Source organism: Phyllobates terribilis, unplaced genomic scaffold (genome assembly GCF_046119375.1).
Source record: "Phyllobates terribilis strain yellow unplaced genomic scaffold, ASM4611937v1 Scaffold_3__8_contigs__length_932513732, whole genome shotgun sequence".
NCBI classification, from domain to species: domain Eukaryota; kingdom Metazoa; phylum Chordata; class Amphibia; order Anura; family Dendrobatidae; genus Phyllobates; species Phyllobates terribilis.
In genome coordinates this window covers 397,342,907-397,414,995 of record NW_027362763.1, presented here as the reverse complement: position 1 = coordinate 397,414,995, position 72,089 = coordinate 397,342,907, and the positions used below count along the sequence as shown (strand labels likewise).

Sequence of the window (72,089 nt, the reverse complement as noted above, 5' to 3'; positions counted from 1 at the left end):
GGCGAGCTGGGCGGACCGGAACCAGGCAGGTCCTATGGCAGTCTGGACCCCATCGGAGTACTTCACCGGATCGCCAGTTCAATACGGGTTCGTGTGTCTGGAGCCAAGGTAGACCTAGCAACAGGGAGTGAGAAAGTCCGGACAGCACATGGAATGAGATTTCCTCAGAGTGCAGCATTCCCACCTGCAGGGTTATGGGTTCAGTGACGAGCAGGATGGTCTCCGAGAGAAGTCTTCCATCCACGGAGGCGACTGATAATGGTTCAGCCAGGGACTTGGTGGGAATACGGTATCTCTCTACCAGAGACTGGGAGATGAGGTTTCCAGCAGCTCCAGAATCCAGGTGGGCATGTTCAAAGTGACGGTTTTCTCCCCAAGCAATAGAGACCGGTAAAGTCAGAGACGGAGAGGGCTTACATTTGTCTAGGACGACCTCTCCGAGCGGTCCTAGACACTGGCGTTTCCCGGCTTCTCCGGGCAGGAACGGATGAAGTGCTCCATACTGCCACAATAGAAACAGCTTCCCTCAGCTCGGCGAGATTCTTGGCGAGATCTGACCATCTTGGTCTGGTCGATCTGCATAGGTTCAGGCGAGGGCGCCCGCGGAGTGACTGGTTGAGAGGCAGGTCTCAGGGAAGTAGGAGCAGAGCAAGAAAAGTCTTTCTCCCAGGTAGTCTCTTTGGCATGTTCTTGGAACCGGATGCCAATCCGGGTAGCTAGTGACACCAGGTCATCCAGAGTGGTAGGAATGTCCCGACCAGCTAACTCGTCCTTAATCCGACCGGAAAGACCCTCCCAGAAGACGGACACCAGAGCCTCATTTTCCCAGGCAAGCTCAGAAGCGAGGGTGCGGAACCGTATGGCATATTGGCCCACGGTGAGTCTCCCTTGGCGGAGACGTAGCAGAGAAGAGGCAGAAGAGGTTTTCCGTCCAGGTTCATCGAAGACTTTCCGGAAAGCAGCGAGGAAAGACGGCAGGTCGGACACCAGGGGATCCCCTCTCTCCCACAGGGGATTTAGCCATGCCAGTGCCTCCCCAGTGAGATGGGACATGATGAAGGCCACCTTGGCCCGGTCAGAGATGAACTGGTATGCCAATAGCTCAAAGTGCAGGGTGCACTGGTTTATGAAACCCCGAGCTAAAGTAGGTTCGCCGGCAAAACGTGGAGGTGCCAGAAGCCGAGGTCCATAGTCGGGTACCATGAAGGGACTGGATTGCGGTACCGCAGGAATGGGCACGGCTGGACCAGAGGTAGACATAGACGAGTCACACAATGCGCCTAGACGAGAGTTAACGGACCGTAGATAGGACAGTACCACCTCCTGCTGAGTTTTCTGACGTAAGACTTCCTGGTGCAGATCGGAGATCTGGGGGCCACCGGGTTCCATGGCCCGAGCAAACTGTAACGGGTCTGGGAGGTGGAACCTCTGTGCAACTATACAAGGGGGCTGTCCTTGTAATGAAGCGGGTGGCTCCCAGGGAAGACGGGCAGGTAGTCACGGCAAGTGACAGGGACAGTCTCTGGGTAGAGGGGCAGGTAGTCACGGCAAGTGACAGGGACAGTCTCTGGGTAGAAGGGCAGCGGGCTGGTGGCTGGTGAGCGCTCCCAGGTGAGCGGGCGAGAGTCTCTGGACAGGCAGGTGGTCACGGCAAGTGACGGCAGAACCTCCAGGTAGACTAGCAGACAGGTAGCGGGTGGACGCTCCCAGGTGAGCGGGCAAGAGTCTCTGGACAGGCAGGTGGTCACGGCAAGTGACGGCAGAGCCTCCAGGTAGGCTAGCAGGCAGGTAGCAGGTGAGCGCTCCCAGGTGAGCGGGCAAGAGTCTCTGGACAGGCAGGTGGTCACGGCAAGTGACGGCAGAGCCTCCAGGTAGGCTAGCAGGCAGGTAGCAGGTGAGCGCTCCCAGGTGAGCGGGCAGACTGGTCCATAGACAGACTGACAGGTGTCGGAGAGCAGACCGTCGGACCGCAGGCTTGCAAGCAGGTAAGCGGATATCAGGCAGGTATCAAGCAGGAATCTGGTCGATGACTGGCAGGTAACAGGCAGGAATCAGGCAGGTGACTGGCAGGTCACTGGCAACGGGACCTGAGGGCTGAAGCAGAGTGAAGGCTTTGCAACAACATTGCTCGGGCACCTCCATTTTGGAGGAGGTGCCTTATATATGGAGAGGTCCTCCGGCCATTGGCCGGGGACTCCTTAGGACGGCGCACGCGGCCCCTTTAAGAGAGGGGGAGCGCGCGCGCCCTAAGCACAGAGGCCGGGAAGCAGCGCGCGCTGCCAGCAGAGCGGGAGGAAGCCGCCGGGCACGGAGCGGAGAGGTGAGGGGAACGGCGTCCCTGCCTAACAGGGGGCAGGGACGCCGATGCTACAGCTGTGTGTAATCACCCTGTATGTTTACTTGCTCCATCTCATCGTGATCCACCTGTAATGCATCCTCTTTGATTGTGAGCAGAGAACATTTCAGAAGACAGAGAAGCGGGATGGTGACTCTAATTATGGCGTCATCGCCGCTCACCATCTTGGAGGCGTCCTCAAAGTTTTGGAGGATGGTACATATGTCTGACATCCATGTCCACTCCTGAGGTCTTGTGTGTGGAGTCTGAACTGAATACCGACGGCCTTGTTGAGGCTGGTACTCAACAACTGCCCTCTTCTGCTCACAAATCCTTCCCAACATCTGCAATGTAGAGTTCCAACGCGTGGGCACATCACTGTGAGCCGGAAGCTGAGAACGCTGATGAAACACTGCAAGGGCGGCAAAGCTGTAGCTGACTTTCTAAAATGGGCACACAGGTGGACTACTTTAACAAGCAGATCCTGTAGCTCTGGGTAGGATTTGAGAAACCGCTGAACCACGAGGTTAAGCACATGGGCCAGGCATGGTACGTGTGTGAGCTCGCCTCGCCTCAGAGCCGCCACCAGGTTCTGGCCATTGTATCACACGACCATGCCTGGCTGTAGGCTCAGCGGTGTGAGACACAGATCAGCCTGCTCTTTCAGAGCTGTCCACAACTCTTCAGCATTGTGCGGTTTTTCAGCTAAGCATATTAGCTTCAGCACAGCCTGTTGCCGCTTGGCCGAGGCAGTGCTTCCAGCTTGTGACTGATGTGGTCATTTCGGAGATGGAGGCTGAAGAGGAGGAGGATGCTGAGGAGAATGAGGTGCAGGAGCTGTAGACCGTGGGGGCAACCCTGATTGACCTAGGGCCCGCAATCCTTGGCGTCGGGAGGACGTGATCCGTCCCAAGGTCCAACTGGGTCCCAACTTCCACTGTGTTAACCTAGTGTGCCGTCAGCGAGATGTACCGTCCCTGTCCACAAGCACTTGTCCACGTGTCCGTGGTTAGGTGGACTTTACCGGTAATTGCGTTGTTGAGAGCACGGCTAATGGTTTTGGGACACGTGCTTGTGTAATACGGGGACGGCACCCCGGGAGAAATAGTGGCGGCTGGGGAACGAGTACTGAGGGACGGCCGCCACCATCAGGTTGCACAATGCTTCCATCTCCACGAGCCTAAAAGGCAACATTTCAAGTGCAAGCAGTCGTGAAATGTGAGAATTTAGTAGTGTGCTCTGTGGGGCGTTGGCTGCATATTTGCGCTTGCTTTCCAAGGACTGGGGCGAGAAGATGTGGGTGTTTGTTGTGGCACAATTTTGGCTTGCCCAGGGCCTTGTCATCGGCCTCTGCATGCACCATTACCATCACGTCTAGTTCCCCGTCCCTTGCCACGTGCCTTGCCCATTTTAAATGGAGGACAGTATCTTCCACGCTCACTACAAATGACTGAGTTTGGAGCGAACTTATATGTGATCCGTGTGATAGAGAAAACAGAGTTTTAAATACCTGGCCTGTAGGTAAGTAGTTTGAACAGCAAACTGCGGTGAATTGCTTCAATGGCACACTAAAGGAAATTTTTAATGGAGGCCAGAAATGGCAGTATTTTCTGACAACGTATATGTGATCCTTTTGACGGAGAAAACACAGTTTTAAATACCTGGCCTGTAGGTAAGTAGTTTGAACAGCAAACTGCGGTGAATTGCTTCAATGACACACTAAAGGAAATTTTTAATGGAGGCCAGAAATGGCAGTATTTTTTGACAACGTATATGTGATCCCTTTGACGGAGAAAACACGGTTTTAAATAGCTGGATTTCTAGCGCTCTAATATGGAAAGGACCTGGCTGTATTCTGCAGTGCCAACAAGCAAATGGCGCAGAAAAAATGGTGTTCTCTGGATTACTTTTTAAGCAAATAATGAGGATTTAGATCCAAAGAAAAGTATTCCTGGTCCCTGAGACCTGGGCCTTTGTATAGAAATATCTAACAACAGCAGAAGGCAGAATTGGAATGGATGGAATGGAGCCTCTTGTGCTATATGCACTGCAGTCTGCTATATACACTGCCTGCCTATACACCCTGCCTGCCTGATATCTCTGCAGATGGATTAGTCCTCAGAAGGACTGTTTGTTAAGATGGATATGTGTAATGTATGGTTTTTCTCCCTACACTACCTAATACACAAGCAAATCTGTCCCTGATGCAGCAGCACCTCTCCCAAAACAAGCAAATGGCGCAGAAAAATGGTGGTCTCTGGATTGCTTTTTAAGCAAATAATGAGGATTAAGATCCAAAGAAAAGTATTCCTGGCCCCTGAGACCTGGGCCTTTGTATAGAAATATCTAACAGCAGCATAAGGCAGAATTGAAATGGAGCCTCTTGTGCTATATGCACTGCAGTCTGCTATATACACCGCCTGCCTATACACTCTGCCTGCCTGATATCTCTGCAGATGAATTAGTCCTCAGAAGGACTGTTTGTTAAGATGGATATGTGTAATGTACGGTTTTTCTCCCTACACTACCTAATACACGATCAAATCTCTCCCTGACACAGCAGCAGCTCTCCCTACACTGTCTGATCCGGAGTGACTGTGACGAGCATGGCGACGCCAGGTCTGATATAGACCTGATGACGCTGTGCGGCCAGCCAATCACTGTAATGCCCACAACCAACATGGCTACGGCATTACAGTGCATGGCAGACAATCCCTGCATGTTCATTGTCTCTCTAAAGAGCGTCAAACATGCAGGGAGGGGACCCGAATTCCCACCCGAGCAACCCGGAAATGCTCGACGAGCGCCGAGCATCTCGAGCAGTGAGATGCTCGGGCGAGCACCGAGCAGTAGCGAGCATGCTCGCTCATCACTAGTCATAACTCCTCACCTTTGTGTGTGAGGATTAATCCTTACCTCCTCCTTTGCACCGAGCTTGTGTGTTATTGTGTTGTAAGTCCTGTGCAGGAGAGGTAAGGTTAAGCCCTATGGTATAACTAGAGTCCATTAGACCCTTGGGCAATGTTCCCAATCCTGGGCCCCATCCTGGTATATATGTTCCCCATCCTGGTATATACGTATTTTCGGGAGTATAAGACGACTGGGCATATAAGACGACCCCCAACTTTTCTAGTTAAAATATAGTTTGGGATATACTCGCCGTATAAGACTACCCCTCTTCCATCGCACATACGGTAAAAATTAAAAAAACATCAGATTTGATTTCAATATGGTAATTTTAATTCAAATGCTTATGACATGCAGGTACTTAGCAGGAAAACTGTCACTTATAAACATAAGGCTGTTTGTCTTCAAACATGTAAACATAAAACAGTGCAAGTGGATTAAACTTTTCCTAATTCACTCTAAAGGATAAGACAATAAACCCATGGGAGCTGCTATGCTGTTTGTTTTCTAAGCTGTCAACCAAACTGGAACTGATGATGATAGGAGGAAGATATCAAACAATAGAGAGAGAGCAAGTGCCGGGCAAGTCCCTGGCGAGTTAGCAACGCCCATCATAACTGCAAGCTACGGTATTTTTACAGGTTTTGCTGGAGTGACAGTTTCCCTTTAAAAGCCTTCAAAATCCTCCTGTTCGTTGTCTGATATCATAAGTACATCTGATGCGCCCCCTGGGCCTAGTGTGGGTGTGTGTGGGTTACCCGGAACCAGGTCTCTGGGGGGTTGTAGTCTCCGTGGCGTCGACCCGGTCCCGTGGCTCAGGGTGGTCAGGCCAATGGCGGTATTTTGTGGGTTTTAGGTTAATTGTCCGACTACGCCACCCGTGGATCGCGGTCAGTGTGGACCGCCGCTGCAAGGTAGACCGCTGGGGCTGATGGTGTATGCAGCTGAGGTAGTGTGACTCCCCACGGGAAGAGTGCAGCCCCAGGGCAGAGAATGTGGATGATGGGAGTGATGGTGCGCGGGCGTCCCTGCACTAGTACTGCTGGTGCGGCAATGAAGCACAGAGACGTGGGGTTGCAGTTCAAGTTCTTTACTCACAGTTATTTATGTCCCAAGTCATTCCGCGGGCAATGACTGCCCAAGCCGTGTTGCGTCCACCAGGCAGGGGGCTCGGTCAACCCCCAGGCAATTCCAGAGTGTTTCACAGGACTCCCTTCTACTCCTTCCTCTGGCCGTGCCCCACCAGTGACACTACATCTGTCCAGCTCCCGTGGGCCTTCTCTTGGGAGGGCTTCGTGCTCACCTCCCTGACCCTATGTGGTATGCCTTTCTAGTAGGTGTAGTGAGGGGTCGCACCAAGATATGATCGCGACCGCCGGTCCTTGGCTGAGGATTAGTCGCCTCCACCAACTTGGGATTCGGTACCCTGTTCTGCCAACCCGTCACCCGCAATCTCCTGGGTCCTTAGGGTTCCTTCTGCCTTCGTGTCTCTGGGCCTCTCTTGGAGTTCTGTTCCTTTCTTCCTTTCCTTTCTGTTCCTGTCTTTTCTGCTGGCTCTGGCCTCACAGGCTAGGCCCGCCTCTGGAGCAGAGCTCCACAGAGGCCCTGCTCTGTCACTTCCTCTCTCAGACTGAACACTGATCTAAGATGGTGCCCACCTTATATACCTCCCTCTCTGTGTATGAGCCCAGGTGACTTGCAACCAACGGGCTCCTACCTATGCCCAGAAACCCAACCTCTATCTGCTCCTACATCACTGGGTTCCCCCCCCCCCCCCCCTCTCCAGCCAGGGACAGATGCTGTCGTGCCTGCACTTCTGTCTAGTGGGAGCACCGTTGAGCTGTCCCTCGGAAATGGGGTGTGTGTGATGCATGCAGCTTACTGAGTCTTGGTCCACACTCCATCCTTACCCGGGAGTGGAATATCACACCTCTGGTTTGAGGTGCAATACCCCTGTAGCGGCCGAACCCTCGGGGCGCTACACATCAATGACATCTTGTGATACATTTGTAAGGCAGTCATCATATGGATCGAATTCCATATCAGATTGTGTGGTCTCCGCTTCGGCTTCCTCTTCATCTTGCCACAAGTAGTCGTCCTCCATACCATCTGGTGAATTTGATATGGAACACTTCTTGAAAGACTTGATTAGTGTTTCTGCATCAATATCATTCCAGGCTTTTATGACAAACTTGCACAAAACATCCAACTGTGGAGCACGCATGTTTCCTCCTTTTGTGAATGACTTTTCGCCGCTAACCATCCATTCATTCCACTGTTCTCGAATACGATCTTTAAATGGCTTGTTTAGGCACACATCCAGTGGCTGTACCAATGATGTCAATCCTGCAGGAATAACTGCCGCATGTGTGCTTAGTCTTGCAAGCCTTTGCTTGGTGCTGGGAGTTAAATGAGAAAAAAAAACACAGCAAAAAAGGCAGCAGTGTTTACCTGTCGAAATCTTCAAAACCAAATGCACTACCAGGGTGCAGCAAACCCACATAAAGATGGCGGCTACACAGGTGCAAAATACTGATGAGACAAACACTCACAACCTAAAATTTCATGGAGCGGGCGACTGCTTAGTATTTGAATTGCACACAAAAAGGCTTGTATAGGGTGCTGTTCACACTAGAGTAATGCATAATATCCGGCTTACAGCCTATTAGTCACGCCCATACTACTACTACTGGAGTACTACTGTCCTACTCTAAACACAAACAGCAAAGCCACACTAAGGGTGCAGCCAGGCCCATCAGTGCGGGGATTGTAAACTGGGGTGTCTGTTCCCATGGGGTGCACTTGGATAGTACCGTAACTAATAGGCTGTAAGCTGGATACTGTGCACTACCCTAGTTTGAACAGCACCCTATACAAGCCTTTTTGTGTGCAATTCAAATACTAAGCAGTCACCCCCTCCATAAAATTGTATGTTGTGAGTAATTGTCTCATCAGTATTTTGCACATGTGTAGCCGCCCATCTTTATGTGGATTTACTGCACCCTGGTAGTGCATTTGGTTTTGAAGATCTGGGCAGGTAAACACTGCTGCCTTTTTTGCTGTGTTTTTTTCTTGAATTTTTGGGGGACTTTGCTGTTTGTGTTGAAAGTTAAATGAGCCCTGAACATATCCCACACAAGTAGACTAAATTTTTGAACAAGTCCACCTGGTCGCCTGCTCCATACATTATCAAGCCATAGCTTTACCTGTTCTTCATCCATCCAGCCTTATTCATTCACACGTACAAAACAACCAACAGGGAACTTGAGTTTCGGCATTGTTTTTCTTTTAAAAATAATCATTGGTCTCAGTTTGGCGCCATCAGCTGTGCATCCTAATACCACTGTAAAACTGGACTTCTCATGCCCTGTTGTTTTAATTAAAATTGTTTTTTCACCTTTTTAATGGACTGTTTTATTTCCAACCATATCAAAATTCATTGGAGTTTCATCCATATTTCCAATACTACTTAACGGATAGCCATGTTTAGTGCGCTGTTGCATTACGTATCGATGGAAACTATTTACTTTGCTATCAAGATCAGCAGGTAATTTTTGGGCAATTTTCGTCTTTTGCCTCAGTACCATATTATGCCTTGCCATGAATCTTGTACACCAGGATACAGTGGCCTTAAATCTGTTTCTGTGATCTGGGTTAGATTTAGCCCACGGAAGTGCAAACAAACGTATTTTATTTCGTGTCACTACATAACCGTTTTGGCGATGCTCATTCACCATGTCTGCTACATGTTTTTCGAGTTCTGGCCACAGTGGGGTGCCTCTTTTTAAGGCACACTTACGCTTTGGCATACTCTTTAATGCTTTTTCATTTGTTTTCCAGTCCCGAACCATCTTTTCTGTTACTCAATATTGTCTTGCAGCAGCGCAGATATTATGTTACATGGTAAAGTTTACAACTTTAAGTTTGAAACTGGCTTCATATTTCTTTCTTCTTGCTGGTGGAGCCATGATGGGGTTTTGACTGTTGGACATTTGTATACTGTACTGTATGTACTTGTGCTATACTGTATTAACAGATACTGGTGATGTACTGTATGTGGTGCCCAGTATACAACAACCAGCCAATCACGGCAAGCGATGTACCTTAACGGCGATTGGCTGGTTGTTGTATACAAATCCTGCTTGGATTGGTCAGCTCTCCCTGCCTGCCCAGCCCTCTCTGTCTCCAAGACTATCAGAGCGGTAGCGCATCCCTCTGGCCAGCCCTTGTATCCTATTACAGGTACCTCCTTCTCTGGCTTTCTGATCTCGCTCCTGAGGACTGCAGTGATGAGGAAGGTGTAAGTGAAGCAAGCTGCAGTTCTCAGGAGCATGATCTGAGAGGCAGAAGAGGTAATACAAGGACGGGCCAGACGAGTGAAAGAGGCATGTTTTTCTGGGCATAGCGCTGCGCTTTCTCTTTTTTTCATACCCCGGGCATCCCGGGACACCTGCAGCTTGCTTCACTTACACCTTCCTGGTGAGGTGCCCCCTCACCTCGTCACTGTAGTCCTCAGGAGCGAGATCAGAGAGGCAGAGAAGGAGGTACCGGTAATAGGATACAAGGGCCGGCCAGAAGGATGCGCTACCGCTCTTATAGTCTTGGAGACAGGGAGGGCTTATAAATTACCGGAATTATACGTCCTATAAGACAACACACGGCGTATAAGACGACTCCTGAGTTTTGAGCTTTTCAGGGGTTAAAAAGTCGTTTTATATGCCGGAAAATACGATATGTCTCCCATACTGGTTAATATGTCCCCAATCATGGGCTCATTCTGGTATATATGTCCTCCATTCTTGTACATATGTCCCCCAATCTGAGCCCATCTTTATATGCCTACCATCTTGGTATATCTGTACCCCATCCTGGCATATATGTTCTCCATCCTGGACTCATCCTGGTACATATGTCCCCCATCGTGATATATTTGTCCCCAATCCTGGTATATATGTCCTCCATCCTGGTATATATTTCCACCATACATCCTGTGCCCTTTCCTGGTATATATGTCCCCCATCCTGGTATATCTGGCCCCCATTCTGGTATATATGTTTCCCATTCTGGTATATACAGTGGGAAAAATAAGTATTTGATACACTGCTGATTTTTCAAGTTTTCCCACCTACAATGAATGGAGAGGTCTGTAATTTCTATCGTGGCTACACTTCAACTGTGAGAGACGGAAACTACAAAAAATCCAGAAAATCGCATTGTATGATTTTTACATAATTAAATTGCATTTTATAGCATGAAATAATTATTCAATTCAATAGAAAAACAGAACTTAATATTTGGTAGATAAATCTTTGTATGAAATTACAGAGGTCATATGTTTCCTGTAATAAATCGTATTCAAATAAAGCAGCGTGAACCGGTCACCAGCAAGTATTTTATTTAGTATACAGATTGCTATTAAGTGCATGGAGGTTGTATAAACAGATGCTATGAGGACCAGATTTGAAATAAAATTTTGGAAGGGTAAAACGGGAATATTTACATAAGTCAGGTGCGGCGATAGGCCGGTGTAAAGAATTGGGTTTTTAGGACACGCTTAAAACTGTAGGTATTGGGAATGAATCAAATTGACCTGGATAGTACATTCCAGAGAATTGGCAGAGCTTGCAAGAAGTCTTGGAGACAGGAGTGGGAGGTTCTAATTATTGAGGATGTTAGTCTTAGGTCATTAGCGGAACGGAAGGCATGGGTAGGGTGATAGAGATGAAGGAGAAGATGTGTGGTACAGAACTGTAGAGAGCTTTGTGGGTGAGAGTGATAAGTTTATATTGGAGTCTGTAACGGATGGGCAACCAGTGCAATGACTGGCACAGGGTAGAGGCATCATTGTAGTGGTTGGAAAGGAATATAATCCTGGCTGCTGCATTCAGGATGGATTGGAGAGGGGAGGATTTAGTAAGAGAGAGACCGATTAGTAAAGAGTTGCAAAAATTCAGACGAAAATGAATAAGAACAACAGTAAGAGTTTTTGCAGAGTCAAAGGTAATAAAAGGTTGAATTCTAGAGGTGTTTTTGAGGTGTAGGTGACATGAGCAAGTGCCCTAAAACAGCAGGCCTGCTGCTGGTGAGTAATGATAGAACCACACATGGAAAAGGCAATATTGGGTTTGGGAAGGTTAGTAACGAGAAGAAACACAAGGAGTTCAGTTTTTGACAGATTCAGTTTTAGATAGAGGGAGGACATAATGTTAGAGACAGCAGAAAGACAATCACTCGTATTTTGTAGTAATGTAGGGGTGATGTCAGGAGACAATATGTATAACTGGGCGTCATCAGCATAGAGATGGTATTGAAAATCGTATCTACACCCCAAGTGTAATGGGAAGAGGAGAGGAAGAGGAGCCAGCAAAAGATAAAGTGAAGAAGCTGTCAAAGAGGTAGGAGGAGAACCAAGAGAGTAGTATTCTTGAGCCCCATAGAGCAGAGCATAGTGAGGAGGAGATGGTGATGCACAGTGTCGAATGCTGCAGAGAGATCCAGGAGAATTAGTAGGGAGTAGTGACCATTAGATTTAGCTGTTAGTAGATCATTAGAGAATTTAATAAGGACGCGTTCAGTAGAGTGTGAAGAGCAGAGACCGATTTCCTGACTCTATTACTGCCAACTTGCTCCACAGCGAGTGGGCAGTAGTATTACAACTATGCCGCGGACTCATCCCTGTGACGTTCATAGCAAAGACTAGATCTCAGCACAGGGGTGAAAGGGAGAAAACTGAAGTTTTCCTTGGGACCTGTTAAGTGCAATCGCCAGTGCAAACACTGTTAAAAGAGATCATCTTAAAAGTTGCCAAATCTCCAGGTAAAATCAACAAGGTATGAGTACCAGATTCTAAAGATAGGATATTGATCCAGGGATTTATTCTGATTGTCATATTTGAAATCGGAATGAATCGGAAGGAATTCCTGCCCTATTATGGGGCAAGTAGCATTACCCTCAGAATGTTTTTTTTTTGTCTTCCTCTAAAAAATCACAGTAAGATTGTAGGCCAGACATAATAAACCTTTTTTTCCAGTAATATATAACTACTTACATAATCATGGGGACAGCCATCTTGGCTGAGCAACTGTTAACAATATTCAGAGATATCATTTATAGTAGCCTTGAGGACCATAGGAAAAAATAGATTGGGTAAGTTCATTGACTTGTATGGGAGTGTTTTCTAGGCAAGCTGTAAAGTGGTCCTTGTACAAGGAGGAGAAGAAGGTGAGCTGTAATCATCACCTACAGTGGCATGTAAAAGTTTGGGCATCTCTGGTCAAAATTACTGTTATTGTGAACAATGAAGCAAGTTGAAGATGAAATTATCTCTAAAAGGGCTAAAGTTAAAGATGACACATTTCCTTTGTATTTTAGCCCCAAAAATACATATACTGTATATTGTCATTTTTTTTACATTTTAAAAATTACAAAAAGGAAAATGAGCCGATGCAAAAGTTTGGGCACCCTGCACAGTTAGAACCTAGTAGCACCTCCTTTTGAAAGTGTCACAGCTTGTAAATGTTTTTTTGTAACCAGACAATTCTTTCAATTCTTGAGGGATTTTCATCCATTCTTTCTTGGAAAATTCTTCCAGTTCTGTGAGATTCCTGGGTCGTCTTGCATGCACTGCTAATTTGAGGTCTAGCCACAGAATTTCCATGATGTTCAGATCAGGGGACTATGAGGGCTATTGTAGAACCTTCAGCTTCACTGTTTGAGGTAGTCTATTGTGGATTTTGACATGTGTTTAGGATCATTATCCATTTGTAGAAGCAATCCCCCTTTTAACTTCAGTTTTTTAAAGATGGTTTTATGTATGCATCAGGAATTTGTTCAAATTGCATTGAATCCATTCTTCCCTCCACCCGAGAAATGTTCACTGTACCATTGGCTGCAACACAACCCCAAAGCATGATTGATCCACCCCCATGCTTAATGGTTGGCGAGATGTTCTTTTCCTGAAATTCTGTGCCCGTTTCTCATACATTTTCTCCTGCGTCCACAGGACGCAGGAGTTTTCTTCTGATGACTCTTCCATGAAGGCCATATTTGTGCAGTTGTCTCTGAACAGTAGCACAATGAACCACAATTCCAGAGAGTCTGCTAAATCTTTCTGAAGGTCTTTTGCAGTCAAGTCGTGGTTCTGATTAGCCTTTTTGGCTAAAATACAAAGGAAATGTGTCATATTTAACTTTACAATGGAGTTAATTCATCGCACTCTCATAATTTTGAAAGAAATGATTTATTTAGAGCAAAAAAATTATAAGATACTGTAACCAAACCAGAGATGGGTGACAACAATATAGCGAGTATAATGAGACGTTTCAGCCTGAATTGGCCTTTTTCAATTCAGTCGCTACTGGAAAACAAGAAATAAGAGTATAAATACAGAGTAGTATATACAAGCATATTAATATGGAACTGTGTCAATTATCACAGTGCATTAAAGATATTTACAAAACATAAATTCCAAGTTAAAAGAAAATGGTGAAAAGCCAGGAACAGGGGAGGAGGAGGGGACGGGGTGGGGAGGGGAGAGAGGGAAGAGACTTAAGGAGAGTGGGAGACATCACTAGCAGTTTTTGCACACATTTATAGTATAATTGTAATGCAGGTCATATCAATTGTAACAACATAAAGAGACAGAAAAAGAACTCACTTTTTATTGGATGGTATGTATATGTGAGATTTAGGATGTATGCTCCGGAAGGTCAGACCCCTTTAAAGAAAAACTGTGGAGTAGAGGTATTAGGGAAACTGTGGAGTAGATGTATTAGGACATGGTATCGTCTAATAATAGCAACATACCTAGGATAAAGGTAGGTACCTCTTAGTTCAAAACGTGCTGGTTTGGGCAAGCCTACGGGGAATATCATAGTCGGTATTGAGGAAATGTGAATCAACAATAAGGGAGGTCATTTCAAAAGTTGTATACTTACGAATAAGAGCCGGTATTTGTCCGGTGTCTGGTTAGTGATAGCGAGTAGCGGTGCTACCATCATCATGCTTATGGAGAGGTCGTGGTTCCATAATGGAGTGGTGCCCTTTTTAAGTCCGCGTTACCGCCGGACCAGAAGGGGCGGGGCATCGGATGTGATGTGTATCCGTGTTTGTATCCTGAAACAGGAGGCGTCCTGTGTTGTTCGCGCGATAGGTGGAGGGGGGCGGGTCGTTAGAAATGATGTCACTGTTTACATAGTGTTGCTATGGGGACCTGGGTGCCCTGTCCCCGCAGCGGCGGAATGCTGGATATGGTGGTTGTAACAAAGGGCTTTGAAGTGTAAACACAATGTGTGCAGCAGTATGAGTCATACAAAGGCAGGACAGGCAGCATACAAATGTAAACGCAATGTGTGCAGCATTATGAGTCATATAAAGGCAGGACATGGAGTACAGTTAATGGACTTACACCAGATATACAACATATGGAAGGGGGGGGGACATCATATAACTGTTAGATGTATGTAAATAAAAATAATAATACAATTTTTTGGTGCATAAAAAGCTAATGGGAGGTATTAATATGGTTAGTTTGTATTGTTAAGCAGGGTTATTTAGACTACTTACCCCAAGGGAGAAGTTGGATCAATGTGTCTGCAAGGGAGAGAAATGCATAGGGTTATTTACATTTTTCGCGTTTTTTGCATCTTTCTCAGTTGATCCAATTCATTTCCCTATTCAGACCTTTCGGGGAGAGTGTCTGTAGGGTGTAAATCCAATAAGCCTCCCGGTTTTTTAGTAACCTAATGTGGTTACCTCCCCTTCTTGGTCTTGGGACCTGCTCTATGACCTGGAAACGTAGTTGTGCTACGGTATGTTTGAATTTAGAAAAATGATCTGGTAAAGGAAGGCAATTTTTGCCACACCGAATGGTGGACTTGTGACTGGCGATACGGTCCCTTATATGTTGTGTAGTTTCACCTACGTAAAGTAGGCCACATGGACACTTAATGACGTATACAACGAAGTTAGAGTCACATGTAAAGAACCCCTTGATTGGGTAACATTTACCCGTCCTGGGGTGAGTGACAGTATCGGATTTAGTTATATTCGAACAGGCTGCACAGCTAAGGCAAGGAAAGGTTCCGTGTCTCATGGCACTGAGGAGGTGTTGTGTGGCGGTAATTCGGGAGCTGCCTAAGTCGGCCTTCACAATTTTATCCCTGATGTTAGGGGCTCTTCTAGTACACATGAGGGCTGGGTTGGAGAATGCTGGAATGTCTGGGTAGGCTCTCGAGAGTAGTGGCCAATGTTTTCTAATAGTGGTATGTATTTTTGACATTAGAGGATGGTAGGTATGTACAAAAGGAACTCTTTCTTTTTAGGGACAGGGGGGTAGTTGTTGTCTGGGTTGGAGTGTTCTTTCTTTCTCTTCATTAAGGAGTTTAATGGGGTAGTGTCAGTCCTGGAATTTTTGTGACATGGTCTGTAGTCATTCTGGCAAGAGTTCTGGATTGCTCACAATACGTGCAACTCGATGAAATTGGGACTGGGGTAAGCTATTTTTGGTAGTCCTCGGGTGGCTACTGGAAAAATGTAATAGGCTGTTACAGTCTGTGGGTTTGATGTATAAGTCTGTAGTAAGGTGACCATCCGAATCTTTTGTAACAAGCGTGTCCAGAAAGCAAATTTGTGTAGAGTCATGGTTCAAAGTGAACTGAAGTTCAGGGCGGACGGAGTTAAGTATGGTAAAGAAAGTGGTCAGTGTATTAATTGGTCCTTGCCAAATGCAGAAAATATCACCTATGTAGCGGTGGTATATGATGCAATATTGTTTAAACAGCTCATTCGGGTAGACGAAGTCTTCCTCGAATTTGTACATGTATGCATTTGCGTAAGCCGGTGCCATATTCGAACCCATCGCGGTACCACGTCTCTGTACATAGTAGTCATCCCTAAACTTAAAATAGTTTTCATGTAGCACTAGGGAAAGTAATTCCAGACATAATTGAATAGAGTTGGATGATAGATTTGATAGAGAAAGTAGGTGTGAGGTTGCCTCTAGTCCTCTTGCATAGGAAATTGAGGTGTATAAACTGTTAACGTCCAGTGTAACTAATATACTGTCAGGAGGGACGCTGTGGATATTCTTAATGACGTCCAGTAATTGATTAGTATCAAGTAGAAAAGCCCTGGTTTTCCATACCAAAGGTGTGAGAATTTTCTCCAGATACTTAGCTAAGGGATAGGATGGAGTCAGTGGAGGCCACAATGGGGCGGCCAGGTGGGTTGGTAGGTGATTTATGGATCTTGAGTAATATATAGAAAACCGGAATGATAGGGTGCAAATTGGTCAAGTATGTGACTGTGTTGGAATCAATAACATTGAGAGTGTGATACCTTTTAAGTACATCCTGTGTTTTGAAGTGGATTGCACTCGTGGGGTCGTTTTGAATCCTGACATATGTGTCTGTATCTGCTAGTTGGCGATAAATTTCATCAACATAGTATGATTGGTCCATGATTACTATTGCCCCTCCTTTGTCTGCTGGTTTGATTACTATCTGTTTGCTACCTTGGAGGGTATTAATGGCTTGTTTCTCAACTTTGGAAAGGTTCTGGTGTGTAGGGTAAAACCCTAGGCGTTGTCCATGTAACAGACCTTTAATATCCTTATCAATGAGAGCTATTGTGGTTTCAGCTGCATGGTTGGCGCATGGTGGCATAAAGGAACTTACATTACGTAACCCTAGAGATGAAATAGAGAGTTCCGGTACAGGAGTGCCCCCGGTTGGAGGAACCCTGTAAGCGGATGTCTCGACAGTGAGTCCAAAGTGAGTCTTAAGGCGTATCGAGCGGTAAAACCGCTGTAGGTCCTTTTCCAGCTGGAAAGCATCCCAGTTGCGTGAAGGGCTAAAGGAAAGGCCTTTCTGCAGAACTTGTAATTCTGTGGGAGTAAGGGTATGGCTTGAGATGTTCCTCAACAGGTTAGTCATCTTACCTGGGACCGCGTGGTCATCCTTTGTCCTCCGACATCTTCTGGTGGGTCTGTTCGTTGGTGTCCTCCCCGTCTGCCCTTCCATAAAAAACGCTGTCTCTTTGGGCCAGTGGAGGAGTCACTCCCGGAACTGAACCTTGATTGCGTTGCGTATGTTGTCGATGAGGATAATTGCCGGAGGAGGTGTTCCATGGATAAACTCTGTCGTTGGCGTAGTCGTCGTTATCACGCTGAAACTTTTGTCGTTTTCGTTCCTGTAGTACTTTTTGATGCTATGAAATAATTTTGTCTGTTTTAGTACTGAGATTATTCCAGTCAGATAGAGATAAGTTTGCAGCAAGTTGTGCTTCTGTTGCCGCAATGCTCTTTTCTACGTCCTTAATAGCTTTCTGTAAATGTTCAATAGCTAAGATGATTATATCAAGTGAGCACTTATTCAAAATTCTCTTAAATGTATCACAGTATTCAGTATTATCAGAAAAAAGCGTGGGGCGGAGGTGACTCCTTAGTCCCCTGGGAATTTTCCCTTGTCTGTGATATTCTGCAAGGGTAGTAAGGTGTAGGTCATACGAGACCAATCTCTTTCTCTCCTTCTCGTAGTCTCTTGTGCGGATTTCCTCAGAAGGGATTCTGAGAAAATCATTAGATGTAGTAACAAGTGATAATATACTGTTGCTGGTAGCGTTATCGTATGTGAAAGTATTAGAGGTCATTGGTGGACTGTAGTACTTTTTGATGCTACGAAATAATTTTGTCTGTTTTAGTACTGAGATTATTCCAGTCAGATAGAGATAAGTTTGCTTCAAGTTGTGCTTCTTTTGCCGCAATGCTCTTTTCTACGTCCTTAATAGCTTTCTGTAGATGTTCAATAGTTAAGATGATTATATCAAGTGAGCACTTATTAGTGTTGAGCGAGCACTAAAATGCTCGGGTGCTCGAAGCTCGGGCCGAGCTCGCCGTGATACTCGGGTGCTCGACCCGAGCAATGAGCCCAATGTTAGTCTATGGGAGACTCGAGCATTTTTGCGGTGGCACCCCCGGCAGTCTTTTAAAAGCCTAACAAGTGACCAAAACGATAGTGACAGTGCTCAAATGACATGGGGACAGCATGGGGATCGCCCCAGGAAGCATTTCTGACCCCCAGGTCACTGCTGTCAACAACGTGGTCAGAGGTATTAAGCCACTTTTACGGGCTCACAATAAAACGTTCAAAAACGAAAGTGAAACTTTTTTCCTGTGAAATATGTTAAGGAACATCCTTTCCAGGGAAAAGACTTGTGTATAAGTTAAAATAAATGACCAAAAACAAAAATACTCCTCCACACCTTCGGCTATGTTCACAAGTAGCATTTTTTATGCGTTTTTGCACTTTTGTATTGCTTTCAACTATGACAAATGCATTCACCGGGAAATGTCATTTTAACATTTTACAACCTTATCTGGCCATGTGCTGTGTGACACATGCATAAAGTGCTGAAAATACATGGGAACAGCATGGGGAAGACCCCTGGAACCATCTCTGACTCCCAGGTCACTGTCTAAAAGTGTGCCCATCATAAGTGATCCTTGCCGCATCAGAAGATGCAGACTTGCAACTATCCCCATGCAAGTTCTAGTCCCAGGGCAGTGTTCAATTGTACCTCCCCCATTCCTTGCAATGCAAGCGCAAGTATGCAGCCTGCCACCCACCCACCCCCAGGCTGCAATACCATACTGCTTGCTTGCTTGAACTTGAAATTGGGCCTTTTAGGCATCTGGAGGCGGAATCTGGCCACCACGTCATGGCTGTGTTGGCGGCCTGGAATCCATACTCAGTCCCCAGCTGCCCGGCGGCCGGGTGTCCATACTCGGTCCCCAGCCGCCCCGCGGCCGGGTGTCCACACACGGTCCCCAGCCGCCTGGGGGCAGCCGGGTGTCCATGAACGGTCCGTAGCCGTCCCTATTTCTCCTTGGAACATCCTCCCACACACTTTTCTTAGCCCGGCCTGCTTTAGGCAGCATTGGACGAGCCCACCAGAGAACCAGACTCCTCCGGTGGGCCCTGACTTCTCCATCGGTGGAGTTGAGAGTGCCAAGGTGAGGAGCATGATGGTGATGACAGAAGTTAGCATCTGCTATGTTTTCTTTTAATGCAAGTGTAATTGTGCAGCCTGCCACCCACCCACCCACCCCCAGACTGCAATTCCATACTGCTAACTTGCACTTGAAATGGGGCCTTTTAGTTTGGAGGAGGCCGAAGCGGGCCACTACCTCATGGCTGCTTCGGCAGCGAGGTATCCATACTCAGTCCCCAGCCGCCCCTATTTGTCCTGGTGTGCCTTATGCATAAGATTAAGTGCATGTACCAAAACATTACCTGTGCCCTTCCCAGTGCATTTAGTGGGAAGGAGAGCCTATTCCGCTGTAGTGTGTGCATGCCAAACCCCTGTTCATGGTACATGCGAAGATGCCTCCCACCTTGCACCTGTCGTTGCAGACTTGCAACTATCCCCATTCAAGTCCTTGTCCCAGGGCAGTGTTCAATTGTACCTCTCCCATTCCTTGCAATGCAAGCGCAAGTATGCAGCCTGCCACCCACCCACCCCCAGGCTGCAATACCATACTGCTTGCTTGCACTTTAAATTGGGCCTTTTAGGCATGTGGAGGCGGAATCTGGCCACCACACCATGGCTGTGTCGGCGACCTGGTATCCATACTCAGTCCCCAGCCGCCTGGTGGCCGGGTGTCCCCGCTTGCTCCCCAGCCTCCAGGGAGTGGCCGGGTGTCCATACTCGGTCCCCAGCCACCCCTATTTGTCCCGGTAACCTTTCCCACACTTTTCTTAGCGTGGCCTGCTTTAGGGCAGCATTGGCCGAGCCCACCGGACTATCAGACTATCAGACTCCTCCGGTGGGCCCTGGCTTCTCCATCAGGGGAGTTGAGAGTGCCAAGGTGAGGAGCATGATGAGGATGATAGAAGTTAGCATCTGCTTTGTTTTGTTGTAATGCAAGCGCATGTATGTAGTAGCGGCTAGGCCTGAGATTGTCAGCGTCTTGGCACATATCCTACCTCCTCCGAGGATTGCTGGATGTTTTCCTGCTACTATCCAAGTTCTATGACTCCCGTTAAAACAAAGCTTCAGGTGATAAATGATGGATGAGGTAGTGGTAAAGGAGAAAGAGCAGGAGGAACAGGGACCATTCAGATCAATATCAGGCCAGTCAACCAGATATGTCTTGTAGGATATGTTTCTGTAACAAAAGGAGCGGTTCGGCTACACAGTTATAGGGCATACAGTGAGTGCAATGCCTACCAAAAATTTCGAGGCACTCCAATGCCCCTTCGAAATGACATGGAGGTCAGAGGGCGTTAACTAAACCTTTTTTTCCATTTATAGCAACTGGGTCTCCTGTGCACTGTTGGCCTAAGCAGTGAATGGAAGGCTTTCCAAAAATTATGAGGAACTGCAATGCCCCTTACAAGAGCCATGTGTGGCACCCCAGGGGTCTGGTCACAACAGTAGTAGAGATATTACGTCGGAGAGCAAGTGGGAGGTTTCCTGGTCAGGATCCCTTAAACATGCAACATCCCCTCCAGTCCTGGGAGGGGAGAATTCTGCCCTTATAAACTGGATCTGGGGTGGGGTTGAGTGAGTCAGAGAACAGAGAACAGTCAGAGTCAGAGTGAGAGCAAGGGAAAGTAACAGCAAGGAGCTCTGTAGGAGCTAAGAGCTAAAGACCAGGGGCTGGAAGCTGAGCAGAGCTCGCCCTGGCAGAAGACAATAGGAACCGGACACAGGAGTCCGAGGCTGTGAGGACTTATATATCCAGCAGCAGAAACCAGCCGGCAGGGGATTTCAGGTCCTCTGGCCATAGAAGCCCGGAGGCTCAGTCACAAGCAAGGGACCAGCACCGTCGTCGTGGAGCGGAGGCTAACAGAAGGCCCCAAGTCACCAGCCATACGGGTGAGCACTACACAGTACACTCAGGGACGTGGGCTACTTCTACCCGCTTACAGCAAGGTAGCCAGGAAGAGTGCAGACAGACGGGGAGGCCTACAACTCCACCTGGCCAGGGGAACTCCTGCTTGCTCACAGACTGACCAGGCCTCTTATGCTAGCCAGTACTCCCGGGAGGGTCTACCTTATAATCATCAGTAAAGACCCTGAACTGCACTGCAAAGACTCTGAGTCGTTCCTGCTGTGCTCGTGCACCATCACCCCCATCATCCACACTCACTGCCCTGAGGCTATACTCCTCCCGTGGGGAGTTATCCCATTCTCTGCTGCGCACACAACACCAGCCTCAGCGGTCTGCCTCGCAGCGGTGGTACTCCCTGACCGCAATCCACGGGTGGCGCAGTCGGACAATTAACGTCAAAACCTAAGAAAGACTGCCACTGGTTTGACCAGCCTGAGCCACGGGACCGGGTCACCGCCACGGAGACTACAGACCCCAGAGACCCGGCACCGGGTATCCCACACACGTGTACACACGGCCCAGGGGGCGCGTCACATGCAGTACAGCATATTACAAACATAAGTCCCATTATTGGGGAGTGGGTGTCCCATAGTATTTGCTTATGCCTTGCAAGCAAAAGCTGCCAAAAATTAGGATGGAGCAACTTGCAATGCCACTTACAAGAGCCATGCAGTACAGCATATTACAAACATAAGTCCCATTATTGGGGAGTGGGTGTCCCATAGTATTTGCTTATGCCTTGCAAGCAAAAGCTGCCAAAAATTAGGACGGAGCAACTTGCAATGCCCCTTACAAGAGCCATGCAGTACAGCATATTACAAACATAAGTCTCATTATTGGGGAGTGAGTGTCCCATAGTATTTGCTTATGCCTTGCAAGCAAAAGCTGGCAAAAATTAGGACGGAGCAACTTGCAATGCCCCTTACAAGAGCCATGCAGTACAGCATATTACAAACATAAGTCCCATTATTGGGGAGTGGGTGTCCCATAGTATTTGCTTATGCTTTCCAAGCAAAAGCTGCCAAAAATTAGGACGGAGCAACTTGCAATGCCCCTTACAAGAGCCATGCAGTACAGCATATTACAAACATAAGTCCCATTATTGGGGAGTGGGTCTCCCATAGTATTTGCTTATGCTTTCCAAGCAAAAGCTGCCTAAAATTAGGACGGAGCAACTTGCAATGCCCCTTACAAGAGCCATGCAGTACAGCATATTAAAAACATAAGTCCCATTATTGGGGAGTGGGTGTCCCATGGTATTTGCTTATGCTTTCCAAGCAAAAGCTGCCAAAAATTAGGACGGAGCAACTTGCAATGCCCCTTACAAGAGCCATGCAGTACAGCATATTACAAACATAAGTCCCATTATTGGGGAGTGGGTGTCCCATAGTATTTGCTTATGCTTTCCAAGCAAAAGCTGCCAAAAATTAGGACGGAGCAACTTGCAATGCCCCTTACAAGAGCCATGCAGTACAGCATATTACAAACATAAGTCCCATTATTGGGGAGTGGGTGTCCCATAGTATTTGCTTATGCCTTGCAAGCAAAAGCTGCCAAAAATAAGGACGGAGGAACTTGCAATGCTGGCACCCTGGTGGTATAGTGGTGGTGGAGGCTGAGGATAAGGAGAAGAAGAAACAACAGCCGAAAAAAGGAAGCGTATACCCATGTGTGTGTGTGAAGCGGTGCATGTGAATACACCTCCCGAAATAACACAGTGGATTTGACTTTATGTTACTCTGCTGTCATTTGGTGGTGATGAGAAGTCTGGCCCAATCCAGCCCTTTTTCATTTTGATAAGGGTCAGCTTGTCAGCATTGTCAGTTGACAGGCGAGTGCGCTTATCAGTTATAATTCCCCCAGCGGCACTAAAAACACGCTCCGATAACACGCTAGCGGCAGGGCAGGCCAGGACCTCCAAGGCGTACAGAGCGAGTTCATTCCAAGTGTCCAGCTTGGATACCCAATAATTAAAAGGCACAGAGGAATCACGGAGGACGCTGGTACGGTCGGCAAGGTACTCCCTCACCATCTTTTGAAACTTTCCACTCCTTGTGAGAGTACCCCGCGCCTCAGGGCCTGTAAGCTGGGCGGGTGTCAGAAAACTGTCCCAGAACGTTGACAGTGTTCCCCTGCCTCTGCTGGATTGGAGTTGCATCTCTCTCGCCTGTACACCTTGGTTGGGCAACGAACTGTGACCTCTGCCGATAGCGTGTTCAGATGGGAATTTTTTTAAGAGTTCTGCAGCAAGGGTTTTCTGGTACTGCCCCATTTTTGTAGACCTCTCCACCTCAGGAAAAAGAGAGTGAAAGTTCTTGTAGCAGGGGTCTACAAGTGTCACCAACCAGTAATGACTGTCACCCAACATTTTGACAACGCGAGGGTCACGGTTAAGGCAGCGTAGCATAAAGTCAGCCATGCGTGCCAGACTGTTAATGGGCAAGATTTCCGTGTTCTCACCAAGATGACGACTGACCACGCTCTCCTCCTCCTCTTCCTCCTCCCCCCTGTCCTCAGGCCACCCACGCTGAACCGACGGTATGACACTTGTACAGGTACTACCGTCTACAACGCATGATAGCAGCTTCTGTTCTTCCTCCTCCTCCTCTCCTTCATTGTCCCCCAATGCACGTTGGGATGAGATGAGGCTGGGCTGTGTGTAATCGCCTGCTACGGCTTCTTGATCCATCTCATCATACTCTGGCTGCAATGCCTCCTGTTTAATTCTCTGCAGAGAGCGTTGCAAAAGACAGACAAGTGGGATGCTGACACTAATGATGGCGTCATCGCCACTCACCATCTTGGTGGCCTCCTCAAAGTTTGTCAGGATGGTACATATGTCAGACATCCAGGTCCACTCCTGAGGTCTTATGTGTGGAGTCTGACCTGAATATCGACGGCCTTGTTGCAGCTGGTACTCCACAACTGCTCTCTTCAGCTCACAAATCCTTTGCAACATGTGGAGGGTAGAGTTCCAACGTGTGGAGACATCACACACCAGTCGGTGTGCCGGAAGCTGCAAACGCTGCTGCAACACAGCAAGGGCGGCGGAAGCTGTAGCCGACTTAAGAAAATGAGTTGACAGGCGGCGTACTTTCACGAGCAGATCTGGCAACTCGGGGTACGATTTAAGAAACCGCTGAACCACGAGGTTAAGCACATGAGCCAGGCATGGTACGTGTGTTATCTCACCTCGCCTCAGAGCCACCACCAGGTTACGGCCATTGTCACACACGACCATGCCGGGATGTAGGTTCAGCGGTCTCAGCCACAGATCTGCCTGCTCTTTCACAGCTGTCCACAACTCACAAGCAGTGTGAGATTTATCACCTAAGCTTATGAGTTTCAGCACAGCCTGTTGCCGCTTGGCGGAGGCAGTACTGCAATGCTTCCTGCTTGTAACTGATGTGGTGATATCTGAGATGGAGGCTGAACATGAGGAGGAGGAGGATGCGCAGGAGTTGTACACTGTGGGGGCAACTCTGACTGACATAGGGCCCGCAATCCTCGGTGTGGGGAGGATGTGTTCCCAAGGTCCGACTGGGTCCCGGCTTCCACTATGTTTACCCAGTTTGCCGTCAGAGAGATGTACAGTCCCTGGCCACAAGCAGTTGTCCACGTGTCCGTTGTCAGGTGGACTCTCCCAGTAACTGCGTTGTTGAGGGCACGGCAGATGCTTTGGGACACTTTCTTGTGTAGTGCGGGGATGGCACACCGGGCAAAATAGTGTCGGCTGGGAACCGAGTACCGAGGGACGGCCACCGCCATAAGATTGCGGAAGGATTCCGTCTCCACCAGCCTAAAATGCAGCATTTCCAACGCAAGTAGTTGTGAAATGCGCGAATTTAGGACTGTGGCCTGTGGGGCGTTAGCTGCGAATTTCCGCTTTCGTTCAAAGGTCTGGGATATGGACAATTGAACGCTGCGGTGGGACGTGGACGTGGATGCTGTTTCTTGAGAAACTGCCATAACAAGTGAAGACTGAGAGGAGGGGGCATCTTTACATGCAGTATGGACAGGGGATTGCCTTGCACACACAACAGGGGGTTCTATTGCACGCACAACAGTGGAAGAAGCAGTGGTGACACCCGCTGACACTGGTCGTGGACCCTGGGTTTCGCCCCACAAAGTCGGGTGCTTTGCTGCCATGTGCCTGATCATGCTGGTGGTGGTCAGGCTGTTAGTTTTGTCACCCCCTGCTGATGCTGGCATGGCAGGTGGAACATATGGCCTTTTTGGGGTTATCAGCAGAGTCCTTAAAAAAATTCCAAACTCTGGAAGACCTACCGCTTGTACTGGCAACGTCCCTCGTGTTGGTGTTACGGGGAACGGTTGTCTGCCTTCTGTCTGCGGCCACCACACTGCTTCTTCCTGCCTGTTGGGGTACTCTGCCTCCCTCCCTCTGTGTGCTGCTGGCCTCACTCTGCATGTCCTTCTTCCACGTTGGGTCAGTTACTAGATCATCCACCACCTCCTCCTCTTCCACTTGCGCACCACGATCCTCCTCCTCTCTTCCTGGCAATTGTGTCTCGTCATCGTCCACCTCTTGTGACAGATTGCCAACGTCGACTTCCTGTGGCTGTGGCTGTTCAAATATTTGGGCATCGCAACATGGGATCTCCTCTTCCACCACTTCAAGCGTATCAGGCGAGGTGCCCAAATATGGAAATGGAACAGTGAACAACTCTTCAGAGTGTCCAAGTGTGGGATCACTTGCTGTCTGACGACACTCAGCATGGTGGGAGGAAGGAGCATCAGGGTGAGGAGGAGTATGCGGTCGAGACTCACGGCTACTAAGAGTTGACTGTGTGGAAGACAGACCGGAGGTGGTGGTGCCCAGGTAACTGGAAGTATTATCCAATAACCTGTTCACACTGATCAGTTCTCAATACTGGTGTTGTTCTGTGCTTCCCTAGTAATTCAGTCAAGAAGTGGGAGCGAGAAGATGTGGCTGTTGGTTGTGGCACATTTTCACCTTGGCCACGGCCCCGTCCTCTGCACGAACCATCACCAGAACGTCCACTTCCACGTCCCTTGCCACGCGCCTTGCCCATTGTAAATGAAGTAAAATAGCTTACACTTGCACTATCAATGGAAAAAGGGTAATAAAGAGTAGATTAGAACCGTGGAAGAGGAAAACCACAGTTATTGTTTACTGGGATATACCACACTTTTTTAAATAGAGATAATTGCGGCTGAACAGTGAGCGACACACTCAAACTGCTTTTTTTTTAGATACCAAAGGCCCAAAACTGGATAGTACAGCGATTTGACCCGTGGAACTGCGAAACCACACTGGGATGTCGGGCCTACACAAGACTATTTTCAACAGATATATTTTTGTGTCACAACAGTCAGGAGAAACTACTGTTTTTCTTTACGGAAAAAACTACCAAAAGCTGAATAATAGAGATTTTTTACCGTGGGATGGCAAAACCACAGTTATTGTTTACTGGGGTATACCACACTTTTTTAAATAGAGATATTTGTGCCTGAACAGTGAGCGACACACTCAAACTGCTTTTTTTTTAGATACCAAAGGCCCAAAACTGGATAGTACAGCGATTTGACCCGTGGAACTGCGAAACCACACTGGGATGTCGGGCCTACACAAGACTATTTTCAACAGATATATTTTTGTGTCACAACAGTCAGGAAACACTACTGTTTTTGTTTACGGAAAAAACTACCAAAAGCTGAATAATAGAGATTTTTTACCGTGGGATGGCAAAACCACAGTTATTGTTTACTGGGGTATACCACACTTTTTTAAATAGAGATATTTGCGGCTGAACAGTGAGCGACACACTCAAACTGCTTTTTTTTTAGATACCAAAGGCCCAAAACTGGATAGTACAGCGATTTGACCAATGGAACTGCAAAACCACACTGGGATGTCGGACCTACACAAGACTATTTTCAACAGATATATTTTTGTGTCACAACAGTCAGGAGACACTACTGTTTTTCTTTACGGAAAAAACTACCAAAAGCTGAATAATAGAGATTTTTTACCGTGGGAAGGCAAAACCACAGTTATTGTTTACTGGGGTATACCACACTTTTTTAAAAAGAGATATTTGCGGCTGAACAGTGAGCGACACACTCAAACTGCTTTTTTTTTAGATACCAAAGGCCCAAAACTGGATAGTACAGCGATTTGACCCGTGGAACTGCGAAACCACACTGGGATGTCGGGCCTACACAAGACTATTTTCAACAGATATATTTTTGTGTCACAACAGTCAGGAGACACTGCTGTTTTTCTTTACGGAAAAATCTACCAAAAGCTGAATAATAGAGATTTTTTACCGTGGGATGGCAAAACCACAGTTATTGTTTACTGGGGTATACCACACTTTTTTAAACAGAGATATTTGCGGCTGAATAGTGAGCGACACACTCAAACTGCTTTTTTTTTAGATACCAAAGGCCCAAAACTGGATAGTACAGCGATTTGACCCGTGGAACTGCGAAACCACACTGGGATGTCGGGCCTACACAAGACTATTTTCAACAGATATATTTTTGTGTCACAACAGTCAGGAGACACTGCTGTTTTTCTTTACGGAAAAAACTACCAAAAGCTGAATAATAGAGATTTTTTACCGTGGGATGGCAAAACCACAGTTATTGTTTACCGGGGTATACCACACTTTTTTAAATAGAGATATTTGCGGCTGAACAGTGAGCGACACACTCAAACTGCTTTTTTTTTTAGATACCAAAGGCCCAAAACTGGATAGTACAGCGATTTGACCCGTGGAACTATGAAAACACACTGGGATGTCGGGCCTACACAAGACTATTTTCAACAGATATATTTTTGCGTCACAACAGTCAGGAGACACTACTGTTTTTCTTTACGGAAAAAACTACCAAAAGCTGAATAATAGAGATTTTTTACCGTGGGATGGCAAAACCACAGTTATTGTTTACTGGGGTATACCACACTTTTTTAAATAGAGATATCTGCGGCTGAACAGTGAGCGACATACTCAAACTGCTTTTTTCTAAGATACCAAAGGCCCAAAACTGGATAGTACAGCGATTTGACCCATGGAACTGCGAAACCACACTGGGATGTCGGGCCTACACAAGACTATTTTCAACAGATATATTTTTGTGTCACAACAGTCAGGAAACACTACTGTTTTTCTTTACGGAAAAAGCTACCAAAAGCTGATTAATAGAGATTTTTTACCGTGGGATGGCAAAAGCACAGTTATTGTTTACTGGGGTATACCACACTTTTTTAAATAGAGATATTTGCGGCTGAACAGTGAGCGACACCCTCAACCTGCTTTTTTTTTAGATACCAAAGGCCCGAAACTGGATAGTACAGCGATTTGACCCGTGGAACTGCGAAACCACACTGGGATGTCGGGCCTACACAAGACTATTTTCAACAGATATATTTTTGTGTCACAACAGTCAGGAGACACTACTGTTTTTCTTTACGGAAAAAACTACCAAAAGCTGAATAATAGAGATTTTTTACCGTGGGATGGCAAAACCACAGTTATTGTTTACTGGGGTATACCACACTTTTTTAAATAGAGATATTTGCGGCTGAACAGTGAGCGACACACTCAACCTGCTTTTTTTTAAGATACCAAAGGCCCAAAACTGGATAGTACAGCGATTTGACCCGTGGAACTGCGAAACAACACTGGGATGTTGGGCCTACACAAGACTATTTTCAACAGATATATTTTTGTGTCACAACAGTCAGGAGACACTGCTGTTTTTCTTTACGGAAAAAACTACCAAAAGCTGAATAATAGAGATTTTTTACCGTGGGATGGCAAAACCACAGTTATTGTTTACTGGGGTATACCACGCTTTTTTAAATAGAGATATTTGTGGCTGAACAGTGAGCGACACACTCAAACTGCTTTTTTTTTAGATACCAAAGGCCCAAAACTGGATAGTACAGCGATTTGACCCGTGGAACTGCGAAACCACACTGGGATGTCGGGCCTACACAAGACTATTTTCAACAGATATATTTTTGTGTCACAACGGTCAGGAGACACTACTGTTTTTCTTTACGGAAAAAACTACCAAAAGCTGAATAATAGAGATTTTTTACCGTGGGATGGCAAAACCACAGTTATTGTTTACTGGGGTATACCACACTTTTTTAAATAGAGATATTTGCGGCTGAACAGTGAGCGACACACTCAAACTGCTTCTTTTTTAGGTACCAAAGGCCCAAAACTGGATAGTACAGTGATTTGACCCATGGAACTGCGAAACCACACTGGGATGTCGGGCCTACACAAGACTATTTTCAACAGATATATTTTTGTGTCACAACAGTCAAAAGACACTACTGTTTTTCTTTACGGAAAAAACTACCAAAAGCTGAATAATAGAGATTTTTTACCGTGGGATGGCAAAACCACAGTTATTGTTTACCGGGGTATACCACACTTTTTTAAATAGAGATATTTGCGGCTGAACAGTGAGCGACACACTCAAACTGCTTTTTTTTTAGATACCAAAGGCCCAAAACTGGATAGTACAGCGATTTGACCCGTGGAACTGCGAAACCACACTGGGATGTCGGGCCTACACAAGACTATTTTCAACAGATATATTTTTGTGTCACAACAGTCAGGAGACACTACTGTTTTTCTTTACGGAAAATATACCAAAAGCTGAATAATAGAGATTTTTTACCGTGGCATGGCAAAACCACAGTTATTGTTTACTGGGGTATACCACACTTTTTTAAATAGAGTTATTTGTGGCTGTACAGTGAGCGACACACTCTAACTGTTTTTTTTTTTAGATACAAATAGCCCAAAATGGATAATACAGAGGTTGAACTGTGGAAGTGCAAAACAACACTTCTGTTTCTCTAGCCTACACCAGACTATTTTCAACAGTTATATTTGTGTCTGAAAAATCAGAGACACGCTTTTTTTTTGGGGGGGGGGGGGGGGAATACACCAAAAGGTTAATAAGACGGGTATTTGTACAGTGTGAAGGAGGACAAAAAAGGAGGATTTAGATGAAAAAAAAAGGATTTTTCCTGGCCCCCGACACCAGGTGCTAAGTCCAGCAATTTCAGCAACAGGAGCACACAGGACTGTAATGCAGCGTTTGCTGGTATAACCACTGTGTCTCCTATACAGCCTGCCTGCCTGGTATCTGGGATGGATATTAGTCCTGAAAAGGACTGTTTGTTTGTTCTGGCAGCCTTTACAGACCCTACACTAACTATTTCGCAGTTTATATCTCTCCCTAAATCAGCAGCGCTGTCCCTACACTGTCTAATCCAGAGCGACTGTGTCCAAGATGGCGGCGCCGGGTTTTAAATACTCGAGGTGACGCTGTGCGGCCAGCCAATCACTGTAATGCCCACAACCAACATGGCTGCAGCATTACAGTGACTGGCTGGCAATCCCTGCATGTTCATTGGCTCTGTAAAGAGCGCCAAACATGCAGGGCGGAGACCCGAGCTCCCGCCCGAGTAACCTGGAAATGCTCGGTGCTCGCCGAACATCCCGAGTAGCGTGATGCTCGGGCGAGTACCGAGCAGTGTCGAGCATGTTCGCTCAACACTAGCACTTATTCAAAATTCTCTTAAATGTATCACAGTATTCAGTATTATCAGAAAAAAGCGTGGGGCGGAGGTGACTCCTTAGTCCCCTGGGAATTTTCCGTTGTCTGTGATATTCTGCAAGGGTAGTAAGGTGTAGGTCATACGAGACCAATCTCTTTCTCTCCTTCTCGTAGTCTCTTGTGCGGATTTCCTCAGAAGGGATTCTGAGAAAATCATTAGATGTAGTAACAAGTGATAATATACTGTTGCTGGTAGCGTTATCGGATGCGAAAGTATTAGAGGTCATTGGTGGACAACACAGGACGCCTGGTTTCAGGATACAGACACAGATACACGTCACATCCGACGCCCCGCCGTTTTGTCAATATCTTTAATGCACTGTGATAATTGACACAGTTCCATATTAATATGCTTGTATATACTACTCTGTATTTATACTCTTATTTCTTGATTTCCAGTAGCGACTGAATTGAAAAAGGCCAATTCAGGCTGAAACGTCTCGTTATACTTGCTATATTGTTGTCACCTATCTCTGGTTTGGTTAAAGTATCTTATAATTTTTTTGCTCTAAATAAATCACTTCTTTCAAAATTATGAGAGTGCGATGAATTAACTCCATTGTACTAGCTTGGGCCTACAAGCCTATTGCATTAGCACCTCGACTCGTGACAGAGTGCACGCCAACTTAATCCCCTATTGATATTTAACTTTAGGCCTAGATCATTTCATCTTCAACTTAACTGTTCACAATGACAGTCATTTTAACCAGGGGTGTACAAACTTTTACATGCCACTATATAGTCAAAGGTACATCTTTTCGTTATTGGTGTATAAATGTTTCCTTTCATTGTAATCCTCTAAGTGATGATAAGATGGTACTGAAACCTCTGTTAAAAAGGGTATTCTTATGTTATTACATTGCTTTAGTTAGCATGAAAATAAGCAAGTTTTTCAAATGACTTGCTTTTTTCTATCTGCTGTCATTCTCCTGCAATAAATGAATTTATTTTTCATAGTGTACAGCTGGTTTCCATGGAGCTCAGCCACTAATGTCTGTCAAGACCCTGGCCTATTGTAGCACAATAGCTACATACATTCCAGGCAAGGGGTTAATTTATAACATACCAGCCACCTCTCTCAAGCCCATTGATTTATTTCTTAGCAGGAGTTATCTGCTCACCTACGTCCTTCTCCTTCTTAGCATATGATGAACTGCGGTTATATATCTTGTAAAATCACCAGCCCCAATCAGCAGCTTTCAGAGCAGTCCCCCTAATCACAGTTATCACTTTCCTGAGCTGTGCTTCTTCAAATCCACTGTTATCGCTTTGTGCAAATATAGTGGTAACAGTGTAGATTCAGAGAAAACCACTAAAAAGCTGATGTGGTACACCCAAACTTGTGCTGAGCTTTATAGCTCTACTAATACTATAGTTCTGCTTCTCACTAGAATTGTTACTCAAGGAGGTGAGCCTGCCCCTCTAGAAATCAGGAAGAAAGGAGACTGGAAAGCTGTGAGCTACTCAAGGAACAACTTGAGAATAACCCTTTAAGAAAAAGAAGTGTTAGTCTCTTATGAAGCTCAAAGATCAGTGTGGAAACTAGAAGATGGCAGGATTTTTAAAATATGGATATTACCATCAAAAATGAAATACATGTTTAACACAGAACACTGATTTTAACCGGTTCAGGACCGCCCACTGTACATAAACATCGGCGCTGCCTGGGCTCTGTGCAGCACCGACGTTTAAAAATGGTGGGTGGTCCCGCAGCCCTCAGGACCCCCAGGGTCCTGCAAGCGCTGCGGTTCCGGTGCAGAGCGATAGCTCTGACAGGGGACATCATCGGGACCTGATTGGATCAGGTCCCAATGATGTTAACCCTTTGCTATCTTTTATATGCCGTGATCTATAGTGATCGCGGCATATAGAAGATAGTGAGAGGAGAGGGGGTCGTCAACTTACCTCTCCGACGGCCCCCTGATGTCTTCCAGGACCTGCCGTTGTTATTGCAGCTGGAAGTCACATGACCGCCTCCAGATCTGCCATATATGGGGTCCTGCAGGAGACACTGACTGTGAAACAGTCAGAAAAGATGTCATGCAATGTAATACATGTCTATTACATTGCATGAGATCAGTGATTAGAAAAATAAAAATTAATGTCCCATACAGGGACTAAGTAAAAATGTAAAAAAAAAGTCAAAAAAATGTTTTCAAACTGTTTAAAAAAAATCACAAAAGAAATAAAAATAAATAAATAAAATATTAAACCAATAAATCCGTATATTTATGCAAAAACAAAAAAGTACACATATTTGGTATTGCCGCATCCGAAACAACCCAATCTATAAAACCGTCACACTAATTAACTCCTTCTGTGCACACCGTAATAAAAATAAATAAAAAACGGAGCAAAAATCTATGCTTTCTCATCATATCGCCAAAAAAAAGTGGAAAAAAATGCGATCAAAAAGCAAAATGGAAATAAAAATGGTAACGCTGAAAACGTCATCTTGTTCCGCAAATAAAAAGCCACCATACAGCTCCATCAGCCGAAAAATAAAAAAGTTATAGCTCTCAGAATATTGTTTTATTGTGTAAAAGTGCCAAGACATAAAAAAAATATACAGTAAGTGTACTATTGCTGTAAACGAATAAAGTAATCTCATCACTTATACCGCACGAGGAACGGCGTAAAAAATAAATAAAACCAATTCTTCACCTGCTACTGATTTGTTTATTATGTCTCCCAAAAATCACAGTAAGGCTCTGCTCACATTTATCCTGTGCTCTGCGCTGAGCACTTACACCAGAGTTTCCGTGTAAATCTCTGAAATACGTGATTCAGACGGAACCCATGACGGAAGATTCCCTGTAATGAGGCAGATATAGGCCACTGTGGATGTCATCTGGACTGTGATCCCATGGTGTCAGTTTTTTTAGGCGTACATAAAAGTGCGGTTGGCCACAGTTTTGTGCACTTCTGAAAAAAAGGACACAGCTAAATAGAGGCCAGACAGAGTCTAGAGTAACTCTGCTGCCTCATTACAGTGAATGGATCCCGCAGGGGTTTCATCTGAATTATATCACTTGGAAATTTAGATGGAAACCCCGATGTAAGTGCTCAGCCTCGAGCGCTGGATAAATGTTACGTAAAATGTTCCCAATAAAAGCTTCAACTCAGTCCTCAAAAAAAGCTAGTCACCACTCAGGTCCGTCATCTGTTAAAAATATTCCAAGTTACTGGTAGCAGAAAGGCTCTGGAAAAGCGAAATGGCCCTTGTCCCCCAAAAGAAATTCATAAAATTTTGTGCTCCCAAATCCAAATGCCTATTCTACAATAATTTGTTCTCCAATTGTCAAATAGCGCTCCGTCCCTCCCAGATCTCGCCGTAAGGCTAAGCGGTACGATACAGTTACATATGGGGTATTGCCACTTTTAGAAGAAATTGTGTGACACATTTCGGCACCAATTTTACCCTTTGCCCTGTGTGAAAATGTAAAATCTGAGGGTAAAACATTTTTTTGCAGTAAAAATATAATTATGTTTTTTTCACTGCCCAATGGTATAAATTTAAAAATTAAAAAATACTCACTACTTCCCTAGATGAATTCCTTGAGAGGTGTAGTTTACAAAATGGGGTCACTTGTGGGGGTTTCTGCTGTTTCGGCATGTCACCGACTCTTCAAATGTGACATGGTGTCTGCAACCTATCCCAGCCAACATAGCGCTCTTTTCTCTTCCGAACCCTGCTGTACACCAAATCAGTAGTTTTCCCCCACATATTGGGAATCGGCGTACTCAGGAGAAATTGCACAACAAATTTCATGGTGCAATTTCTCCTGTTATCCTTATGATAATGCAAAATTAGGGAATGAAAAACATTTTTTGTGGGAAAAATTTGAAAATTTTATTTTTACGGCTCAATATTATAAACTTCTGTGAAGCACCTGGGGGTGCAAGGTGCTCACCACACATCTAGATAAGTTCCCTAAGGAGTCTAGTTTCCAAAATGGTGTCACTCGTGGGGGGTTTCCACTGTTTAGGCACATCAGGGGCTCCCCAAATGCGACATGGCGTCCGCTAATTATTCAAAAAATTTTACATTCAAAAAGTCAAATGGCGCTCCTTCCCTTCCGAACCCTGCAGTGTACCCAAATAGTGGTTCTCCCCCACATAAGGGGTATCGGCTTACTCAGCAGAAATTGCACAACAAATTTCATGCTGCAATTTCTCCTGTTATCCTTATGATAATGCAAAATTAGGGAATGAAAAACATTTTTTGTGGGAAAAATGTGAAAATTTTATTTTTACGGCTCAATATTATAAACTTCTGTGAAGCACCTGGGGGTGCAAGGTGCTCTCCACACATCTAGATAAGTTCCCTAAGGGGTCTACTTTCCAAAATGGTGTCACTTGTGGGGGGGTTTCCACTGTTTAGGCACATCAGGGGCTCCCCAAATGCAACATGGCATCCGCTAATTATTCAAGCAAATTTTACATTCAAAAAGTCAAATGGCGCTCCTTCCCTTCCAAACCCTGCCGTGCGCCCAAACAGTGGTTTGCCTCCACATATGGGGTATCGGCGTGTTCAGGAGAAATTGCACAACAAATTTCATAGTGCAAATTATCCTATTACCCTTATGATAAAGCAAAATTAAGGGATGAAAAACGTTTTTGTGGGAAAAATGTGAAAATTTTATTTTTACAGCTCAATATTATAAACTTCTGTGAAGCACCTTGGGGTTCAAGGTGCTCACCACACATCTAGATAAGTTCCCTAAGGGGTCTAGTTTACAAAATGGTGTCACTTGTGGGGGGTTTCCACTGTTGCTCTCCAAACGCAACATGGCGTCTGCTAATTATTCAAACAAATTTTACATTCAAAAAGTCTAATGGCGCTCCTTCCCTTCCGAACCCTGCAGTGCGCCCAAACAGTGGTTTTCCCTCACATATGGGGTATCAGCATGCTCATGAGAAATTGCACTACAAATTGGGTCTAAAGTAACATTTTTGTGAAAAAAAAGTTAAATATTCATTGTTTTCTTCCACATTCCAAAAATTCCCGTGAAACACCTGAAGGGTTAATAAACTTTTTGAATGTGATTTTCAGCACCTTGAGGGGTGCAGTTTTTAGAATGGTGTCACTTTGGGGTATTTTCTGTCATAAAGGCCCCTCAAAGTCACTTCAAATAAGATGTGGTCCCTAAAAAAATGTTTTTGTAAATTTTGTTGGAAAAATGAGAAATCGCTGGTCAACTTTTAACCCTTATAACTTCCTAACAAAAAAAATGTTGGTTCCAAAATTGTGCTGATGTAAAGTAGACATGTGGGAAATGTTATTTATTAACTATTTTGTGTGACATATCTCTCTGATTTAAGGGCATGACAATTCAAAGTTTGAAAATTGCAAAATTTTCGCCAAATTTCCGATTTTTTCACAAATAAACGCAAGTGATATCGAAGAAGTACAATATGAACATGAAGTACAATATGTCACGAAAAAACAGTCTCAGAATCAGGGGAATCCGTTGAAGCGTTCCAGAGTAATTACTTCATAAAGTGACAGTGGTCAGAATTGAAAAAATTGGCCTGGTCACGAAGGCAAAAACAGGCTCTGGCGCGAAGTGGTTAAGCAAGAGATAATTTTCTGATGACACATCTGGGATTTGAGTATTTGCTATATGTAAAGAAAAACTGGTTGAACATCTTCTAAGTGCTATGATTACACACACGTGTATAGGGAGAAATCTCTCACTCCAAGGCAAAGGGAGTGGAGAAGCTACCAGAGACCTGTCCAACAAGTCTCCAGCATGGCTCGGTCCCTGGCGGCTCTTAAAGTATGTTTTTCTCTGAAACTTCACAGCTGTCAATTGTACTCATTTACCCATACGTCGGTTTTGTCCAGCGGCACGTCTGGCTTTTCCAGTGCATTGTATAAGTCTTCAGAAAATGTTCAAACCTGTACAGCAGACTAAAGTAATGATAGAGAACTCCTAAGACAGCATTGAGCCAAACACTTTATTTAGTGATATGGGTCCCAACATTTATCTTTAAATTAACAAAAACAAATGCAAATAATTCTCAGTTTTCAACAGAAGTGTTAAGCTTCTTCGTGGAGGTTATTAGATAATACATAACATTTCTTTAATGAAAATTCTACAGGTTATCTTTGTTATGCAAAGCTTAATAAAACATACTGAGAAGATAAGGGTGGGTGACTTTTTTAAATTTTATTAGTAAAAGCTAAAATCCCCATCAAGAACTCCTATCAGTTTTGTAGGACTAATTAAAATCAATACAGAACATAGATTTAAAAGTGTCCTGTATAATGCGCTATTTAAGAAAGAATGGCGGGGTAGACACAGACAGAAAAGGGTCCCTGTGCAAGAACTATGGGCTCTCTGAAGTCCAAAAACTCATTATAATGCACCGCTTTGTGAGTCTGTAATAGAAGCTGCTTGCGGCTTTTGAGGTAGAAGACCCCCCCCCCTACCTCTTTGGCCCCTGTGTGGCCATGTCCAATGGTATGTCTGCTCCTGGACTCGGGTATTTAATTACAGTCCCTTATGAAAAAACAGCTGATCAAGGGAGAACCAAGAAATGGGATGCCATGTGTTCAGCTTTATTATAAGGAGGCTGTAATTTGTAAGATTACTTCTTGAAAGATTGCTCTTTTAAGGTTATAAGCAGATTTATTCAACACTACAAAAATAGATTTAGAAATTATGTGCACTCAAAGTTATAAACTGCACCCTGATACATACCTGTGCTACATTTCTATATAAACTTTATAATTTCACATCTTATCATTTTACAACTTTAATGCCTGAAAAATCCTATTTTATAGGCACTAGAAAAAGAAATGGCAAAGTATAATGGATTTTTAATGTATAGTACGGACAATGCACCTTGCTAATATTGTATCTGAGTGGCTTATAAATCTTGGGCATAATTCAGGATGTATATTAACTTTTAGAGACAATACCTGGGCATGTGTTTTTCATTAGCGACTAAAATGTTGGTGTCAACAGGCACAGTTAGAATTTTCATTACAACTTGTATATATATTCTACAGCCATAGAGAAATATATGTTTTATGATATGATTTTCATACTATACTGTAAAAATAATACTAAAAAAATACTAAATAATAAATATTGTAAAAATAAATATATTACAAAAACATTCTAGATTTAGGATTACAGATTACAAGTGTCATAAGTAACAGCAAATTAATTGGACATTTTTCAATCAACAGCTAATATAAACAGATTACGTCATAGATTCCTACTCATGATAAAACCTGAACACAGACATGGCGTGGAACAATTTCCATATTTCATATTATGCAAAATATGCTTTAACAATCTAAATTATTACATACAAAATAAATCCTCTATATGGACAAAAGTATTAGGGCACACCTCTTTATCATTCAATTTAGGCTTTTCCTTCAGTCTCAGGTATATAAAATTAAGCACCCAGCCATGTAAGATTTATAAAACATTTTTTAAATAATGGATCATTCTAAAGAGCTTACTAAAATTGAGGTACTGTAATAAGATCCCACCATTGCAAATCAGTTTGCGAAATTTTTTATTTCCTAAATATTCCATGATCAACTTGAGTGGTATTATTCCAAAGTGGAAGCATTTAGGAACCACAGCAACGCAGCCTTGAAGTGGACACCATATAAAGTTACTCAACGAGGTCGCTGAGTGCCGAGGCAAAGAGGGCCTGATTCATCAAGACCGACATAGTTTACGCCAGTCTTGATGACGGGTTATACTGGAGTCAGATGCTTCTGGTTCATGAAGAGATGCACGCTGCGTCATGAATCTGGAGTGTTTGATGGGTGCCATGTGCCTCCATGCACTATGCCAGAAATCTCACTACAGTACCTGAAGGAAACGCCACAGCTAGTCATCAATTAGAAGAGCTGTGGTGTCCCGCCCAAGCTCTGCGGTTTTAAGTCTGAGTTGCGCCTAAATTTGGAGACTTTTTCAATGCTTTTACGCCAGAATTCTGGTGTAAAAGCTTTGATAAACGGGCCCATATTGCATAAAAGTCACCAATGCTCTGCAAGCTCCATAACAAGTACCTACTCTGGCATTAACAATAAAAACTGTGTGGTGGAAGCTTTACAGCATGGGTTTCTTTGGTTAAGCAGGACCTTGCAAGCGTTCCATCACCAAACACAATGCCATGGAGTGGTTATAAAGTATACCCATGCTGCACTTTGGAGTGATGAATCACACTTCTCAGGCAGTCTAATGGGCGAGTCTGGGTTTGGAAAATAACAGGATAACACAATGTGCTTAACTGCGCTGTATCAACTGTAAAGTTTGGTGGAGAAGGGATAATGCTATGGGATTGTTTTTGGACAACTGTATGCTTCCAACTTTGTGGAAAGATTCTTTCCTGTTCCACCATGACTGTGCCCCAGTGCACAAAGTAAGGTCCATAAAGGCATGGTTGGGTGAGTGTGGTGTGGAAGATCTGGACTGGTCCACATTGTGCCCTGTCTTCAACCCCATTAAACACCTTTGGGATGAATTGGAACGGAGATTGTGAGCTGGGTTCTCATTCAACATCAGTGTCTGACTTCATAAATCTTCTTCAGGATGAGTAGGAAAAAAATTCCCAGACACACTCCAAAATGTTTAGAAAGTCTTCCAAGAAGAGTGGAAGCTTTTATAGCTGCAAAGAGGGACCAACTCCATATTAATAGCTATGGATTTAGAATGTGATATCATGTGGGTGCTCAATACTTTTGTCCATATGGTGTATTTTACAGAATTAGGAGCAATTTGCAAGCTTACTTTTTAACAAATAAAAACTAACTTTACACATTTCAACATGTTTAGACATTTTCGTTTGTACTAGTATTGGTCAAGTTTGTGCGCTATAATGTTACATTCTTTTGCATAGGGAAATCATGATAAATGATTTAACTGTTATTAGTAGGAAGAAAATAACATTTTACTATCTGACTTACTACGTAAGTGTCAAAGTGTGCATATAAAATGTGGGATAACCGAAATATACATTTGTGCTAAGGAATATAAATATACAGGGTGATACGGTACTATATATCAGTACAATATATTTTGAGCGTAATTTCACATTTTGTGGAGAACGGTCATTAACGTCAGTATTTAATAAGCTAAATTCACACCATGCTCATTTTCAGAGAAGAGTTTCAAATGATCCTGCTAAATATATGGCCAGACACATGATAATTACATAAGTCTACCATTATAAAAACCTGTATATATTGCACTGTACTTTTTTTTATGTAGTTCTACTGAAAAATAACACACAACTCCAGGATCTTGACATATTCGGGCCAAACAAATGTCAAAAGGACAGTAATGTTTATGGGCAATGTCTGCAAATTTTGCCAGCGTACACATATACTGACCATGCACCACAGTTGTGATGTGAAACAAACCTCGACTGCCTTTATTACTGTCTATAACAAAAAAAGGATTATGCTTTAACAACATAAACGTTTAAAGTAACAAATTTAGAGTGGGAAAAATGCATTTGGTGTATTTTTGTCAGAAAAGGTACTTTTTAGCAAGAAAATCCATGAGACCAGCATGGAAGGAGACAATCCTGTACCCTAAACCACCAAATTAGAAATTTTTATTATCTTATTTTTTGTTGTCTTTACTAAGTGTGTTTTCTAGTCTAAAAAAAACAATCTAGCATTGTTCTATATACTTATGAGCTTGAATAGTCCCACAGAAGAAGAGCAATGTTCTAAACAAACCATTCACAGATCACCACTACCTAAATGCACCTGCAATAACTTGTCATCATACTGACGTAGCACTTGATGAAAATGAAAGATAATTAGCAAGTACCAGGAATTCAAGCTGCTAACTATTTTTGTGTTGCTGGGTCAGAAGACAATGTGAAATCGATAGTGTCTGTTAGTTTTACATATAAACTATCACAATACGTGTTAAATGGCAGAATATCAAACTGCCTTATCATTAACATTTTACTACATCACAAGCTTCAGTATGGCTTTACTTTTGTTAACGGTGATCACACATTATAGAGTATGAAAAATCACCACTAAACTAATTAAATAATTTCAGTAAAAATAAGTAATAAAAAAAAAATCTAGACCTAGCTTTAAACATTATTCATACATGTTAAAGTGCACCAGTCGCCTCTGGAGGGAGGCCGCTTATTCTGTGGGCTGAAGTCACATTTATTTCAGTAAACTAAGACCTTAAATTGCTTTACACCTTACATTACACAGGATCCTGTGCCGCATTCATGAAAATTCATATTGATTTACTCAAAAGTTCCCATTTAAGGTGTACTTAATTTTTTGTACCTGAGGGTTCAGTCACATGAGAGTTTGTTGAAGTACTAGGTGACAGATTACACAAACAATCTGTATTGCTCTCATCAGTCGTATCAACTATTATTATACTGACTATATTACTTTCTTTGCAGAGTTCATCATCTTCTTCCCGGTTGGCCAATGTAATGGTAGAGTCAACGATTGGATGCAACACTGCTTGTGGAGAATGTTCTGAGCTGGAATCATCCTTTTCAGATTCAGTTTTAGACCCCTGCTCATTCCCGTCATCCTCACATTCTACCTTGCTGTTCACGTCATCAACCTGGTCTAGTTCCACCCTTCTGTCTTCCACTGAAACACTTTGGGGTCTTTCTAGGCTATTTCCCGTCTTGGTATCCTTAGATTTTAGTGGATTTTTCTTCAAAGATCTGTTTAAAGATGTCTTTTTTATAGTTTTGTTTTGCCCAGACTTTTGCTTCTTCTGTGGCCCCCAAATAAAGTGCCCATGTGGTTGGAAATGAAGAGAAGCAAAGCGTAAGAGTTTCCTCCTTTCCCTTCTCTCTTTGACAGTATACACAAAATACTCTAATGCACTTTGTTTCATGTTTGGGATTGTGTTCTCAACAACAGACTCTTCAAGAAAAGCCTTCACCAAAGGAGACTTAAAATTCTCATATCCAAGTTCCCCAAGACTTTTTAAAATGCGGGTAATTCTCAAGTAATTGTGCTGGGATCTAAAATGATACAAACATGACAGTTGAAGTATATTTCTCAACAATATTTACAGTGCTTCAAAATTATTAAGAATGAATATCTGCAGAAATCAGTCAAACATAATAAAGAGGACATCTAGAAAAAATCTACAATGCAAGCAGGGTCCTGTAGCTGGAACTTGCTTTCACAATGAATAAAATGGCCCATGTATTATCACTTTCTAACTTTATGACCAAGTTAATATCATTATGCGATTTCTGATGCATGTAACCTAAAATATTTCTTTATAAATGGAGATTCTCAGCCACTCCTCTGAATGTAATTTACATTACACACATTAAAGAGAATCTATCACTAGGTTTGTGCTACCTAATCTGAGAGCAGCATAATGTAGAGACAGAGAACCTATGGATAAAGAACGAGCAGATGAAGAACAAGCAGATGTAACACACTTGTTGGTGCAGGATACTACATAGAGAACTGTAGGAATATATTATATTACAATAGAATGGAAGTAAAATGTGCGATGAAGATAACCAAATTATAACCACCTCTAAAAGAAAGGTTACATTTTTAATAGACGAAAACAGCAATTTTTTGAAAAATGCTATAATCCGAAGTACCTGTACTGAACACGTCCCAATAAATAAACCCATATATTGTCTGCCATTTCTAACTTCACAGTACATAGATTAGTGAAAGCTGTGGATGGCAGTGGGCTAAGGCTGTGTGCCCACGTAGCGTTTTTCAAGCGTTTATGCTGCGGAATTTCCGCAGCATAAACGCTTGTAAAACGCTAGGTAATCCGCACCCCATGGTCCCCAAGGGGATTCCGCATGTTCTATGCACATGCTGCGGATTTTTCCGCAGCGTTTATGCTGCGTACAAAAATCCGCAGCATGTCATTTAATTTTGCGGAAGTGCAGCGGAACTCCCGCCATTGACTTGCATTGAAACGCACAGAAACCGCGACTGTACATTTTTACAAGCGGCTTCTATGCGTCTCTATGTGCGGATGGTACCTAGTTCTGGAGGAGAGGAGACTCTCATCCAGACCTGGGTACCATTGTACCTGTAAAAAAAGAATAAAATAACAAATAAAGTTTATACTCACCTGTCCGGCGTCTTCTCTCTGAATGCCGGCATGGTTTGAGGACCTGCGGTGACGTCACAGTCATGTGACCGCAGGCCCTTCACCGCTCTGTCTCGCGATATGCCGGAAGCCGGGAACCAGCCAGGAAGCAGCGCTGCAGCCACGCCGGGGCCTCGGGGGTGAGTATAGCTTGATTTGTTTTAATTTTTACGGTTCACACTGTATAAATCCATGCCGTTTGCATGGATTTATACAGTGTGACCTAGTTGTCAAGCACTTTCCAAGTGATGCTATCGCCTGGAAAGCGCTTGTCAATCTGCATGCGGAAACGCATGTGAACCCGCATGTGGATCCGCATGTATTCTGCAGGAAAAACGCATGCACAATCTGCATGGGTTTTTTTCTGCCAGGGAGATGCAGAAATGCTGCAGAAATTTTCTGCTTCATTTCTGCATCGTGGGCACATAGCCTAACAGTTTCACAGTGGTTGGAACGGCCTTTGGAAAGAGACAACATACAGAACCCTACTGGTCTTCACACATCCGATAGTCTAGATGTCAGAGAACATCTGCTTTTTTGATAAGCTTTCATTATCGCATTTAACCTTTTTATCCTGCAACAAAAACAACCTTATCTGTTAATTTTCCACTAAAAATCATAAATGTCATATTTATATATTCTATTTTTCAAACATCTTTTATCATTTTCTCATCTGTTGCTTTTGATTTTGGTAGAACTCCATATAGAAGATAAGGGGAGATAAAACAAGCCCAGTATGGCTGCCGAGACATAATACCAAGCAACTCAGATGTGTTGTGAAAATCTACCTCCTAGTCCCTCTATCAGTTTAATTTATTCATTTAAAATAGTTTATTAATAACTTGTCATGAAAAGAAATACAAAGTAATGTGACACATCGGGTCTCGTTCTAATTACACTTGTGCCCAATTATGTGGCTCAGGGGCATTTATTCCCACGGAAGAGCCAACTTCTTCACCTTATTCCCCGTCAGGCTATGAAAAGCTTCTGTAATTAACACAATATAGCTTTCTGGGTAGATACTGTTTTTTCCTTGCAAACACTTCATGGTTGGGGGTGTTTCAATCACATAAAATAAACAAAATAACAATAACTGTACCGTTGAAGTTAAAAAAACAAAACCACTAAGACAACAATAATATGTAAAAATATAAAAGAGGAAGTGAAAGTAATATGCAGAAATAGAAAGGAGGAAGCACAGTTTTGATGTCACTTTAGTGTTCACTGTGCACGTCCGATATATATCTACATGAGTTTTATATTTCAATTAAATTTTTATAATCTCTGTTTTCCTATCAATAAAAAACTGGTATACGGGTTGTTGTTTCTTATATAATTTATTGAGAGGTAACGGTGTTTGCCGTTTTTACATAGTATGTTTGAAAAAATGCACATGTTCATCAAGTTGAACTGAAGGATGGGAGAAGATAACGGGAAGGTACAACAATAATATATTAACTAATCTGCCCTAAAGGAGAAAAATTTCTCTCCTGATCCCAAGGATTTTATCGGCTGTATCAACATTTTCAAGATTTTTATTACATTTATATAAGTATTTAAGTTTTCTTTTAAAATCGTCAACAATTTCGGCTGTGATCCCACTATACATATGACCTTAGATTGGCCACTAACTAGTCTCTTACATTTAACTCGAGATTTGCTGAGCCCCTTTTAAAATTTTCTCAGACTGTGTTCACATTGAGTTTAGGCAACATATCTGGTATGTGGTTTGAGAATGTTCCTGGAGCATACACTGACTGCAACAAATGTACTTAATTTTCAAAGTTATATTGATACTGTTTCCTTGCAGCTCAAAGTAAGAGTCAAATATTTGTTACCAAAAGCAAAACTGGAGATAAGTCACCTCCACAGGAAGGTAAAGAGGCCCTGTAAAATATGTCTGTACGTTAAAGAGGTATTCCCATCTCCAAGATCCTATCCCAATATGTAATAGGTGTAATAATAATAATAATAGCAAATACCTCCAATTAGAAATGTAGTATATTTCTCTTGATAAGCTATGTTGCTTACCCCATGTGCAGGGCATTACAGTAGCTTAGGTATGGTTACAACTACCAACAACTAACTAGCTAACTGTCACTATGAGTGGTCGTAACCATGGATACCTAAGCTACTGCAATACCCTGCACATGGGGTAAGAGACATAGCGAATCAGAAGAACAATACAACATTTGTAATTGGAGGTATTTGCTAATATTATTATTACTACGTATTGTGATAGGATCTTGGAGATGGGAATACCCCTTTAAGCGCTATAGAGAATACTTTCTTTGTACTAGAATAAGACTACACCAGTAGAATTGATTTTTATCTTATAATTAACCAAGGTTCATAAAAAGATTTATAAGTGCATTATCCTGATGGCATTGATTCAAAAATATACATACTCATTCAAGTGCTGGAACCTATCTTGCCAGTTTGTAGCCCGAGAAACAGTGCCATTCTTGTCCACAAGTTTTAAGCCAAAGAAATCCAGCATCATTTTGTACGCCGAGATAAATCTTTTCATAGCTTCTTTTGTTTTTTTGAATTCCTTAGAAAAAAAAGGCTTATTTTTACAAGTTAGGCTCATCAACGACTACACATAATCACAGTCATGCTCAATACTCTATACTTCTGTCTCATAGCTGAACACATGTCACAACAGAGGTGTCATCGTGTGAATTAAGCTCCTGCACTGGTAATGTGTGTTAGCCCTAAACTGCTAGATGACATTTTTCCCAAAAATATATTGCAAGAGAAAAGGAGAGGAAATTATTACGACAGACAATATTGTCGCTAAAATAGTAAGTGAAAAGTTTTGGTTAGTGTGTTGTGCTCTGAGTATAGTCTCAGACATTTTAGTTTTCTTAAAACATAAATACCTAAGAAACAGTGAATGTACAAAAAAAAATTCATAAGCTACTTTCTTTTTTTGGTTAAAATAAAGCGGGATTAAATAAAGGTATTCTGCGTTGTACATGGGTTCCATAAGCAATTTATCTTCATTATCTTTTAATGCTAGGTCGTTTAAAATAAAATATTTTGGAAAAAGGAAGGTTTGTCTTTAGCTGGGAGACAGATTTCTGAAGCAGTAACCTTCTCATGCAGCATACCCTTAGCCATCTTCAGCCAAAACTGAATGCTGAATAGGACAAAGGTGATTAATTCATTTCACTCCATTAAGTATGACTATGTGTTGGTGTCTACATCATCTAGTCTTAGGATAGCCTTTTATATCGAACATAGTTTTATTCCACAGTGACTTGTCGTCTCTTTAATTTTACTAACATTTTTATATTAGGTAAATTCAGCAAGGTCATTAACGGTTTTGTCCACCTTTGGGAAGAATTTTTTTTGTTACTTAAATGCATGCAATTGGAGCTTAAAGGGATTGTCCACTACTTTATAGTCCCCCCCATGTATCCCCCCGGGGCCCCTAAGACTTCTTGTAAATACCTTCTGTTGCTGATAATGCCTGTGAGTGGCGCAATCACTGGCCGCTCACAGGCATCACGTGACCCCCAGCTGCAGCCGGCTCTGACATCCGCTGATGTCACGACAAGTGCTGGCAGCAGCCGGGGGTCTCTGTCTTCCACGTTCCACGGTGGATGCCAGGCTGTGGGCGTGGTTACCCCCTGTGTCACACCCGGCATCCACCGCGCGCTCTGCCTCTCCTCATTCATTGGGAAAGCGTGAGGTGGATGCTGGGTGTGACGCAGGGGAATAACCCCGCCCACAACCCATCAGCCACTGTGGGGACCCCAGCGCTGAGTCACGCCTCACTTGTCGTGACGTCAGGGCGGGGTCACGCGATGCCTGTGAGCGACCACCGATAGCGCCGCTCAAAGGCATGATCAGCAACAGAAGGTATTTACAAAAAGTGTTAGGGGCCCCAAGGGGATACATGGGGGATAAAGTAGTGGACAACTTCTTTAAAATCATTTTTTCAACTGGCTTTCATTAAAAATATTGCAGTTTTCCTCCTATAGCCGCTGTATTACACTGTCTATTGCTGGCTGCAGAATGAGATAACATTGGATTGCACAGTTCTCCAGTCCATACAATGACTGCTGATTGAGGAACATGTGACCAGACCTGTCCATCAGTCTCCTCCAATAGAAAAGCAGTATTCTCATGTGAGGTTTTCAATTGGACAAAGCTGATGGACAGGTCCGGTCACATGTTCTGCCACCAGCAGTCATTGTATGGACTGGAGAACGGTGTAGTCTGTTTGGAAAGCTTCACTAACAAGAGCACGAGGAGAACCTGTCATACCAATATAATAGTAAGTGCCACAAAATCATGTCCCCAACACAACTGATATATAAAGATAATATGTCCGACCCTGTTATCTCATTCTGCGGCCAGCTATACACAGTGTAATACAGTGGCAGGAGGAGACAAACGATGCAAAATTTTTAAAGAAATCCAATTGTAAAAATTATTTTTTCGCCCAAAATGCAAGAATTTAGGTAAGAAAAAAAAATTGCCCACAAAGGTGTACAAACCCTTTAAGACAATTATTTTACCACAGTGTGCCAAGATTAAATTTTATGATGATCCAAATAAAAAATGCGTTTTAAACATTTTATATCTCCTCCACGTCAAACTGAATCAACACATAATTCTGCTTACATATTTCTTTTTGTTTTTGCATTAAACGTAAGTAATGCTTTAGTGTCAGATGGAGACTTTGACTTGCAAACCTCAGTATCTTGTGCTAAGGAGAGACACTAAGCGCTCGTAAAAAAAAGACAGCTTATTAAAGTTAGCACAGGGGTGGCAATAAATGGGAGGCTTTCCTTGTCATCTGTTCGTCTAATATTTGCGCACTGCTTGATGTATTATTAGATGTCATATGGGAACTTCTAAGAACATCAAAGATGTCGCCTTCTCTGTTTCAGAGGAATCCATTACAACAGCCGTCAGCTCTCAGAGCAGTCGAGTTAAGATGAATTCATGCTCTCAACAATTCATCCTCTACTTGTAAAAGGAAAAGTCATTTTCATTAGAAAAGCTGTCTACGTGAGAGAATACTGGTGAGAGACACAGCATGTATATGGCTTTATTCTGTAAAAAACACTAATTAGCAGCAAATATTTACAATTATTTCTCATATTAACAGTGTGGGTGCTGGTTTTACCTCAATTTCATACGAGGTCAGCTCCTTAGCGTAAAAATTTAAGCCTTGCTCTCGAAGAGGGAAAAGCCTGCAAAAACGCATCAATTAGTAATAAATCTGGATTCTCACAAACAAACAGAAGAGGGACTGATATCAGGTAACAAAAGGAATAGATTTTTCACAGATGATTTACTTTAGTATTAGGACATTTGGGCATTACATAGCTCTAAACGCAGTCTTCCCCAGGAATTCTTAGGTAATAAGAAAATTGGGATTTGATTGCTACAGACTTCAATAATGTAAAAGAAAGCACAAATGTCAATAAGTAATTGAAAAAGGTCTGATATCTTTAACTACACCCCTAAAAATGTAATCTTCTACAAGCTTAACCACGTGTAACAAAGTTTGGCTTTTTCTTGTGCAAGCTAAAAATTACCCTCAAACATAAATGGGTTTAGACAATCTCTTTACAAATCCAAATTGTCCTACTCAACAGCTAATTGCCACAACATGGACAGTGTAGCTTAAAAACAAGTAAACTTTTCTTGTTTACTTACCTTCCAGGAATTAAGTTAGGAATGTTTATAATATACTTCACTTTATTTTGCCTCCTTCTCTACCAATCATTTATCTGCATTGCTGTTTCAATGCCCCATTCATGCTCCTTTACAAGCTGTTTCAATGCCCAGTTCATGCTCCTTTACAAGCTACTTTCAACTGCTGCTGGGAAAGATCCCTACGCTATATCTGAACAATCAGAGTACTGTAATTCCCTTCTTCGAGTAAGGGAGGGAGCTTAGAGGCTCAGACAGGGAATGTTCCATATGCAGAATGTATGGATTTTGGTCACAGCAGTTGAAAGGAGCATGAAACAGAACTGCCGCATAATGCTTGGGAGAGAAGAAAGTAAATTAGGATAATAAGGTATTTTACAAAAATTAATAATTTTGTAATGCCCGGAGTATAAGCCAACAAAAATGGTATTAGAGAGAGAGGAGTTAACTAGTTCTCCTTTTTGTATTATAAAAACAGAAATATAGTTAAAAGCCTGTAACCTCAATGCATGATCAGAAATAGAAAACATGTAAATCACTAACATTTTTGTACATAAATACTTAAAATAAATAATTTAAACTTGTTATATATTGAGTACTGAAGTCCCACTACTGGCCCAGGTGCATTTGTCTGGCGCTCAGGGCTGTCAGCAGCTAGAAATGAGCAAATTTGTTCAAGACAAATAGAATTTTCTTCAAATTTAAAATAAAAAATGCATTCTTGTGAATCCAAATTTTTTGCAATTCACTTTCTCGAATTCAGCAATAATGCAGCCAGTGCTACTCTTTCCTTCCTGTTCCCAGTCAGCTGGTAGGAGATCGTTCCACAGTACTCCAATGGCTATAGAAGCGACTGCACAGGAGCGTGGGAGAGAGTGAACTCTGTGGTTAAAAAGGATGGAGCTGTAGCTAACATCTTAAAGTGCTGCTTTGTTTAATGGGATCATGGCTTCTACCTTTATTTATACATAATTTGTAGTTTTCTAGGATCAAAGGTCACTTTTGGCAGAAGCTATGAGAGAGCACATACATTTTCTGCACAACGAGTCATATATACAGACAGCACAGACCAAAAGTTTGGACACACCTTCTCATTTAAAGATTTTTCTGTATTTTCATGACTATGAAAATTGTACATTCACACTGAAGGCATCAAAACTATGAATTAACACATATGGAATTATATACTTAACAAAAAAGTGTGAAACAACTGAAAATATGTCTTATATTCTAGGTTCTTCAAAGTAGCCACCTTTTGCTTTGATGACTGCTTTGCACACTCTTGGCATTCTCTTGATGAGCTTCAAGAGGTAGTCACCGGAAATGGTCTTCCAACAATCTTGAAGGAGTTCCCAGAGATGCTTAGCACTTGTTGGCCCTTTTGCCTTCACTCTGCGGTCCAGCTCACCCCAAACCATCTCAATTGGATTCAGGTCTGGTGACTGTGGAGGCCAAGTCATCTGGCATAGCACCCCATCACTCTCCCTCTTGTTCAAATAGCCCTTACATAGCCTGGAGGTGTGTTTGGGGTCATTGTCCAATTGAAAAATAAATGATGGTCCAACTAAACGCAAACCGGATGGAATAGCATGCCGCTGCAAGATGCTGTGGTAGCCATGCTGGTTCAGTATACCTTCAATTTTGAATAAATCCCCAACAGTGTCACCAGCAAAGCACCCCCACACCATCACACCTCCTCCTCCATGCTTCACGGTGGGAACCAGGCATGTAGAGTCCATCCGTTCACCTTTTCTGCGTGGCACAAAGACACGGTGGTTGGAACCAAAGATCTCAAATTTGGACTCATCAGACCAAAGCACAGATTTCCACTGGTCTAATGTCCATTCCTTGTGTTCTTTAGCCCAAGCAAGTCTCTTCTGCTTGTTGCCTGTCCTTAGCAGTGGTTTCCTAGCAGCTATTTTACCATGAAGGCCAGCTGCACAAATTCTCCTCTTAACAGTTGTTGTAGAGATGTGTCTGCTGCTAGAACTCTGTGTGGCATTGACCTGGTCTCTAATCTGAGCTGCTGTTAACCTGCGATTTCTGAGGCTGGTGACTTGGATAAACTTATCCTCAGAAGCAGAGGTGACTCTTGGTCTTCCTTTCCTGGGGCGGTCTTCATGTGAGTCAGTTTCTTTGTAGTGCTTGATGGTTTTTGCAACTGCACTTGGGGACACTTTCAAAGTTTTCCCAATTTTTCGCACTGACTGACCTTCATTTCTTAAGTAATGATGGCCACTCGTTTTTCTTTACTCAGCAGCTTTTTTCTTGCCATAATACAAATTCTAACAGTCTATTCAGTGGGACTATCAGCTGTGTATCCACCTGACTTCTGCACAACACAACTGATGGTCCCAATCTCATTTATAAGGCAAGAAATCCCACTTATTAAACCTGACAGGGCACACCTGTGAATTGAAAACCATTTCCGGTTACTACCTCTTGAAGCTCATCAAGAGAATGCCAAGAGTGTGCAAAGCAGTCATCAAAGCAAAAGGTGGCTACTTTGAAGAACCTAGAATATAAGACATATTTTCAGTTGTTTCACACTTTTTTGTTAAGTATATAATTCCACATGTGTTAATTCATAGTTCTGATGCCTTCAGTGTGAATGTACAATTTTCATAGTCATGAAAATACAGAAAAATCTTTAAATGAGAAGGTGTGTCCAAACTTTTGGTCTGTACTGTATGTCCTCAATCTGGCTAAGCAAGAGGAGCACCCTTCTGCAGTCTATGTTGATTAGTTTGAGTATCCTCACCTTAAATAAAAGTTAACTTTGAGAATAAAATTCATGGTTTTAAAAGGGGTGGTCTGGACGAAAACTATGTGACTGCAGACCTCTCACTCCTCACATCACGCACATTACACACTGTGAAGAGTCTCCAGTGTCATCACCAGGAAGAGTGGTCATGTAACCACAAGTATGCGATATGCAAACTCCCGGCCGCATTCTGAATAGATAAGCATGGTCTCACTCAATGCAAGTATATTGAGTATATTGAGTGAGGCCGAAAACAGTCTAGTTGGATTGTGGCTGGGTGTATGGATATCACATACTTGTGGACATATGACCACCGTTCTCGGGGCTGACACCAGAGCATCCTCAGAGCGCATGTGATGAAAGGATTCACAAGTCTGCAGTCACATAGAGTGAATACAGACTTGTAGCTTTAGACCGGACAGCCCCTTTAATGGAAAACTGACAGCACACCTTTACTTTATTTCAGTGTCTTCTCTAGTACATATAACACTTACCACTGTATATAAGTGTGATTATGTTCCAACTTGTCATAGTCGCCTTTCCATTTATTTAAAATTTCTTCGACATAAACACCTAAAAATATTTAGAGTTACAGTATAATAATGTTGTTATACAAATACAAAACCAATGAATATGGTACTTGAGTTACAAGAAATTTGTAAAATGCACAGACTACTGAAGCTAAAACTTGTGAAAAGTCAGCATAGGAGAGCAAGATCATATCAAGCTCCTTCCTCAAGCAATTAACGCTACCACTGGACTAATAAAGGTTTATGTTAACAAATGGTAACATCTAGACCTATTACAATTAGATTTTAGCCTAGAAATTCAATTGTGACCAAAATGAATAAATAACAAACCTCTCAGAATACTTACTTTTAGAATCTTCTTCCATTCCACTGCTGCCATTGTTCGGGTTCCCAACATTTTTTTTATTTGCCTGTTTGACCATCATGGGAAAAGACCCAACAACCATGGCTGCTGCAATAATGTGTCACTCATGTGCTGCTACTGCGGGACTGTGACTGGCCCATGCAATAAAGTGATGTCCATATGGATGATGCACCATTGTGCAAGCACGCAGGAGGGCACCCAAACAGCCACAGCAAAGGAATGGGGAGGAATTTTACCTTGTGTTATTAGAGTGTATTGTCTAAAGAAGTCTGAAATCCACCTCCATTCTCAGCTCAAGCTGCTGATCTGTCTAAGCACAGAACCAGCAGAAGTAAAGGCAAGAAAAAGGATACTGATTATAAACTACATTTGTAGGCAACTAAACCAGCATTAACCCCTTTATTACAGGAGCAATTTTCGTTTTTTGCTTCCCTTGTTCCCAGAGCCATAACTTTTTTATTTTTTGGTCAATATGGTCGTGTGAGGACTTATTTTTTTATCGTGTACTGGAAAACGGGAAAAAAATTTACAAGTGCAGTGAAATTGCAAAAAAAGTGCAAATCCACAGTTGTTTTTTTTTTTTTAACCACGTTCACTGAATGCTACAACTGACCTGCCATTATGATTCTTCAGGTCATTACGAGTTCGTAGACACCAAACATGTATAGGCTCTTGTAAACATGTATAAGTGTGCTAAAAAACAAACAAACAAAAAAAAACAAATGGCGCCATTTTCCGAGACCCGTAGCGTCTCCATTTTTCGTGATCTTGGGCTGGATGAGGGCTTATTTTTTGCGCGCCAAGCTGACGTTTTTATTGATACCATTTTGGGGTAGATCCGATTTTTTGATCGCCCGTTATTTTTTAGCGCTGAACCAGGGGGTTATGACATGGTGCGTACTATTACTTACCACGTCATAAAGGGGCTAAGAAAAAGAGCCAGTAATGGAGGTGGTCGGGCCTGGAGATCAGCTTGTCATTAATGTAGCAAGATTATGACAAGAAAGAATACGCCAGGTATGCCCTTTAAGCTATACACTTAAAATTGAAACCAATTTTTTTTTCTGTTTTTACTTTACTTTTACTTATTTTGAAACATGGTCTGAATTGTTCTACATCCTTAAAAAAAACACCCAAATTACTATAACAGATAGCCGCAGAGATCACAAATATATTTTCAAAAATTCTTTTAATCCTGACAGTTGTGATTAATATAATACCTAAAGTAGATTTGCCAGACAGAGATGACAAAATCTTTGTATATGCCGTCCATGTCTGTAGCCAGAATAACCTTTTGATGGTTATGTTGAAACTTTTCTTACCAAAACTGGTGCTTCTAAAGTGATACTGTCATTTCAGGTGCCTTGACAATAAGCAGTCATGTGTGTGTACATGAGGAATAACACTATTTCTTGCCATTATTTGACGTGTGTATTACACTTCTGACCAACTGTCCCCGCCACTCCCAAACATGTACCATTTAAAATTTTCAATTCTCTCTGAGCTGGTGGGTGGAATCAAACATCTATGTTCCACATAGAATACACAATGAAATCAGGGATTCATGCTGTTCTGCGTCTACACAGTATATAGCCGGAGGTAGCAGCAGAATAGAGGACAATATACAGCAGCGCTGCCGTGAATCCGCACCAGTAAGGCCATGTTCACACGTTCAGTTTCGGTCAGTTTTTTACCTCAGTATTTACAAGCCAAAACCAGGAGAGGAACAATCAGAGGAAAAGTGTAATAGAAACACGTCACCACTTCTGTATTTATCACCCACTCCTGGTTATGGCTTACAAATACTAAGGTAAAAAACTGAAATACTCAACATGTGAACATGGCTTAAGGCTAAGGGCCCACGATGCAGAAATGTTGCATATTTTTTCCGCTTCTCCCTGGCAGGAAAAACGCATGCGGATTTTACATGCGTTTTTCCCGCCAGGTAGAACGTTAGTCAAGTGTTTTTGCATGCATTTCTGCATGCGGGTTATCAAACGATTTTCCAAGCGATTTTAGCATCACTTGGAAAGTGCTTGACAACTTGGTCACACTATATAAATCCATGCAACCGGCATGGATTTATATAGTGTGACCAAGTAATAGTTAAAAAAAAGAATAAGAATGGTAAAAAATAAATATTATACTTACCTTCCGATGGTCCCGGTATTTTCTCTGCTCCGTCTGGTCTGTTGTATGGGTCACGGTGGTGTGAAAGGACCTGCGATGATGTCACGGAGTCATGTGACAGGTCACGCGACCGCCGACGTCAGGGGTCGCGTGACCTGTCACATGACTAAATGACGTCATGGCAGGTCCTCACACCACCGCGACCCATACAACACATCAGATGCATCGCTGAGGAGACCGGGGGCCATCGGAAGGTAAGTATAATCTTTATTTTTTATTTTAAATTCTTTTTTTGACAGGTTCTATGGTACCCGGGTCTGGAGGAGAGTCTCCTATTCGCCAAACCCGGGTACCATCTGCACATAGAAATGCATATTATCCGTGTGTGCAAATGTGCTGCCACGGATAATATGCGTTTCAATGCAAGTCAATGGCGGCAATTACGCTGCGTGTCCGTAAAATTAATGGACATGCTGCGGATTTTTCCGCAATGATATTCCGCATCGGAAATTTCCGCAGCTTGTGCACAGCACATGCGGATTATCATTGGGGACCATGGGGCACGTATTACCAAGCGTTTCTTAAGCGTTTTCGCTGCGGAAATTCTGCGGCAAAAACGCTTGAAAAACGCATAGTGGGCACGAAGCCTAAGGGTTTAACACTTGCCAGAAAGCAGCAGTAAAATCTGTGTGTCAGTGCCTATCTGTTTGATACCTGCTCTGTTTATTTGTGATGTTTAACCCCTTCACGACGCTGCCAATTTCCGTTTTTGAGTTTCCATTTTTTTCCTCCCCTTCTTCCCAGAGCCTTAACTCTTTTATTTTTCTGCCCACATAGACATATGTGGGCTTTTTTTGTGGTGAAAAGTTGTGCTTTTGAATGACACTATTCATTTTACTACATAGTGTACTGGAAAATGGGATAAAAAATTCTAAGTGGGGCAAAACTGAAAAAAAAAAATACAATTCTGACATTGTTTCTTCTGAATTGTTTTCAATGTGTACATTTTGTTATAAAAATGGCCTTGCAATATGATTCTCCGTATCGATACGATTGTGGCGATACCAAACATGTCCAATTTTTTTTCAATTATTTTAGTGGTGAAAAAAAAAATCAGAACTTTACAAAAAAATATTATTTGGGTTGTGTTGCCCTTTTCAGAGAACTGTGATATTTTCATTTTTTGGCCAATAGAGTTGTGTGACTGCTTATTTTTTGCAGGGTGAGACAATGTTTTTATTAATACCATTTTGGGATAGATGTGACTTTTTGATCGTCTGTTACAGCATTTTTTGTGGAATTGCGGCAACTGGAAAACATAATTTTGGCGTTCATTAATTTATTTTACGGGGTTTACCAATGGGGTTAATTAATTTTATATTTTGATAGATCGGTCTTTTCTGAACACGGCGATACCACATATGGGTTTTTATTTTCAATAATGATTTTCATGATGCTTTTTATGGTTTTCCAATGTTTCCATATAGAATATTGTCTGGCCTTGATTTTTTTTGATAAGCTGTCCAGAAAACATAAAAAGTCAAGTTGGCAACTCTGAAATGCATGTCACAAATTTCAGATTTATATTTTGAAAATAATCATAAAACCATGTATCATTTTCTTTACACAGAAGTATTTGCTACTTTGTGTTAGTATAGCACATAAAATCCCTATAAAATACATTTAAGTTTGTGGGTGTAATGTGAAAAAATGTGGAAAAGTTCATGGGGTATGCATACTTTTTCAAGGCACTGTTTTATGTAGATATATATTCTGTTATACTCCATTTTTAAAATTACGGTAGGTTTGTGGCATACGTGACTTTACATAAAGCTGAAACTGTGAATATCATGTATAAAACAACTGTAAATGAATCATACCATCAGGCTTAAATGGGATCTTGTTCATGTAAAATCTGAGATTGCACAAGTCATTTTGACAGCGAAGATCCTTAAAATTCTGCTGGGAAAAAATAACAGCAATTTAATGATAAGCTTATGAAAATTTGTGTAAAATGATTTATAACACCTACTTTTGAGACAAGAGGTTGACAGTTTTTTGAGAAAAAAAAATGGAGAGTCCTTTGTTTCACCTAAACTACAAGATCAAGTCTTTTCTATCAGCTTCGTTACATCAATATTAGACGTTCAGGTCATCTGGATACACGTTTTAGGTCAAGGCTTTGTGCACATATTATGTGCCTTGATTGTTCGCACTTGATATCCCTTTCTACGCAAAATAATTGACATCATTATTTGATTATTGAAAGGTAGATCAGTCTAAACTTCTAAAGGATCTAACTTTTATGGGCACAATATTCCAAATGGAGTTTGGGAGAGAACCCGACAATGAGGTTACATCCATAAAACAAATATTAGATTTGGCCCCTAATCTTTGGTAAATTACAAGGATGTGTGCTTGAAATAATGAACAGGATGCAAATAAGTACAAAGCAAAATTCATAATCTTTCTTCCATCCCACTCAATTCAAATACCTGATCCATCTATCCACTGCCTCAGAGTTACCCTTGACTCTGCCTTCTTCTTCAAATCACACATCCAAGATCTTACCATGTCCTGACATCTCCAACTCAAAAATATTTCTAGAATCCATCCTTTCCGCAGCCCCGAGTCTACTAAAATGCTAGTGCATGTCCTCATCATCTCCCATCCTGACTACTACAATATCCTCCTCTGTAGCTTTCCTGATAACAGTTTCATACCTCTAGAGTCCCTTAAAGAGACCCTGTCACCAGGTTTTTCCAATATTAAGTAGGGCCAACACTTGTAAGCCCTCATAAACAGTATTCTAAAATTAAGTCTATAAGTCCCCAATCTGCTCTCCATAAAACAAAAAATAGCTATACTCACGTATGGGTGTCGCTGTTCTTGATCCGGCGCCTCTTCTCTTTTTACTTCATGTGGATGACGCGTTCTATGCCATCCACACAGGGTCCTCCATCACACTCCTACACACTTCTCCCTGCCTTGCCAAGGGCAGAGAAAAGTATTGTAGTGTACATACGCCGGCGCTCTTTAGCCTTTCTTCATGCATGCGCATTGCAGTACTTTGCTTTGTCCTCAGCAGGGCAGAGAAGTGCGCCCCTATAGGAGCGCGGTGACATGGACTCTGTGTGGATGACGTAGAACACATCATCTACCCGAAACAAGAAGAGAGGAGGTGGCGGATCAAGAACAGCAACGCCCATCGGCCTGGACAGCTCCATAGATGATTATAATAAATGCTAGTTTTTGCTTTAAGGAGAGCACATTGGGGACTTAAACACAACTGTCAGGTAAACACACTTGGTCAGACCTTGCAGCTCTCTGGCGCCCCCTTATCCTGCTGGTCAAACACGGTATTGACCGAGGATAAGCACGGGCGCAGCTGCTCTAATTTATGTCGACTATTGCGGCACGTGATGTGACAGGACATATATATACCACCAGTTCCTTCCAGGAACGTATATATACCTCCGACCAGCCACCCTCAAACCACAATACCACATAAATACTGGTATACTGCCACCACCGATTGCTTAGCAGGTGGATCGGGTACCCGTTAGGTAACGTGAATTAGCGGGTGAGGAACGTGTTTGCTCGACATAGGACAAGAAGAACGAAGCTGGTAAATAATAATGATTTACTCCCGAAAGTGGGCAGTGTTTACAAACGATATACAAGATATTATAAAAGAGACAATGTACATATATGCATAAAACAGTTATTAAAATAAAAGGGATAAGTAATAGCAAAACCTGCTTCACAAGGTGATGGTCTCAGATTCTGTGGGGGGGACGGCTCCCCGGAAATTAGATGTGATTCTTCCACGCAGCGAGGAGGGCATGCGTCTGATGTCCCGGAGAAGAATGACTTAAAATGGCCGTACTGGTTTTTAGTAAAGGGGCCAAAACCTTAGGAGACACTCATGGTGTTTACCTCACAAGGGGGCTTGGTTTTGTGAACCCACCCAGCTGCATATGACCTAGAAATCCTTCAGATTTCATATCTTGGTGTGGGGGGGTCCCACATCCAAGATGGAGACATCATGTTCGCCATCATCAATATTCATGAAGATGGATATTAAATATGATATCTCTATGATGCTCAGAAGCTCAGAATCCATTTCCCGGGCTTCTGGTGGTTTCTCAGTTATGCTAGATATACTATTATAATTGGAAAAAGGTGAGCATTCCAAAAATGTGGTCCCTGTGTTTTTGACCGTCATGTGCATTATTAAAATCGACATTAAACGTTTGTACACTTAAACAATAGGATTGGAGGGAAAAATCCAGGGTATTAGAATGCTTGCTCTGGGCTGAGGATTTATGGCACTCATAAAAATTTCTGAGGTTTGGGGAGAACAGTGAGTTCTATGTAAAACTCTTACAAATGGATGGGGGGGGGGTGGAGATTTAAGACCTCTCTCATTTTTTTTTAAAACTAGGACAAAAATACATTTTGCCTGACAACAACATTCTAGAATGCTGTCACATATGGCTTGCAAGTGCTGGCCCTACTTTATATGGAAAAAAACTGGTGCCAGTTTCCCTCTAACTCTGCGGCCCGAATAATCCCCCTCTCTCCTCGCTACTTCCTTATCCTTCCTTAACCCTTAATTGGCTCCTAATTCCCCAACAGATACAGTTCAAACTACTAACATTGACCTACAAAGCCATCCATAATCTGTTTCCTCTGTATATCGCCGTATCAATCTCCCAATATCTTCCAACATGTAATCTCTGGTCTTCCCGGGACCTCCTTCTCTCCTCCACACTTATATATTCCTCACCCAATCGCCTCTAAGACTTCTCCCAAGTATCTCCCATCCTCTGGAATTCTTTGCCCCAACACGTCCGATTATCCACCACATTCAGAAATTTTTGATGGAACTTGAAAACCCATCTCCTCAAAAAAAACTACCATGACCCCGCTGCAACCTCATCACCCCAACCAACTGCCTCTTTTCCCATTATCCTGTATACTGTAAGCCCGCAAGTGCAGGGTCTTCTCCCTTCTGTACCTGTCTGTCATTATTAGTTTGTTCATTGTAATTTATATACGTATTTTGTATGTAACTCCTTTTCTCATGTACAGCACCATGGAATCAATGGTGATCTAAAAATAAATAATAATAAAGTAAAAAGCGAATAAAGTGCATACAGCTAAAAAACTTGTAAAATTGGTAACGTAAAGAGGAGAAATTATGCATGATTTTGATGGTTTGATGTATTCATTTATGTTAAAATGTACTTGGGTAACTTTAGTGCTATCAAATTTTACTTTAAAGTGTACCATTAATTTCAGAAAAACTTATCGGAACAATCTGTGTGTATGATGTATACACCTGAAAAGATTTCTGACCATTATATTACTTGTATCCTGCAGTTTTTTTTATCAGTTTATCTCTCTTCAGGCTCTCGTCCTGATTTTCAGTTCTCTCTGACCCAGTGTACGTGCTGATGTGATGTCTCATACACAGTACACAGAAAAAGATGGATTCTTTCTCTTCTTTCTCTGTAGCACACAAATAGCATTACTGAGCAGTGTGTCTGTGAATCCAGCACTGAAGTGAAATACATTTGCTAAAAGCTGCAGCTCTATCTGCCTATGCCTGGCTGGATTTTCACTGGGCTGATTGCTCCTCACTAACCCCCTACACCTGACTTCTATAGAGCTTAATAAGATGTGTAACCAGACACCTCACAGTGTTGGATTTGAGCTGTTTTTTTTTGGGTAAATGAGGTGTTCAGAGACTGGGGGGGGGGGGGGAGTGACTCATAGGTAGAGAAAGAAATAGATTTCACAGATAAGATAAAAAACAAAGCTTTTTTTATATATATATATCTGTATTATTGATTTATGCAAAGGTTGTTGAAACAACAGTGAACATTTTATAATGTTTCATAAGAACAATATTTAAGCAATATTTATTAATTCCAAGCTCTACAGGGCAGATTTCCACTTAGTATTATAAACTATGAAAGCAAAACCTTTTCGCTGCAGTGTAAAGCAGCCAGCTAAAATAAAATCTAAATTGGGAATACCACAAAGCTGATAGGCAAAGTGAACAAGGTCTTCAATGGAAGGTTGCCTGCAATTTATAAAATTCATGAAAAAAAAAAACTAGAAATGTAACAAAGGTAATTTAAACCCTTTGGGACTGGCTGAATTTTTTTGCAGTTTCTTTTTTCTCTCCCCTTATTCCAAGAGCCATAACTTTATTTTTTCATTTATATAACCATATGAGGGCTTATTTTTGTGAGTCGAGCTGTAGTTTTGATGATACCATTCATTTTACTGTATCATGTTCTGAAAAAAAATTTCAAGTGGGGTGAAATTGTGAAAAAAATTTAGTTCCACCATGCCTTACAGGTTTTGATTTTACAGCATTGCAAGATAAAAATGATAAGGCATAAGCTAAAAATGACCTGCCAACATGATTCAATCAACAACACTGCTGATACCAAACTTGTATAGTTTTCTTTACATTTCAGCAGGAAAAAATATTAATCGATGGAGCTGTGCGAGGGCTTGTTTTTGCGTGCCAATTTGTAGTCTTATTGATACCATTTTGGGGTACACGTGACATTTTGATCACTTTTTATTGCATTTTTTTCAGGAACTATGCTCATTGATAAACTACAAATATGTCGATTTGATTTTTTCTTTTGTTCACGTTGTTCAATGTATTATTTTATATTTTGAGAGACCGTACTTTTATGGACACGGTAAAACTAAATAAGTTCATTAGTATTTTTTTATTTCAAAACTTAAGGGGGAAGATTAAACGTATTTATTTTTTTTACACTTTTTTTTAAATTATTTTTCTTTTAATCTTCTTTAGTTGAATTATTTAAATGCCTCTGTGAAAGATTGACAGCAGCATATAAATAGTTAAACAGCAGCGATCGTGGCTAGTGCCAATCGCTGCTGTTATGGGCAGATGCCGGCTATGTATTATAGTCCGATTTTACTCTGTACGGAGTAGACTCAGCTCCTGCGCCTGCTCAATACATGCGCACCCAAACCATGACAAACATGTAGACCAGGGTGTGCAAAGAGGTTAAGACTTGAAGGTGAAGCTCATATATTGAAAGGGAATCTGTCACCAGATTTTCATTACCCTATTTTAGAACAGCAATATGATGTAGAGACTGAGACCCGGATTCCAACAATGTGTCACTTTCTGGGCAGAACTTACAATTTTGATAAAATCACTGTTTTATCCGCTGCAGATCTACCAGTTCTCTACTTGCTGAGCTCTGTATAACCCCGCCCACACCACTGATTGGCAGCTTTCTGTGTACACTGTGCATAGGCAGAAAGCCGCCATTCAGTGGTGGGAGCGAAGTCATAAAGAATTCATGATTATGAAATATTATATGGTAGTAGGTTTTCTAGTCCTCTGGTGATCATCTCCTAAAGATAAAACAGTGATTTTATAAAAATGACAACAAGCAGCCCAGTAAGTGACACATCACTTAAATGGTATTAAACTGCAAAAATCAGTGTGCAGAACTATGTAGATTATGAAAATGGCAAACAAGGTTATCCTAGGCTAACAAATTCTTCAGATAACCTTGGAGCGCTGTGGATTCAAACTATTAATGCAGAGTGACAGTGACTCAATGACAAAAAAAAGACATGTATTTAGACGTCAACCCCTTTTAAGCTAGGTCTAAGAACGCAGAGAGCAAACACAGTAATAATTTAGGTAGCTGTGCCTTGGAGTCATCAACATGCATTTATCACACAGTAATTGGGAACGACATCCAAAATGATAGTAAATCACAAACACCCCCAGAGGTTGCCAAAATATTATTAAAGGTAAACCCACTGATTCCATTTGTCTTGCAGCATTCAGTCAAATTTTGTTACAGCTACATTAACTGCGGATTATATGTAATGTAAGTAGGAAAGCTGCTCCAACCAGATACATTGCTTTCAGAAGTATGCAAATGTCAAGGAATGTCTTACTGGATATTGGTGGCGATACTTGTACAAATCTCTTGCTGCATAAAAGCTTCTCTTTGGCTTGATGTTCAGGTCGGCTGTGCTGCAGTCACTCTGTAAAACACAGGCAAATTGTATGTGTTCTTGTGAAATTTACATGAAATAATTATCACTTTATATGTGGTAGCAGCCATCATACACCGAGATGTGTCACAAAAAGAAATCAACACTTCATGCTCTGTAAGTCTGTTAGATTGATAATATATTATGTGCAAAAAAATGTCCACAGTTTTGTCTAGTGACAGCAGTATAAAGTTGAAGGATAGCCAGAAATCTTGGGATTATCAAAAATCTCTAGTACCACCATAGAGGAACATTAAAATGCTTGTCTAGGCTTATGATATTGATGACCTAGTCCCCTAGTCACTCTGTGTGACTGCAGACTTTGTGCGCTGCAAGGATTCTCTGGTGCTGGCGCCAGGAGCGGTGGGGGCACATGACCACTAGTATGTGATTTACATACATGCGGTCACATGCAGACTAGACGAGCGCAGCTTCACTCAATACAAGTGTATTGAGTGATGCCAGATACGTCTAGTCGGAATGTAGCTGGAAGCATGCAAATTGCATACCTGCGGTTACAAGACTGTAGACTTGTACCCCAAGGCCGGGCAACCCCTTTCACCTGATTTGATCAGGTTACTGTGATACATGTATTTCTTATAAAAAAAATTTTTTTTTTCCCTTTACATGATGATCTTTATTAACCAGTTCAAGACCAGGCCATTTACCCCCCTTCCTGACTAGGGGCATTGTCGAGTTTTATCGTATATGCAGAAAATCTAAAGAAAAATAGGAAATCTGTGTCTATTTTTCACATTTATTTTTCACGACCACAAAGGACCGCTAAAAACATTTTAAATGATGTTTTTCTTTATGTAGAAATTATTTTTATACATTGAACATATTTTTTGATAGGGGTAGGGCTAGAACAGCAATTTAGACTGACTTTTACCCTTTATATTTTATTTTTTGCCATTTTTTACTTATTTTATGCACTGCTAAAAGGATCTTAAAAGACCTTTGGGATGGGGGGACAGGTAATTTTAACATTTCTACACATTCTTTTTAATTTTCTGATTTCCTTTGTAATTGGGGCGAGTCTATTAGCTACATAAAAATATCAGCCTCCTGGCTGCATAGCAGAGCTGTCCGAGTTTCCTATGACCCAGCAGTTCCTGTTCCTTCCCTACACCCAGAGATCACATGTTCAATGGGTCCGGAGGAGAAAGCAGCGTAAGTGCTACCTAATCTATATACACAGCAGCTAGTTCAGCACTGTGTATACAGAGATGGTAAACATGGTAATAACCCATGCTTCATTTCTCTATAGGAAGTCTGGCTTTATTTGACAGCAAGCTTTCCTCCCCCCACCGCTTCATGATCTTGTGAAAGCTGCTTAGACCGCATTGACATTTTTACAACGTCAGTGCAGGGATAAGAGTGGACTGAATTCTACAACCAGTCTTGAAGTAGTTAAAAAACAAAATCAGTAATCTTGCAATTTTCACATTGGCCACCAGGGCTATTTTAGACTGGCACTTCATGTTCTTTCAGGAAGAGTTTTCAGCAGCTTCTTATCATCAGAGTCTGGATTACAATGACATATAACTTCTCTGAAACAATTCTGTTCAAAACTAACAACACAGGCTACACCAATCACAATAGGTGATGTCACACCTGCTCCACCTCCGTTTACAGTGATCTTTGTACATGATCATTAGATGATTCAATACAAAGGATAGGGTCATAGTCTTTTCATTGCTATTAACGTACATGTAGATTGCCTAAAACAGGAAGTTCGAGTCTAAAAAAGGCCAAGTTGCCAATATTTAAATTCAAAGTTCTTAATTTTTATCTTTAATAAAGATTGTGATATTTTAAAAAAAAACATTGCAAATTAAAAGGAACCTGTCACGTCATTTGGAGCATGTAAACTGTCCCCAGGTTGTTGTTAGTGATGCAATGTGCATCATTAACACACTTTTTTCATGAAAATCGGTGCTATAATCATTTGCAAAAATCACTATATACTTATATCTTATTTGCACGTTCAGGCATAGGGGTATTCTTCACTGCATTCAGTTTGGCTTGTCGCCGCCCACTCAATTTGAATTATGCCCCCGGGTTCATGCACCGACGTCACATGAATATTCGCGTTCAAATTCCATGCTAGTGCAATATGGCGGCGGGGGCCATGTTGCTGCACCCAAATTCTTTTTCCAAAAGCAAAATGGGCCCACGCGTGCGCAGCAGCATCTATCAACAACCGAAAGAGGCTACTGCGCATGCGCGGGTTTCGGCGGCCATTTTGGGGGATGTAAATTTCAAATTGGCAGAGAAATTACAAAGGCAATATTTAAAATAGTAGGCAGGTCACTGAAAGCACAGTGACCCGTCAGAGGCCAGAGCTAGGAATACACAATGAGAGCCCCAGTTACAGCCCCTCCGTAAAGTCCCGCCCCAGAGCACGAGCATCTCATTATGGCAGAACTGAAAATAAAGATTATAAAAGAACCACTGGACGGATTTCATCAACAAAGGTATCATTTTACTCAGTGTAACGGAGCCCACCTGACAGTATATATGGTTTACTAAGCACAGTCCTGCTGACAGGTGCACTTTAACAAAAAAACCTGATTTAAACAATAGCTCATTTTCTGATGACACAAGGTTGCTGTAATGCTGCAATTTTATTGCCTATAGGTGTCCAAATGTTGTCATGATGCCCATGTCTAAACATTTATTGTTGGCATTAAAAAAATTAAAACTATATAAAAACATTCATTTGGAAGCATTATGTCATATTTTATGCTTAAAACCGAGGACTAAGGGATTTGGATTCCTTCACACTGTACAAGTAATTTTGTGTTAATAGGGTAAGTAATTCACATATTCCCTTACCTAATCTATAGGATCAAGCAGATTGTTACATGAATTCTCTGGGCGCAGACTATGTTGATGAAGTCTAGTTATTCTGTCTGCATTAGCAGTTTCTGATAATTAGTCTATTTTGCAAATCTAAAGTTGTTAAAAAAAATAAAACAAAACAAGCAAACAAACATGGCTAACACTTAATTTTCAAATACGGAAGCCCTATCAGGTCTAAAAGATCAATTAATAATGTATGCATAAATTTTTAAAGATTACCTATCATTAATCTGGGGCTGCCCTAAACAAGTGGGCAGCCCTAGATTGGTGATTTTTCTACATATCCTCTAGTAATAAAACCGCTTATCAGCGTCCTTAATCCCTAGCAGAAGTCGGACCCGAACTTACGAGTGTAACGCTGATGGGTGTGGACCCATTGCACTACGGGCCGGGCTTACCCTGGAGAAGCGTGACTAAGTGGCTGCCTGGTCTTCACTAGCACCTCTGATGGTCAGGATAGGCTTGGGCCACAGAATAGCCACCATGTGCCACTCCAAGGCAGTGTCTGGACCTGCAGCAGCTGATCCATGGATCACAGCATGTATACTAGGTACTGGAGGGGCGAGACAGAAGCGTAGTCAGACAGTCCGGGGTCAGGTCAGGCTGCACAGATTCAGGATAGGCAGCCAAGGTCAGGAGCGGAGAGAACAGGCAGGACAAGAAAACAAGCCGGGTCAGTAACGGGATGGATAAACAACAAAACACATTGACAGGAACTGGAGGCTAACAGCAACTGAAACCTAAGCTCAGGCAAGTTGTGGAGGGCGGCGCTGCTTGATATAGCACCTACTGGTTGGGGAATCCAAACCCTACAGGAGGACACAGCAGGGTTAAATTCCTGCAGGATCTGGCCGCGCCTCTCTATTGCCATGTGGAGACATCAGGGATATGCAGCAGAGTTGGAAGTGCTGCATGGACTCGGCACGACAGCCAGGCAGAACGGCGAACGCTGTGAGTTGCAAAACAGCGGGAACGCATAGGAGTTACCGCTGTGACTCCGAGTTGTGGGATCCCAGCAAGCTGAGATCTCGCACTTAGTATTAAATGTGCGCTGCCATGTGCTCTACTAAGCGGTTATCGAACAGGCTAACGCAAAGAGCACAAATCACAATTTTTCACTGCAAGAGGGGCCAAGGCGGCTTGTAAGACCCCAATCTGTACGTCAGGATCCCACAACCTGGGGACATTAGGGGCATTTATAATAACATAATAATAATAATAATCTTTTATGAGTGATTTTGTTACTGGATAATAGTTTAAAAATTACCAATTAAATAAAAAGGGCAGACCCATATTGGTGATATGTAATTTTTAAGTAAGGACATAGAATCATACCTGTGTTGTTACCAGCTGCCTAGATTTAACTTTAACGTTGCAACATATTAAAAAAGGGTAGTTTATATAAATCAAAATAATCAATCTTATCACCTTCATTTCCGAACTTAGCTAGGATGTTCCATAATTTACCAATCAGTTGTGTCCAATCACTAGAACAAAAATATTGTGAGCTCCTTAAAGGGGTATTCCTTACTTCTTGCTTGCTGGGGTGGGGGAGGAAGGGGAAACCTTTGTACCCTATGTTAGACAAAAACTTTCATAGCAGAATTACAGCAGATAGAAGAAGCAAGTTAACTGCAAAGTTGTTCATTTTCATGCTGTCTAACTAAAGCAATTTAATAACATGAGAATACCCCTATAATGAGATCACAATGTAGGACTGGAGCTGAGACAACTCACAATTATAATTGGTGTCTACTTCACAATACATCACGTGCTACTATGCAGTGTGTCCAGTCTACAGGATAATAAAGTCATCCTATAGCCAGAGGGTGACTCCTAAATTAAATGATTGGCTATTACTCCCCAATCTCAAAAACATAAAAACTTTCTAATATACTTACCGATAACTTGGTCCTGCTATTCCCTATTGCCCATGAATCTCAGTTATAATGTGCACATTGTGATGTGCCATAATCTGGCTACAATGTATCATCGCTGCACAGTTTATTAAAGGGTTGTCCGATGTGGCTCACTTACCTATCGCATGATGATGCACCGGCTGGTCAGGATGTGTGCAAGACCGGCTGCTGTCATACACCTGTCCTTTAGTAATAGAAAGCAATATGCACTAGAGTTCTGGCACACAAGAGAGGGAGGGCATGGAGAGCTCAGACACAGCCACTTTTATTGAATTGTATCCACTTTTTGTGCTATTTTTGTAGCAGGGGAAGAAGTGAGGACCTCTTCTCTATAGCTATTAGATACAATACTTCAGGATGTGATGACAAGATCAAATAAAGCACATTCTCTATATACAAAGCAAATAAGAATGAAGCTTACCAGATGCAGAATAGCAGCTGGTCCTGACCTGACTGCTTCACCAGTAGCTTACCCAGATATGCACATAAAATAGTGATGCCCACAGTACCCATGTATCCCACCTTGTGCCTGCACAGTGATTGTTAGGGCACAGCAGAGATTCCCACCCATGCTAATCCCACTGCACCTATATCCTCATGCCCGGATAGCACCCAATAAGCACCCATGCTGCTGCCCAGTAGATCAACAGCAGATAGTAATGTAGTGAGTTGAGGAGCAGCAGCCATGCCGCTCTGCACGTCTCTGAGCCCATGTCCCTTCTGGTAGTCATATAAAGTTGGCAGTGTATGCCATGCCCGCCCTATGCCTGGACCTGGTGAGCTGCGCTGCCTGTGCTGTGGTTACAGAAGTGGCACACATGTACCTGGATGCTAGTGTCCTCTCTGCCGCCTGCCATCACATCAGTGCCAGCCTCGTCCTCCATGCCACACTGCTGCTTCTCCTCCTGCTCCCCCTCCGCTTCTTCTTCATCCTCTAACTCGTCTTCTCCTCCGGAGTCGGTGTCCCAGGTAGAATCGCACTCCTCTACAGTGGTGGGCTCTTTAAAGCTGACCCCAGTCAGGAGATTGCCCATTGGCACGGCGGGTACTAGCAGAGCCCAGCAGCGGAGGCTGGCATGTCCCGGAGCGGATGAGCACGGAGCAGCACACTGGCCTCCAGAGCGTCGCTCCCTCTGCTGCTGCTGAGCTCGAATAGTAGCGGAGGAGACAGGTGACCCCCTCCTTTATTGCCGGGGTAGCGGCTGGTCCCCCTTCTCCATAAGGCACACTCCACGTCATCACATCACGTGACCCAGCACTTCTTACAGTCACGTGGTGCTGCTTCTTCCTGGGGGGGTAGCACGGATCCCAGTAGTGAGGAGAGGTCTCGGAGGAGGGGGAGTGAGAGGATGGGGGCACAGCGAGGGCATGGTGACCTGAGGAGGAGTAGAAGAGGGCACAGCGAGGGGCATGGTGACCTGAGGAGAAGAGGGCACAGCGAGGGGCATGGTGACATGAGGAGGAGAAGAGGGCACATCGAGGGGCATGGTGACCTGAGGAGGAGGAGAAGAGGGCACAGCAAGGGGCATGGTAACCTGAGGAAGAGGAGAAGAGGGCACAGCGAGGGGCATGGTGACATGAGGAGAAGAGGGCACAGCGAGGGGCATGGTAACCTGAGGAAGAGGAGAAGAGGGCACAGCGAGGGTGATGGTGACATGAGGAGGAGGAGAAGAGGGCACAGGGAGGGGCATGGTGACCTGAGGAGGAAGAGAAGAGGGCACAGCGAGTGGCATGGTGACCTGAGGAGGAGAAGAGGGCACAGCGAGGGGCATGGTGACCTGAGGAGGAGGAAAAGAGGGCACAGCGAGGGGCATGGTGACCTGAGGAGGAGGAAAAGAGGGCACAGCAGGGGCATGGTGAGCTGAGGAGGAGGAAAAGTGGGCACAGCCAGGGGCATGGTGACCTGAGGTGGAGGAGAAGAGGGCACAGTGAGGGGCATGGTGACCTGAGGAGGAGGAGAAGAGGGCACAGTGAGGGGCATGGTGACCTGAGGAGGAGGAAAAGAGGGCACAGCGAGGGGCATGGTGAGCTGAGGAGGAGGAAAAGAGGGCACAGCCAGATGCATGGTGACCTGAGGAGGAGAAGAGAGAGGGCACAGCAAGGGGCATGGTGACCTGAGGAGGAGGAAAAGAGGGCACAGCGAGGGGCATGGTGAGCTGAGGAGGAGGAAAAGAGGGCACAGCGAGGGGCATGGTGACCTGAGGAGGAGGAAAAGAGGACACAGCAAGGGGCATGGTGATCTGAGGAGGAGGAAAAGAGGACATGCAGATGGGCTTGTGCTCATGGCATGAGTTTAACCTTTGAAGGGGACATTGTTCTCATTTTTACATTTTAGATTTTTCCTCCGCTTCTTTCAATGGTCATAAGTTTGTGTTTCTGTTGACATAGTCTTGGTTTCCTATTTATTTATTTTTTTGCGAGGTGTGATGTAATTTTGAATGGCGCCATTAATTTTACCGTATAATGTGCTGAAAAATGGGGAAAAAATCCAAGTGGGGTAAATTGTTCAGAATAAACCAAATTCCACAATTACTTTTTGGGTTTTTGTTTTTCCATTCTTTGTGCAGCAATAATGAGCTGACAGTGTGATTCTTCTGGGCAGTATGAGTACAGCGATACCAACAGTTACAGTTGAAACCAGAAGTTTACATACACTATATAAAAAGACACATATGCATGTTTTTCATTACTTCCTGCAAAGTCAAAAGTTTACATACATTTCATTAGTATTTGGTATCATTTCCCTTAAACTGAATGACTTGGGTCAAACGTTTGGGATATCCTTCCACAAGCTTCTCACAATAGTTGGTCGAATTTGGGCCCATTCTTCCTGACAAAACTGGTGTAACTGATCCAGGTTTGTAGGTCGCCTTGCTCACACCTGCCTTTTTAGCTTTGCCCATAAATTTGCAATAGGATTGAGATCAGGGCTTTGTGATGGCCACTCCAAAACATTGACTTTGTTATCCTTAAGCCACTTTGTTACCATTTTGGCATTATGTTTTGGGTCATTTGTCCATTTGGAAGACCCATTTCCGCTCAAGCTTTAACTTCCTGGCTGATGTCTTGAGATGTTGCTTCAGTATTGCCACATAATCTTCTTTTCTCATGATGCCATCTATTTTGTTAAGTGCACCAGTCCCTCCTGCAGCAAAACAACCCCACAACAAGATGCTGTCAGCCCTGTGTTTCACATTTGGGATAGTGTTCTTAGGCTTCCAAGCGTCTCCCTCCCAATGTAACGATGGTCATTATGCCCAAAAAGTTAAATTTTACTTTCTTCAGACCACAGTACATGTCTCCAAAAATTAAGGTCTTTGTTCCTGTGTGCATTTACAAACAACTGGCTTTTTCACGTTTCTTTTGGAGTAATGGCTTCTTCCTGGCAGAGTGGCCTTCCAGTACATGTTGATACAATACTCATTTCACTGTGGATATTGACACAATCTTACCAGTTTCCGCCATCATCTTCACAAGGTCTTTTGCTTTTGTCCTTGGGTTGATATGCACGTCGGACCAGAGCACGTTCATCTCTGGGACACAGAACCTATCTGCTTCCTGAGTGGTGTGATGGCTGGACATCCCTATCTTGTTTGTACTTGCGTATAATTGTTTGTACAGATAGACGAGGCACCTTCTGGTATTTTGAAATTGTACCCAAGGATGAGCCAGGCTTATGCAAGTCCACAATTCTCTTCCTGATTTCTTCGCTGATTTCTTTAGACTTTCCCATGATGCTACACAAAGAGGCAGTGTGTTTCAGGTGTGCATTAAAATACATCCACAGGTGTGTCTTTAACTCAGATGTTTCCAAAAAACCTCTCAGAAGCTTCCAAACACATGATGTCATCATATGGGCAGTCCAGAATTGTTTAAAGGCATAGTAATCTTAGTGTATGTAAACTTTTGACTTTGCAGTAAGTAATAAAAATGCCTTAAAACATTCTCTCTCATTATTCTGGCATTTGGCAAATATGAAAAATTATGGTAATCCTAATTGACCTAAAATGGGAAAGGTTTATTCTGATTTCATGTCAGATATTGAGAAAAACATGCATATGTGTCTTTTTATATAGCGTATGTAAACTTCTGGTTTCAGCTGTGTATATATATCAGTGGTTCAAATAAATCCTAAACTTTGTAAAAATGAAACTTTAGTTTCTGTTGCCTTTCTCTGATGCTGGTAACTTCTCTTTTTCCATCAATTGTCTTGTGTGGTCTTGGTTTTTGGCATGGAGAGCTGACATTTTTATTAAAGGTAACCTGATAGCTGATACATGCTGGTCGATCCATGGACAGCATTTATTAGACCAGGGTCACAGGTCTGTCAATTCTCTCATGCGAGAGATTATGCAAATGTCACTGGGCACAAACTCTGTCAGAGATTGATCTGAGTGTGAGTGTACTGTGCTTGAGAGAATCGTATCATAGGTGGAATTTCTCCATTGTCTGTGTCTGTGGTAATCGGCCTGCACTCGGATGACATCCGAATCCAGTCCCAAGTTTCACACGCACCCTTAGACTTGTATGGGTGTGTGCGATCCCATTCTCTTCTCATGCTGAATCGGCATGAGAAAATAATCACAGATTTGCACTGCCCCATAGAATAACACTAGTCCGAGTGCTATACGATAAAACATCACATAGCACTCGGCCATGTTATATGTGTGATTGAGGCTCAAGTGGCTGCATAATCTCAGCCAGTTATGTTTGACTATGAAACACTGTGACATTTCAGAGAAAACACATAAGGACTCACACTTGCGTATAAATCGGACGATAAAAAATCAGATTGCACTCAGACCAGTGTTATTCAATGAGGTAGTGCAGTGAGAGATAAAAATCACATGCCATTATTACGAAT

The 72,089-nt window shown here is 42.9% G+C and overlaps 1 protein-coding gene across 2 annotated transcripts; it reads right to left on the bottom strand.

The window, feature by feature from the left end:
• Nucleotides 1-36,723: 36,723 nt before the first annotated feature.
• Nucleotides 36,724-68,505, bottom strand: OGFRL1 (opioid growth factor receptor like 1). 2 transcript variants are annotated; one of them, XM_073675514.1, is made up of 7 exons: nt 68,050-68,505; nt 62,340-62,429; nt 56,240-56,321; nt 51,830-51,908; nt 48,039-48,105; nt 45,301-45,446; nt 36,724-41,780 (listed from the first exon to the last, which is right to left on the bottom strand). In XM_073675514.1, exons 1-7 carry the CDS (start codon nt 68,257-68,259, stop codon nt 41,063-41,065), a joined length of 1,392 nt encoding a protein of 463 aa, XP_073531615.1. In that variant the 5' UTR covers nt 68,260-68,505; the 3' UTR covers nt 36,724-41,062. The 2 variants fall into 2 exon arrangements, with proteins under 2 accessions (XP_073531615.1, XP_073531616.1); XM_073675515.1 differs by having other exon boundaries at nt 56,240-56,318.
• Between the last annotated feature and the right edge of the window lie 3,584 nt (nt 68,506-72,089).

Bases quoted from the DNA above. Each gene is read 5' to 3' on its own strand.
- OGFRL1 (XM_073675514.1), bottom strand. From the start codon at position 68,259: ATGGGCAATCTCCTGACTGGGGTCAGCTTTAAAGAGCCCACCACTGTA. The intron at 62,430-68,049 runs GTACATGTGTGC...TGTGTTTTACAG, and splicing joins GAGAGGACACTAGCATCCAG to AGTGACTGCAGCACAGCCGA. The intron at 45,447-48,038 runs GTAAAACCAGCA...TTTTTTTCTAAG, and splicing joins TGACCTCGTATGAAATTGAG to GAATTCAAAAAAACAAAAGA.